This window comes from Scyliorhinus canicula, chromosome 6, assembly GCF_902713615.1.
Source record: "Scyliorhinus canicula chromosome 6, sScyCan1.1, whole genome shotgun sequence".
NCBI classification, from domain to species: domain Eukaryota; kingdom Metazoa; phylum Chordata; class Chondrichthyes; order Carcharhiniformes; family Scyliorhinidae; genus Scyliorhinus; species Scyliorhinus canicula.
In genome coordinates, this window is record NC_052151.1 from 207,991,498 (window position 1) to 208,063,586 (window position 72,089).

At 50.0% G+C, this 72,089-nt stretch overlaps 1 protein-coding gene across 5 annotated transcripts; it reads right to left on the reverse strand.

The window, feature by feature from the left end:
- Window positions 1-11,604: 11,604 nt before the first annotated feature.
- Window positions 11,605-45,206, reverse strand: LOC119967839 (NACHT, LRR and PYD domains-containing protein 3-like). Of its 5 annotated transcripts, none has more exons than XM_038800878.1 (7): window positions 44,958-45,203; window positions 37,980-38,378; window positions 37,263-37,793; window positions 15,585-17,322; window positions 13,473-13,562; window positions 12,233-12,400; window positions 11,605-12,067 (listed from the first exon to the last, which is right to left on the reverse strand). In XM_038800878.1, exons 1-7 carry the CDS (start codon window positions 45,130-45,132, stop codon window positions 11,974-11,976), a joined length of 3,195 nt encoding a protein of 1,064 aa, XP_038656806.1. In that variant the 5' UTR covers window positions 45,133-45,203; the 3' UTR covers window positions 11,605-11,973. The 5 variants fall into 5 exon arrangements, 4 of the variants coding, with proteins under 4 accessions (XP_038656806.1, XP_038656804.1, XP_038656802.1 ...); XM_038800876.1 differs by having other exon boundaries at window positions 37,854-38,378; XM_038800874.1 differs by having other exon boundaries at window positions 37,263-38,378.
- Between the last annotated feature and the right edge of the window lie 26,883 nt (window positions 45,207-72,089).

Here is a 72,089-nt window from a genome sequence, read left to right on the forward strand (position 1 = left end):
TGGATTCAAAATTGGCTTAGCTGTCAGAAGGTGATGACAGGCTGTCAGAGGGCTGCTTTAGTGACTGGAAGCCATTGTCCACTAGCGTACCACAGGGATCTGTGCTGGGTCCTCTATTGTTTGCCATTTATATAAACAACAAAGATGACTGTGAGGGGTAGGATCAGTAAGTTAACAGATGACACAAAGATTGGCGCGGTGATTAACAATGAGGTTGTGTGTCTTGGGTTACAGGAAGATATAGACAGGATGGTCAAATGGGCAGAAAAGTGGCAGATGGAATTTAACCCTGAAAAGTGTGAGGTGATACACTTTGGAAGGAGTAATGTGACAAGGAAGTATTCAACAAATGGCCTGACACTGGGAAGTTCCAAGGAACAAGGGGAGCTTGGACTGTTTGTCCACAGATCTTTGAAGGCAGAGGGCAGGTTAATAGGGTAGTAAAAAGATTTATGGGACACTTGCCTTTACCAATGGCACACTTGCCTTTATTAATAGAGGCATGGATTACAAAAGCAGGGAGGTCATGTGGAGTTGTATAGAAATTTGGTGAGGCCACAGCTAGAGTACTGCGCGAATTGTGGTCACTGCTTTATAGGAACAATGTGATTGCACTGGAGGGAGTGCAGAGGCGATTCACCAGAATGTGGCCTGGGATGGAACATTTAAGTAATAGAGAGAGGTTAATAGGCTTGGGTTGTTTTCGCTGGAGAAGAGAAGACTGAGGGGTGACCTGATTGAGGTGTACAAGATTATGAGGGACAGGGACAGAGTGGATAGGGAGCAGCTGTTTCCCTTAGTTGAAGGGTTAGTTACGAGGAGACACCTTGTGGGTTGGGAGGTTTAGGGGGGATTTGAGGAAAACCATTTTTACCCAGAGAGTGACGGTCTGGAATGTACTGCCTGGGAGGGTGGCAGAGGCGGGATGCCTCACATCCTTTAAAGAAGTAACTGGATGAGTACTAGGCATGTCGTAACCTTCAAGCCTATGGGCCAAGTGCTGGCAAGTGGGATTAAGTGGGCAGATCAGGGCCTTTCATGTGTTGGTGCAGACTCAATGGGCTGAAGGACCTTTTTTGTACTCTAGTATTCTGTGATTCTGATTTCACCGCCTGGATTTGTCTTTTATAAGGCATTACATATCCTGACTGTGACATCTTTTCTTACTGTGGCAACCATGCTGAAACCCATTCCATGGCCTCGTCTATAGGAGTTATAAAACCTACTGCTGTTAACCGATGCAGCACATTAATAATTTTCTGCTTCATGGCTATTGGTACTCTTCTCGGAGCACAGACCGTAGGTAGTACTGAGTCATCTAGTCTCATGGTATACAACTGGTAGGTTAGCAATGATATAACAGTTGAAGAGGTCTCTATATGCTGTTGTCTCTGAGGCTCGGAGTTGTAGAGCATGTACTTCTGCACCAAGCTGAATGAAACTCGATGCAATGCTGTTCCCAAGCCCTAGTAGGGGCTTTATATTCTGATTAACTCTATGGAACTTGAAATTTTCCTGTGTGCAGTGGAGGATTGCTGCATCTTTGGTGGGGATTGTCTTTCTGCCAGAAGCCATGAGGTGCTTCTGGGTGCTGGAATCTGGTGCTGCATACGGATCTATTTCCCATAGCGTTTGTCTGGATAGTACATTATCCTTCACTCCAGTGTCAATCTTGTCTTTATGCCTGGCGCTGCTGCTAATTATGTTGAGGATGGTGAAGATCTCATCCTTTTCTGTGCTTTTGACAACAGCCCAGGAGGATGGTGGACAGGCAGCAGCAAGGGTGTGGCATGCCTGGAGGACTAGGGAGGTGACCCGATTCTCATAGGACAGGTCTTCGTCCATCAGCTCACCCCCCCCCCCCCCAATCGCCCCTCCCCATTTTCCTCCTTGCGCCAATCCCTCTCTTCCCCTCCCCATTTCCTTCCTTCTGCCCCAAAGCCCCCATTCCCAACTCTGCTGATCCACCGTCCAAGGGTCTGTGTAACATCACCCCAGGGTGATGAGCTTGTGTCGGCAGTCAGTGGGTCAATATACTAGGCAGGTGAGTGATAACTTGCTGTGGGGTTAGCTCTAGTGCTCCTCAGTTTATGCCAAAGTCTGAGTCCTGTTTTTCTGCTGACTGCGCGCTCACACCTATCCTCTGAATGGGATCTGCATTGCGGGGGGCATTTGATCTTGATCCATTGTGCCCGGAGGGGATGGGAGGAACTGATGGCAACAGGTGTTTGATGCAGGCAGGCCCGCTGTGAAGATTAAGGTGACAAAGGCTTCACTTGCATCAGGTGTAATATGTTTTATTTGTGAACGTTTGACATTTCCATGTGCTCGCTATACAGACAGTGCTCCCCCCAGTTGATGCTCGCCTTGATCTTTCGTGGTCCATTGCTACATCTAAGTCTGTCTCCAGGACGCACATCAGAGGTGGAGGCAGCCTGTTGCTTTCCATGCCCTGTGGTAGCACGGTAGCATGGTGGTTAGCATAAATGCTTCACAGCTCCAGGGTCCCAGGATCGATTCCCGGCTGGGTCACTGTCTGTGCGGAGTCTGCACGTCCTCCCCGTGTGTGCGTGGGTTTCCTCCGGGTGCTCCGGTTTCCTCCCACAGTCCAAAGATGTGCGGGTTAGGTGGATTGGCCATGCTAATTGCCCGTAGTGTCCTAAAAAGTAAGGTTATGGGGGGGGGGGGGGGGGGGGGGGGGGGGTTGTTGGGGGTATAGGGTGGATACGTGGGTTTGAGTATGGTGATCATGGCTCGGCACAACATCGAGGGCCGAAGGGCCTGTTCTGTGCTGTACTGTTCTATGTTCTATGGTCTTTGATGCCCTTGGCAGACATCCGCTGGATAGCCTGGAGCTGGCGCTGGCTGACCTCTGGTGTCTCATGCGTCGCTGTTCTGCTTCATGCTCTTGAGATGAACTGGTGTCCTCTCCTGGATGATGCAGAAGAACTGGAGACTACTGCCGTCTCTATGGTGGCAAGTCCCAAGTTGGCCTCCAGTGCTTCCTCCTCACTGACGGTGTCTGGAGGGCCATGGGGCATTATACGGGATTAGGGGGCAGCTGGAGTATGAGGGGCACAGTTCAGTCAAGAACAGGACTGGAGTATTATAAATAAAACCAAATACAGAGCAACCACTGAAGGAAATCACAAAACAGGCAGGAAGACAATGAAGACACCAGCTGTACGTAGAAACATAGAAACAGAAGTAAGCAATTCAATTCTTCAAGCTGTTCTGACATTCAATCAGATCATTCCTGGTCCCAAATCCACCTCCCTCCTGTTGCCCATATCCTTTTCACCCATTTTTTAAAATCCAAAATATATCTATCTCCTTCTTGTGACCATTATATTTTTTTTAAATTTAAGTACCCAATTCTTTTTCTCCAATTAAGGGGCAATTTAGCGTGGCCAATCCACCTACCCTGCCCATTTTTGGCTTGTGGGGGTGAAACCCACGCAAACGCGGGAAGAATAATATAGAATGCAATCTGAGGGAAGTGATAATGAATCTTTAAAGAACACTGATTCAGATTCACCAGGAGTGTTTTGTTGAATTCTGGACACAAAGCTTAAAAAAGAGGGTTGTTAAATTGTCAGAGATGGTCAGGAAAAAAATTAGCAGAATGGTACAGGGGATGAAGGATTTCAGTTATGTGGAGTAATTCTTCTCATGGAAGAGACATTGAGAGAAGATTTGAAGAGCTTCACAATATTGAACAGCCCAGACTGAGTAAATATGGAGAAGCTTGCAATTGCTAAAAGGATTGAGAATTCTTGCATCCAATTTCACCAAGATTTCAAAAGGAACCAGTCTTACTTCGGTGCTCGGTATGTTAATGGAAAAGGACCTGAAGGATAGGATTATGACCATTTAGAAAGATGCAGCTTAATCCGGGATAGTCACCACAGATTCGTGAAGGGGAAGTCTTGCCTCACAAATTTGATTGAATTCTTTGAGGAGGTAACTAAGTGTGTAGATGAAGGCAGAGCAGTTGATGTTGTATACATGGATTTTAGTAAGGCGTTTGATAAGGTTCCCCATGGTCGGCTTATGAAGAAAGTAAGGAGGTGTGGGATAGAGGGAAATTTGGCCAATTGGATAAGTAACTGGCTATCACACAGAAGACAGAGGGTGGTGGTGGATGGAAAATTTTCAGACTGAAGACCAGTTACCAGCGGTGTACCACGGGGATCAGTGCTGGGTCCTCTGCTATTTGTGATTTTTATCAATAACTTGGAGGAGGATGCTGAGTCAGTAAATTTAATGATGACACCAAGATTGGTGGAGTAGTGGATGAGGTAGAGGACTGTTGTAGGCTGCAAAGAGACATTGATAGGATGCAGAGCTGGGCCGAAAAATGGCAGATGGAGTTTAACCCTGATAAGTGCGAGGTGATTCATTTTGGTAGAAAAAATTTGAATGCGGATTACAGGGTCAACGGCAGGGTTCTGAGGAACGTGGAGGAACAGAGAGATCTTGGAATTCGTGTCCACAGATCTCTGAAGGCTGCCACTCAAATGGATAGAGCCGTGAAGAAGGCCTATAATGCAGTGTTCTTCAAACTATTTTTCCGGGGACCCATTTTTACCAACGGGCCAACCTTCGGAGCCCAACACAGCCGACGCTCACGACCCACGCCGGCCGACCTGCGCGACCCACTCTTGCCTTGTTTGCTGCTGCCAAAAATGGAGGAAATGGTTTTGGGTCCCTTTGGCCCTGATACACGATCCTCCAATGGAACCCGTTGGATGAAGGTGAAGCCTTCTGGTGTCAGAAAGTATGGAGTCTCCATCTGTCAAAAGTTCTGAATTTTTTTCCAGTAAAGTTTTATCAAATAAACCCCCGCCCCGAACTTGTTAAAAAAAAATAATAAAATGAGTAAAATAAATGATAAAAATGAATAAACCCCCCCCCCCCGAACTTGTAAAAAAATAAAATGAATAAAATAAATGAAAAAAAATAAAATGAATAAAATAAATGAAAAAAATAAAATGAATAAAATAAATGAATAAATTAATATAAACCACGACAGAACTTGTGAAACAAAAAGCTGCAACCGTTTAAAAATAAATAGCGGCCACATTGCGCATGCGTGCTCGATTATCCATGCACAATGCGGCCAATTTTTTTTTTTAACATGGTCGCGGCAGCCTGCAGCCGGCGTTATGAAAAGCCGGCTGCTGCACGGGGATTTGTGTGATCGGGAGCGCCGAGGACAATGGCTCCGCGACCCTCCCTACACCCACCCGCGGGTACGCCCCTGACTTTGAAGAACACTGCTAGAGTGTGTTGGTGTTTATTAACAGGGGGCTTGAGTTTAAGAGCCGCGGGATTATGCTGCAACTGTACATGACCCTGGTGAGACCACATTTGGAGTATTGTGTGCAGTTCTGGTCACCTTACTATTGAAAGGATGTGGAAGCTTTGGAAAGGGTGCAAAGGAGATTTACCAGGATGCTGCCTGGTTTGCAGGATAGGTCTTATGAGGAAAGGTTGAGGGAGCTAGGGCTTTTCTCTTTGGAGCGGAGGAGGATGAGAGGCGACTTAATAGAGGTTTATAAGATGATGAGGGGGATAGATCGAGTGGTCGTTCAGAGACTATTTCCTCGGGTGGATGTAGCTGTTACAAGAGGGCATAACTATAAGGTTCAGGGTGGGAAATATAGGAGGGATGTCCGAGGTAGGTTCTTTTCTCAGAGAGTGGTTAGGGTGTGGAATGGACTGCCTCCTGTGATAGTGGAGTGGGACACTTTAGGAACTTTCAAGCGGTTATTGGATAGGCACATGGAGCACACCAGAATGACAGGGAGTGGGATAGCTTGATCTTGGTTTCGGACAATGCTCGGCACAACATCGAGGGCCATAGGGCCTGTTCTGTGCTGTACTGTTCTATGTTCTATGTGCAAACCCCACACGGACAGTGGCCCGGGATTGGGATTGAACCCGCACCATCAGCGGTGTGAGGCACCAGTGCTAACCGCTGTGCCACCTTGCTGCTCCTTGAAACAATTTAATGACTCCCTGAACAATTCCCTGCACTATGGGGCACTGAGTTCCACAGAGTATACCAAGGACAAAAACCAAAAAAGAGAACAAATGAACAACGCCACCAGCTGCCGAGACAACGTACACCGCCCCTCGACCCCAGCATCAGAACTACAACTGTGGGAGGGTGCTAAGAAGCCACTCAAAACCAAAGCGAGCAGCACAGACCATTGGAAAAGAGCACGCTGACACGGAGCATAGCGGAAGGAGAGAGAACATCCCACCTCTTTTCCGACGCTGGTAATTTGCCGAGTCAAAGCAGCGAGAGGGGTTGCAGCAGACAAACACAGCCGCTAGGCAAAAGATCAATACACTGGCAACGGTGCATAAATGACTCCCCCACCCCGCAGCATCTACAGTAGACCTGCATCAGTGGAAAGCCGCTTGGTAAACCAACCACCAGAAGGTGTCACCAACCTGGAGCATAGTGGTGGAGGGAGAGAGAACAAAAACAATCTCCACCTCTCTAGCATAGGCAGCATCTACCAGCGACTCCCAGGCTACAGAGCAGGAGGGGCTGCAACTGGCAAAACAATAATCCGCAGTTACATGGTATCCATCGTACAATTCGCTCAACTCACCCTGACAAACACAGTGCAAAAGGAAAACCAGTAACACCAGTGACCTGCATGGCTCCCATATTGGGAGCAGTAGATGGCCACTGAACATAAAAAGTCACCAGTAGTCCTGACGCAACCTCCGGGCTGCGGAGTCGAACCCGGCCACCGCCGTCCTCTACTGCAATATCAGCATCTGATCTTCCATCACCACCCTGTCCAAGGACCGGCCACAAGAACACAGGGGGCATTAACAGGTAACCCACAAGTCCAGAACAGAATACAGAGTAAACGCACAAAACAGATATTTTAAAATATCCACAGGCTGCTCGAGCAAATCCTCCTACATCTTCAGCCCAGTAGTAGGCCCGCCAAAATCCTCCCTTCGCCCAGCAGGTAAAAGATACTGAAAGGCAACCACCACCTCCCTTCCCTTCTTTCTTCCCTTCTCTCAGCTTCGGCAGCCTCCAGCTATTCTCAGTCACCAACAGGAGCAAGCAGCAAACACAATCTGCAGCTGGGAAGTGCTCTCACAACTAACAAGGCCAATTCCTCATGAGCAATAGCCTTCAGCTGTGAAGCTAGAAGCTCCTCACAGTCAAAGGGAGTTAAAGTGATCTTCAGGGCTCTGTCCTGGAAGCGTTTTGTAGGACAGGCAGGCAGCAGCTGTAAATGCCCTGATATGGCATGCACAATATTTAAAAATAGGGGTGAAAACCTCAGACGAAAAGTCCCACGCCACCCCCCCCCCCCCCCCCCCATTCCGTGACCCAGAGGCGACCCCCGACCTGGAGTGCTCAGCCACCCCCCCTCCCCAGCCAAGCCCAACCCCACTGAGGCGTCTCTCAACCCCCCCACCCTTGCTCTCGCCAAGGCACTGGGACAGCAATGTGGATTCTCCGGCCGATCGTCGAACACGATTTCAGCTATCAGAGAATCCCAATCACTGTACTTGGACTGTAGGTGTTCTCATACGTGAGTCACACAATGTTAGCGTGCAGGTGCAAGAGGGACGAATTGAACATAAAAGTAAGGATGCTTCAGTTGTACAGGACATTGGTGAGATCACATCTCAAATACTGGCTGGGATTCTCCGTTGCGATTCTTTCCCGCTCCCACGCCATTCACTGGTGGTGGGATTCTCCTGCTGCTTGTCAATGTGGATTTCCCAGTGAAGCCACCCCACATGGGATACCCGCAGGTGAGGGAGCGCTGGTAGGACCAGAGAATCCTGCCCACTATGTGCAGTGTTCATCTTAGAGGATTGTGCAATTTTGGAACTCTGCTTCCAAGGCGATGGAAGCAGGGTTACATGGGCGGCAGGGTAGCACAGTGGTTAGCACTGTTGCTTCACAGCGCCAGGGACCCAGGTTCGATTCCTGGCTTGAGTCTCTGTCTGTGCTGAGTCTGCATGTTCTCCCTGTGTCTGCATGGGTTTCCTCCAGGTGCTCCGGTTTCCACCCACATGTCCCGAAAGATGTGCTGTTAGTTAATTTGGACATTCTGAATTCTCCCTCTGTGTACCCGAACAGGCGCTGGAATGTGGTGACTACGAGCTTTTCACGGTAACTTCATTGCAGTGTTAATGTAAGCCTACTTGTGACAATAAAGATCTTATTAGGGGCCAATCGACATGCAAGAGATGTAATGAAATGTTTTGAATTGCATGCCAGCATGTTGCTGCAAACTCCCTGGGAATTCTTCATCTGTTACATGGTTGTATGACGGTGTGAACTGAGATTTTTCAGGACAGACCAATTGAGGCGAATGATCAGCCAGGAAGTTCTCAAACATTCAAGAAGTTGTGAAATACATGATCCACCTGCTCTTGTGTGCTTAAACACTTGACTGAGATGAAACACCAGATTAGGTCGTCATTGTGGTGAAGCAGTGCTGATCCACCAGTGGGATTCCAAAGTTCGCCAGGTTACTTTTTGGAGCTCATGTTCGATAATCTGGAATTGTATAATCATAAAATGGGTACAGCACGGAAGCGGGCGAAAGATTTGGATTCTGAAGCAAAAACAAAATACTGGACCAGGGTTTTTCAAAGTGTGGGTCGCGACCTGCAGACCGGGCGTGGGCGGGTGTCAGAAGGATTACCGGAGCCCACGGCCGGTAACAATTCTATATTTCATGGGGAGAAGCCGATCCCCTGTAAGAACAATAATTTAACAAGCCATAAACTCAATACAAATCTCAGAGATAATGTGCCACGCCTGCATTCAAAGTCCGTTCTCTTCCCAATAGCACCACCCCTGCCCCCCCCCCCCCCCCCCCCGCCAGTTAGCATTGCAAAAATCCGTAGGTGTTAGCATTTTTGCTGTAAGCACAAAGAAATCTTTGATTGAGAGCCTTTCATTTCCTTATCCTTGCAACTGCAACAGATTTTGGGACCGAATATCAAACTCAATGGATAGTCAGTGGATCCACTTGATCACCGGTCACGGGTTTGCCCGACAGTGAGCAACTTATTCTGACATTGGCAGTTTTTTTTTAAACATGCTTCACTTGCAACAGATTAGAATAAAATAACATTTTTACAGCATGTTTTCTTTTTGGTGCTTTGAATGAGCTTTGTTCCAATCTATATAATTGGAAAGTCCTCATACTCCTGTTCTCCAGCATCTCCCTTAGCCCCAGGGTCTGCCTCTTTGCATCCTCCACCTGAGGAAATTCCAGCTCATCCAGAAACCTCCCCATGTCCCCCTCCTCTCCCCTCGGTTCAGCCTCGTACAGTCCCTGGTAGTACTCCCTAAACGCCTCTTTTATCTTCCCCGGCTCTGACACCACATCCCCAGCTCCAATCTGTATCTTCAATATTTCCATGAACACGGCCTGCCTCCGCAGCTGGTGTGCCAGTATGCGGCTTGCCTTCTCCACATACTCATATAGCACCCCTCTTGCCCGACGCAGTTACCCTACCGCTCTCCCCGTTGCCAACCTGTCACACTGCCTCTGCAATGTTTTCTTCCTTGCCAATCCCTCCATGTTGGACACCCTTGAATATAACAGTCACTGTGCAAGGAGATGCTGGATATCAGGAGTATGAAGTTGGGGAAGGCCCCGGGGTGGATGGGTACCCGGTGGAATTTGTGGCATCCCTGTCACGGGTCAGAAAATTCTCAACACTCAGTGAATGATGCAAGGAAAGCAGTATTCAGCTCAATGCTACCAAATAGAATGCCATGCGAGTAAATTTTGGTTCACATGAACAAATGGCCTTTGACTTAAAGTTAGACAGTTACACCCTGAGGGAGGTGAAAGCGGCACAGTGCCATGCCAGGGACATGGGTTCAATTCCGACCTCGGGTTGCTTGTCTACTGATAGTAAGCAGTTCTGAAATTGGGTAGCTTGCAGAAGGGACTTTTCAACTTTAACCAATATAACTGGTTCGTACATTTTCAAGCTGTGAGACTTAAAGGACAGTGTTATCTGACTGAGGTCAAAAGATTAATTTCAATGCACACTTCTGAATCATTGGGCTGTGGGCAGTTTATACCCGTTTTGAGGCCTGGGTGCCACCCAGGCATGACGTATTTGACCATGAGACGGATGTAGCCTGTGTAGTTCAGCAACAGATCATGAGCAGGGAGTCCAAAACGTGTGGAGTTCACACGTTTTGCACGAGTCTGCGTGGTTTTCCTATGGGTGCTCCGGTTTCCTCCCACAGTCCAAAAGATATGGGGTTATCAAAAGATTAGGTGAATTGACTATTCTAATATTGCCCAAAAAAGGTTAGTTGGGGTTACGGGGATGGAAGCGGGGGGATTGGGCCTATGTAGGATCCTCTATCGGAGCAAGGGCAGGGGCAGACTCAATGGGCCAAATGGCCTCCTTCTGCACTGTAGGGATTCTATATATATATATATATTATATTGGGTATATACATTCAGGCTAACTTGAATTGGGACGACAAAGTGGGCAGTGTGTTTTTTTAAAAAAAAGGGCAATATTTATTTTGAGAGCCCCAAACGTTGGGGGCCCAAAGCAACTTAAAATGTTCATCCCTGTAAGATGTAGGGCAGAAAGATACCGATCTGGCCCTAATTTGTTACATAATTTGGGTCCTCAATGAGGTATTGAAATGACATCTATACACACTTCAGTGCCAATTATACAGTAATTGTACTGATTTGTAATTTTAATCTGATTTGAATTTAATATTTCTTTTCACTATCCTGCTTAATTTGCTTGTCTTTTTGTTTAGAGTGGATTTGGATTTATTGGCACGTGTACCAAGCTACAGTAAAAAAGTATTGTTCTGTGTAGTCCAGATAGATTGTTTCATACATGAGAAACACAGGACATATGATAAATACACAATGTAAATACAGAGACATCGGGTGAAGCATATGGAGTGTAGTGCTACTCAGTACAGAAGATGCGTGGAGAGATAAGTCTATAAGGGTCATTTAGGAGTCTGGTAACAGCGGGGAAGCAGCTGTTTTTGAATCTGTTAGTGCGTGTTCTCAGACTTTCGTACCTCCTGCTCAATGGAAGAGAGAATAACTGGGGAGGGGTCTTTTGATTATGTTGCCCACTTTACCAAGCCAGCGGGAGGTGTAGACAGTCAATGGATGGAAGGCGGGTTCGCATAATAGACTGGGCTGTGTTCATGACTCTCTGTAGTTTCTTACAGTCTTGGGCCTAGCAGTTACCGTACCAAGCTGCGATGCAGCCAGATAGGATGCTTTCTATGGTACGTCTTTAAAAATTGGTGGAGTCAATGTGGACATGCTAAATTTTCTTAGTTTCCTGAGGAAGTACAAGTGCTGTTGTGCTTTCTTGGTCGTAGCGTTGACGAGGGTGGACCAGGACAGTTTGTTGGTGATGTGCACACCTTGGAATTTGAAGCTGTCAACCATCTCCACCTCAACACCATTGATACAGACAGAGGTGTGTACGATACTTCGCTTCCTGAAGTCAATGACCAGCTCCTTAGTTTTGCTGTTGTTAAGTGAGAGATTGATGCCATGTTCTTACATGATTGTCACATTTCCATTATTTGATATCATTTATTTAGTCTTTACATTAATTCTTGATGCAAGTTACACATGCTTTGAGCAGCAATTATGTTTCTTGAATAAAATAACATTATTACTACCATTATGCATTTTCAAGTGCCCCATTGGGGAATACTCAGCCCCGGATCTCCTGTAGAAGCAGCGCTGTGGGGCCGGGAGGCGGAGTCTGGTGACCCTGTTGCTGGGCCTCTGATGTCACAATGGGAGATGACACTCACTCAGCTCGAGCTGGAAACTGGAAAACGGCCAATAGGATTTCAACCTGGAGCCCGGCCGGTTAAAGGGGAGGAACAGGGAATCAGGCAAATGTTCACAGAATGAGAGCAGGGTGCTAATAAATCTAAATGTTCAGTTTCACACTCAGTCCACGTCTTGTGCCTTGTAATGATATCAGCTGATTTCTTCTATTTAAAGTGAACTGATTCTCCACCAGCCTGAAATACGTTAAAGATTAAACAGAAAATAAACAGATTGAAAAACATATAATACAGAAGACTGGGGTTAACACATCAAGAATAATTAGAGAATAATTACCCTCACCAGTAGTGTGCACTTTATATACTATCTTTACTTTAAACAGTAAGTAGACTGACACTAACCAGATTACATCCAGATTTCTGCAATTCAGGATGAGGCGGCGAATATCAGGGATAGATTGATCTGTGAATGCATTTGATCCTAGGTTTAGAGATGTTAGTGACGAGTTTGTTTTGAGTGCAGAAGCAAGATCCTCAGCACAAGCGTCTGTGAGATCAACAGCCCATAGACTGGTGATCAGAAAGAGAAATAACAGGATTGAGTTCATTGTCAATATTAATTAAATAGAGGGCAGATTTTCCCACATTTTTCCAAAGTGTCAGGCTCTGACTGAAAACTGACGTGTAGCTCCCCAGCTGCACAGCCGAGTTTTTGTCCAGATTTCGAAGGCACTTACGAGGGGAAAAAAAAGTGGGAGGGATTTTTACTGTCAGCCAGTCTCGGTAGGGCCTGCCAGCTCCACAGAGATCGGATGCCATCTTTAAAAGGCTCCCCAATCTGCATTGAAGTTTAACACTCCCTCCTCACCATGGAGGTATTGGGCGGGGGCTCTCCCCCTTCTCCTGCACAATCATCGGGCTCTCTTCCCTATTCCCCCCCACCCCAAAATGATCAAGCTCCCCTCTCCTTCCCATCCCCCCAACCGCACAAGTATCGACAGCATTCCCCCAACCCCTCACTGCCCAATCCCTCCCCGTACCTGCAAGTTCCCCCCTCAATGCTCTCCCACTCCCATGACACAATGGGAACCCCTCACAATGGGGTGATTTTTCCCAAATTGTGTTACTCTGTACTTTTCACTGATATAAATGCCACCTCCAAGGAATTTATGTGACAAAGAGAGATTATCCTCCCCATGTGCCTCCTTAGAGGGCCTGCCCCAGCATTGCCCATTGGCACAGTGCCAACCTGGCTATGCCAATCTGTACCAAGGGGCAGTGCCACAGGTGCAGGCTGCCCCCCCCCCCCCCTCTCCCTGGGGCTATATTTATCTTTGCGCCCCTGGGGAGATACTCTCGACTGATTCCTGCTTCAAATCAGTTTGAATATTCAGTGACGGGTGGGGGGCTGGGTAACTGGAATGAAATTTATTTATTTTTTTAAAAATTAGGTATTGTTCAGGCCCCCTTTGTGGGCCTGAACTGCGTGACATAATCGGCGGCCGCATGTGGAAGATCGGGAAATGCGATCTCAACATATGTTCAGCGTGCTCTCTGACTGCGAACATGGGTTGTAAATCACCTCCCAGAATTGCTGACATGTATTCAGCATCCAGCTTTATAAGGACAATCCCAGACTTACTCCAGTTTCTGTATTTTACAGTCCGGTTTCCTCAGGGCTGCAAACAGTAGTTCCTTCATTCCTGAATCTCCCAGTTTATTGTTCTTCAGTCTAAAGACAAACACATGCACATTGAGAAACAAACTGAATCAAACCCCGGATTGAATCAATTTTTCTCTGGAATTAAAACACTGTGGGAGAAAAAAATCAGGAAATTAATATTGAGATTTTCAGGGCAGCATGGTGACACAGTGGTTAGCACTGCTGCCTCACGGCGCAAAGGACACGGGTCATTGTCTGTGAGTTTGCACACTCTCCCCGTGTCTGCGTGTGTCTCACCCCACTGAAGGGTAGGTGAATTGGCCACGAAAAATTGCCCCTTAATTGGAAAACAAATTGGGTACTCTTTTAAAAGAAAATCAAGATTTTCTCTAACTGATAGTGAATATCACAGTCTGTTCTGCTCCACATCAGTAAATGTGCTTCTAAATAGTGTCTCTGTAAAGATTTTAAACACCCCTCCGTCCGGTCACATTTCTGTGCCCAACTAGTTTAGTCGATAGAGTGTCAGACTTTCTTAAACTCGGGGGCATGGCTTTGAGCTCCACGTTGGACACTTTTGGGTTTTTTTTGGGTGGCATGGTCGCACTGGTTAGCACTGATGTCTAACAGCGCCAGGGACCCGGGTTCAATTCCAGCCTTTGGTGACTGCGGAGTTTGCACATTCTCCCCGTGTCTGCATGGGTTTCCTCCGGGAGCTCTGGTTTCCTCCCACAGTCCAAAGATTGCCCCTTAGTGTCCAAAAATGTGAAATGTCCAACAAGGACACGGCAGGGGTGTGGGCTTGGGTAGAGTGCCCTTTCAGAGGGTCGGGGCAGGCTCGATGGCCGAATGGCCTCTTTCTGCACTGTAGAAATTCTATGATTATCCTTCCCGAGGCCCCTGATCAGCCTCATTCTATTTGGGAAAATGTGCATCATACTGCTAATTCCCAAGTCACGGATTTTAAAGCAAAGGGGTGATTTTTCCCAAATTGTGTTACTCTGTACTTTTCACTGATATAAATGCCATCTCCAAGGAATTTATGTGACAAAGAGAGATGATCCTATCCATTAGAAGTTTTACACGTTGCATTTCTTATTGATGGGGAATCTTTCACTATATCCCCCATTCAATTGGTTCTACATTTAAATAAAGGCACAAGTTTTTGGGGAATATTTGGAAGGTCCTTCCTGAGATGTGGTTGTAATTCTCCAGCCGTTTGGATTCTCTTTACCTGCCTGCAGTGCAACTGTATTTGCCGGTGGCGTGGGGTGGCTTCAATGGGAAATCCCATTGACAAGCAGCAGGAATAAAGAATGCTGCCGCCAGCGGACGGCGCGTTGCAGAGAAACATACAGCTAGGGGACCGGAGAATTCCACCCAAGATGTGGATTATTGGAAATTCCTAATTTTACTGTCCTGATTTATCACGAATCGCCCAGTATGTGCAAAGCCCCCCCCTGCTGACCTGTTTGTCTGTACTCTGAGGATAGTGCACAATCCATCAAATTGGAAGCTGATTTTAGCTTCCACGTTCATTGAAGCTTTGACTTAGATACTCTTGAGGAGCCTGCCTGACTCTGCTGCCTGCTGACAGAGCAGGGAGAGTTCGGAGTGAATTAGTTAGTCTTGACATTGTGTCCTGTAATTTCTATGTAATTGGGTGACCCAACAATTGGGTGAAATCTCAGCTCTCAGTTCACTGCCCCGAAACTGTTCTTTGCTGCCTGTAACTCAATATTTGATGTCCCTGCTTCCCTTACAAATACGTGTGTACAACCTGGTAACTGCAGCTTACTGCAACACCTCAAAGAGAGGGTGCAACGGCCTGACAATTATTATTACAATTAAGTTACCAGACCCTTTCTCTGACCTGTATTGAATGATCCAAAACTGTTTGTAAAATCCAACTTGTTCACAGGATCCATTTAAAATTTTCCATTTCTGAGGGAATTACTAACTGATCCTCTTAACATTTGTGTCTTGAATCAGTTTCTCTGGTTTAACTGCACTGTTTATTTCTTTCATTGCAGAGCAACAATACAATGAAAGACTCTTCCACAATTTGCCCAATGGTTAAAGAGAAATTACCTCAACACCTGGCATTTATGAATTGTAGATCTCAGCTGCTGGAACCCATCACAATGAATGTTGCAGGACTCCAGGTTAAGTTCTTTTATTATATCACACAGTCCAATCACATGAGACAGAACCGTGCAGTCAACTGGCTTCAGGGTCAATCCACAAAGTAAAAGTATATCTGCAGACCCAACTGTAGCCTGAGCCACTTTTTTATTCTGAGACTCAAACAAGTAGTGAAACGTGTTCAGTAGTTTCCTTTTAGCAGTTTCACTCTCTGTCTTTCCAATCTGACTTTCAACCCTCCCTTTCACCCAGCCAATCACTCCATCGGTTATCTGATCAGAAAATTTACCCAAAAACTCCTCCAGGGGCCGAGCTGCCTGTGGGGAGGAGAGACCAGCAACAAAACGTAGAAATATCTCAAATCTCCCATCTTCCTCGATGTGGGCTTCACTGAGGAGTTTCCCAATGTCCCTGGGATCTGAAGTCAGGAATAGTGCGAGCGCAGCTACAAACTCCTGGATGGTGAGGTGTGGGAATGTGTAAACCGCACTCTGGGCAGAATCATCTCTCTCCAAAAGTTCCATCAGAAACCCAGATAGGAACTGGGAAGGTTGCAGATTGGACTTGATCAAATCTCCATTTCTGAACACAATCTTCTTCTCGGAGACTCCTGTGAGGGCCATCTCACCAAGCTTCAGTAACACATCACGGGGGCTTTCAATCTCTCGGCCATGGTTTTTCAGAATGTTGTAAATATAGTAGGAATATAGTTGGGTGATGGTCTTGGGAACTTGCTGCTGTTTCCTGTCACTTTGTGTAAAGAAGGGACCCAGTGACAGACCGAGGATCCAGCAGTAGGAAGGGTTGTAGCACATGGTGTACAGGATCTCGTTCTCCTCCACATGTTTGAAAACAGCTTCTGCCACCGTCTGATCGTCAAAAAACTTGTTGAAATATTCCTTCCGTTCATCACCAACAAATCCCAGGATTTCAGCCCAGACACTGATCTCAGCCTTTTCCAATAAATGTAATGCAGTGGGGCGGGTGGTCACTAGCACTGAACATCCTGGGAGCAGCTTGTGCTGTATTAAACTGTACACAATGTCAGACACTTCACATTGGCATTCGGGATCTGTGCACATGGACTGAGGTTCTGTATTTCTCCGATTGTCAGCAAAATCAATCCTGTCCTTGAATTCATCCAAACCATCGAATATAAACAGCAATCCCTCTGGGTTCTTCCAGAGCTCTACCAGAACATTCCCAAAGTAAGGATAGAAATTGAGGATCAGTTTCCTCAGGTTTATTCTACAGTTAATAGTGTTCAAATCCCGGAATTTGAAACTGAAAACAAATTGAAAGTGTGGGTATATTTTCCCAGTGGCCCAGTCATAAACAATCTTTTGTACCATTGTTGTTTTTCCAATTCCCGAGACTCCACTCACTGCTGCTGAACTCCCAGATTTGGATTTTCTCTGGGAAAAGCTGCTCTGGAACAATTGATCAGGTTGGATATTTTCCAGTTCTCTCCGGAGATGTTTCTTTCTCCACTCATCATGGTCTCGGCCTCTTGCCAGCAGTTCATGTTCTACAAGTGTCCGATCTCGAACAGTAGAAATGACCGTCAGCTCAGCGTATCGATCAACCAGCTGGAAAATCTTAACCTTCTCCTTTATTAGGATAGTGTTCACTCTCAGTGTTTCAGTTTGTGCCAGGAGTGTCTTCTTGTGTTTCCGCTCAATATCTTCAATAAGAAAAGATAGAAAGTGGTTCGTATTGTTAGTTTTAGTGACGTAAATACAACTCCTTAATGCTATTTTGCTGATCGATAGATTTAATTTTCAGTTTCAATACATGTGTGTAGAGACTAAAAACTTGCTTCAAAGTGAACAATGACCAAGAGAAGTTTCAATTCTCACTTGATTCTAATATGGGGTGACGATGACAGTGGTATTGTCACTGGACCCGTAATCGAGACACCCAGAGTAATGCTCTGGGCTCCCAGGATTGAATCCCACCATGGCAGATGGTGAAATTTAAATTCTGTGAAAATCTGGATTTAAAAGTCTAATTTATTGTATAAACTCATCTGGTTCACTAATGGGAACCCCAATCGGGGTGGTCACCCACATTCCAAGGCTGAATAAAAAACGACTGAAATTGAGATTTGTACTGAGATATAATCCCTGTAAAGGTTACTACCCAAGTGTAAAGTGCTATAAATGTACAAATCCTCACATGATGCAGGTTATTCAGTCACTGTTCTATTTGATCAATCTGTGAAACTGTCAGCAATGCTTATCTTCTGCAGAATTGGGAAGTAGGACATTGGATATCAATGATCCAGAGACAGACTGTGAATGTCAGGAATCCCACTGTTATTTCAGTAAGCCTTAGGCAGGTTACCTGGGTTATTGTGTAGCATTGGGTGAGGAACAGATTACATATTAGAAGTTCCACTCAGCATCGTATCTGACCTATAACCGAGCTTCTCCCTCTGTAACCTCACCATCACAAGGACTGCCTGGACCCACCTCCATAATATCATCTGTCTCTGTCTCTGTCTCGCCTGATCTCATTTGTTGCTGAAACTTTCATCAGTGGTTTTCTAAACTCTCTAAACTCAAGAATTTGATAAATTTATGAAGAGATTTTTGAGGATGTAACTAGCCAGGTATATAAAGAGGAACTAATAGATGTAATATACTTGGATTTCTAAAAAACATTCAATAAGGTGCCACACAAAGTTCATAAGCAATCCAAAGGCATTATATTGGTGTAATAATTAGCAGAGACAGAGAACTGGTTGGCAGACAGAAAACAATGAGTAGGGATAAATGGGTATTTTCAAGTTGACAGCTGTGACTAGTGGAGTGCTACAAGGATCAATGCTGGGTCCGCAGCTATTTACAATCCAGAATAATGACTTCAACAAAGAGATAGAGAGTAATGGGTCCAAGATTACTGATGATATAAACTAGGTGGGAATGCAAGCTGTGGGAGGACATGAAAAGGCTGCAAAAAGATATAGACTGGTGAATTCGGAGTGCAATCAGTTAACAGAGGCGTAAAATGGGAATTATGAGTTTATTCACTTTTGCAAGAATCGAGAAGCGAAATACTTGGAACTTGGAAATGTTGATAGTCAGATGGACTTGGGTCTACTCTTGGCACAGAAAGTTAGTGTGCAAGTATGGCAAGTCATAAGGAAGGAACAAACATTGCTGTTGGCCTTTCATGCAAGGAGATTGGAGAACAAGAATACTGAAATCTTGCTACAATTGTTTAGTGTGACCACACCCAGAATGCGTGCGCAGTTGTGGTCTTCATATTTCAAGGAAGGATATTCTTGGGTGGCATGGTAGCACAGTGGTTAGCACTGTTGCTTCACAGCACCAGGGTCCCAGTTTCGAATCCTAGCTTGGGTCACTGTCTGTGCAGAAGCTGCACAATCTCCCCGTGTCTGCATGGGATTCCTCCGGGTGCTCCGGTTTCCTCCCACAATCCTGAAAGACATGCTTGTTAGTTGAATTGGACATTCTGAATTCTCCTTCAGCGTACCCGAACAGGTGCCGAAGTGTGGAAACTGGGGGATTTTCACAGTAACTTCATTGCAGTGTTAATGTAAGCCTACGTGTGACACTAATAAAGTTTATTATTACGAACATGGGAGACAAAACAAGCCACAGTTCATTAGGAAGAGAGGTTTGTCCCATGATGAAAGGCTCAATAAAATGGGGCTATAATCTTTGGAGTTTGGAAGAATGAGAGATGATCTGATTGAAAACAAAAATCAAAATTCTGAAGGGGCCTGACAGGGTAGACACAGAGATTATTTTCCTGACTGGGGAATCTAGAACGAGAGGAGAGTCAAAGGTTTTTTTTAAAATAATTTTTATTCAAGTGTTTTAATAACAATAACAAATTTTCTCCCCGCAATTTAAAACAAACAAGCATGTTTCCACGCCAAAACAAAACAAGAAAAGAACTCTTCCCCCCCCCCCAAATAAATAATAACAAATAGAAGACGACAAAATAAATAATAGCAATACAAGAAAGAAGAAAATAACATAACAAACCCACCGCCACAAAAACCCACCCCCCTGCCTCTCCCCCCCCCCCCCCCCCCCCCCGGTTGCTGCAGAGACTGATCTCTCTCTACCCCTTTGCCAGGAAATCAGGAAAGGGCTGCTACTGCCGGAAGAACCCCTGTACCGACCCCCTCAGGGCAAATTTCATCCTCTCCAACTTGAGGAACCCGGCCATGTCGTTGACCCAGGTCTCCGAACTTGGGGGCCGCGTATCCCTCCACTGTAACAGAATCCTGCGCCGGGTTACTAGAAACGCAAAGGCCAGAATGCTGGCGCCTCTCGCCTCCTGCACTCCCGGCTCCGAAGCTACCCCAAAGATCGCGAGCCCCCAGCCCGGCCTGACCCTACACCCAACCACTTCCGACAAAATCCCCGCCACCCCCCTTCCAAAACCCCTCCAGAGCCGGACATGCCCAAAACATGTGGGTGTGGTTTGCCGGGCCACCCGAACACCTCCCACACCTGTCTTCCCCTCCGAAAAACCGGCTCATCCTTGCTCCCGTCATGTGAGCCCTGTGCAGCACCTTCAGCTGAATTAGGCTGAGCCGTGCGCAAGAGGAAGAATACACCCTCTCCAGGGAGTCCAACCACGTCCCATCCTCAATCTCTTCCCCGAGCTCTTCCTCCCATTTTGCTTTGAGCTCATCTACTGAGGCCTAATCCTCCTCCTCCTGCATCAGCTGGTAAATAGCCGAGATCTTTCCTTCACAGACCCACGTCCCCAAAAGCACCCTGTCCTGCACCCCCCTTGGCGGCAGCCGCAGAAACTCCGCCACCTGCCTCTTAACAAAGTCCCTGACCTGCATCTACCTAAAAGCGTTCCCGGGGGGAGGTTCCACTTCCCCACCAGCTCCTCCAGAGTCGCGAACTTCCCATCCAAGAAGAGGTCCCCAAACTGTCTGATGCCTGCCCTGTGCCAACTCCCAAATCCCCCACCCGTTCTCCCTGGCGCAAAACGGTGATTGCCCCGTATCGGGGCCCAAACTGAGGCCTTCACTTCCCCCCTATGCCGCCTCCACTGTCCCCAGATTTTGAGGGACGCAACCACCACCGGACTCGTGGAGTACTTTGCCGGGGGAGTGGAAGTGGGGCCGTCACCAAGGCCTCCAGACTCGTACCCGCACAGGACGCCACCTCCAGTCTCTTCCATGCGTCACCTTCCCCTTCCGTCACCCACCTGCGAATCATCGCCACGTTCGCCGCCCAATAATACCCACACAGGTTGGGCAGCGCCAGGCCCCCTACCTCCCTTCTTCGCTCCAAAAATACCCTCCCTACTCTCGGGGCCTTCCACACCCACACAAACCCCAGAATCGACTTATTCACCCTTCTAAAAAAAGCCTTCAGGATCAACATGGGGAGGCACTGGAAAAGAAACAAAAACCTCGGGAGCACCGTCATTTTAACCGACTGGACCCTGCCCACCAACGAGAGCGGCAGCGCATCCCACCTCCTGAACTCCTCCATCTGCCCCAACAGCCTCGAAAAGTTAAGCCTATGCATAGCCCCCCAGGTCCTAGCCCCAAGATACCTAAAGCTCCCCTCAGCCCTCCTCAACAGGAGTTCCCCTATCTCCCTCTCCTGACCCCCCGGGTGCAGGACAAACAGCTCGCTTTTCCCCACATTTAGCTTACATAGAACAGTACAGCACAGAACAGGCCCTTCGGCCCTCAATGTTGTGCCGAGCCATGATCACCCTACTCAAACCCATGTATCCACCCTATACCCGTAACCCAACAACCCCCCCTTAACCTTACTTTTATTAGGACACTACGGGCAATTTAGCATGGCCATTCCACCTAACCTGCACATCTTTGGACTGTGGGAGGAAACCGGAGCACCCGGAGGAAACCCACGCAAACAGGGGGAGGACGTGCAGACTCCACACAGACAGTGACCCAGCCGGGAATCGAACCTGGGACTCTGGAGCTGTGAAGCATTTATGCTAACCACCATGCTACCCTGCTTGTATCCCGAAAAGTCCCCAAACTCCTCAAGTATCCTCAGCACCTCTGGCATCCCCTCAGCCGGGTCCGTGACATACAGCAGCAGATCATATGCATACAGCGACAACCAGTGCTCCTCTCTCCCCATCCCCCACCCCCCCTCCCCGCACAATCCCCCTCCAACCCTTCAAGTCCCTCAGCGCCATGGCCAGGGGCTCAATTGCTAACGCAAAGAGCAGGGGAGCCAATGGGCACCCCTGCCTTGTCCCTCTGGAAAGCCGAAAGTCCTCTGACCTCCTCCCATTTGTCACCACACTCGCCACCGGGGAGCTGTACAGCAACCTCACCCAGCTGATGAACCCCTCACCAAACCTAAACCTCCGCAACACCTCCCATAGGTAACTCCACTCCACCCTATCAAAAGCTTTCTCCGCATCCGTGGACGCCACTATTTCTGACTCCAGCCACCGGCGCCATCATCATAACATTCAGGAGCCTCCGCACGTTGGCATTCAATTGTCTCCCCTTTACAAACCCCGTTTGGTCCTCATGAATCACTGTCGGGACCACATCTTCCACCCTCCTGGACAGCAGCTTTGCCAACAACTTGACATCTACGTTAAGGAGCGAGATCGGCCTATGATACCCACACTGAAGGGGTCCTTGTCCCGCTTCAGGAGCAAAGAGATAATTGCCCTGGACATCGTCGGGGCAAAGCCCCCCCCCCCCCCCCCCCCCCTCCCTGGCCTCATTCAGGGTCCTCGCCAGCAGCGGGCCCAGCAAATCGGAAAATTTCTTATAAAATTCCACCGGGAACTCGTCAGGCCCCGGCGCTTTCCCTGTCTGCATGCTTCCCAGCGCCTCCACCAACTCCTCCAACTCAATTGGGGCCCCCAAACCCTCCACCGGCTCGTCTCCTACTCTTGGGAACTCCAGCTTATCCAAAAAACGGTCTATCCCGCCTGCTTCCCGGGGGGTACCACCCGATATAGCCCCTCATAAAAGGATCAGAACACCCCATTGATGTCCTTTCCACCCCGCACTAAGTCCCCACCCGCATCCGTGGCTCCCCCAATTTCTCTAGCTGCCTCCCGCTTCCGGAGCTGGTGGGCCAACATCCAGCTTGCCTTCTCCCCGTACTCATACACCACCCCCTGTGCCCTCCTCCACTTTGCCTCCGCCTTACGGGTGGTTAAAATGTCAAACTCCGCTTGGAGACTGCGCCGCTCCCTCAGAAGCCCCTCCTCCGGGGTGTCTGCATATCTCCTATCCACCCTGACCATCTCCTCCACCAGCCTCTCCCTCTCGACCCTTTCCCCCCTCGCCCTGTGCGCCCGAATAGAGATCAGCTCCCCTCTAACTACTGCCTTTAGCGCTTCCCAAACCATCCCAACCTGCACCTCCCCGTTGTCATTGGTTTCCAGATACCCCTACGGATCCTACCGCACACTTCCTCCTCTGCCAAAAGCCCCACATCCAACCTCCACAGCGGGCGCTGATCCTTCCCCTCCCCAGCACCAGGTCCACCAAATGTGGAGCATGATCAGAAATGGCTATCGCCGAATACTCCGCCCCCACCACTCTCGGGATCAGCGCCCTGCTAAGCACGAAAAAGTCAATCCGAGAGTATGCCTTAGGAACATGGGATAAAAAATCCCTACCCCCCGGCTTCAAAAACCTCCAAGGGTCCACCCCTCCCATCTGATCCATGAACCCCCTCAGCACCGAGGCCACTGCCGTCCTAGACTTCGAGCGGTCCAGAGCCGGATCCAGCACCGTATTAAAGTCTCCACCCAGAATCAATCTCCCTGTCTCCAGGTCCAGGATCGGGCCCAGCATACACCGCATGAAGCCCGCATCGTCCCAGTTGGGGGCACAAACATTAACAAAGACCACCCGCTCCCCCTGAAGTCCCCCACTCACCATCGCATATCGACCTGCACTATCCGCCACCACTTTGGATGCAACGAACGATAGGCTCTTACCCACCAGAATTGCCACCCCTCGGTTCTTTGCATCAAGCCCCGAGTGAAACACCTGTCCCACCCAACTCTTTCTTAGCCTCACCTGATCCGTAACCCTGAGGTGCGTCTCCTGGAGCATAGCAACATCCGCTCCCAGCACCCTCAAGTGAGCCAAGACCCGGGATCGCTTCACAGGACCATTCAGCCCCCTCACGTTCCATGTGACCAACCGAACCCGAGGGGCCGTCCCCTTCCCTCTACGCCGATCAGCCATAGCCCTTCCTCAACCCACCACGGCCCAGGGAAACCCCCAGGCCCGCTTTCCACGGTGGCAAACCCCCCTCCCAACCCCCCCTTCACCATCCATTCCCTCACAGTCCCTGCAGCAACAGCCCGGCACCCCCCTGAGCACCTAGCACACCTGTCCTCACCCCCGAAAAACCTACTCATCCTCGTCCCAGTCATGTGGGCCCTATGCAGCACCTTGAACTGTATGAGGCTAAGCCTCGCACAGGAAGAGGAGGAATTCACTCTTTCCAGGGCATCCGCCCACGTCCCCTCCTCAATCTCCTCACCTCTTCCCATTTACCCTTCAGTTCCTCCACCGAGGCCTCGTCTACCTCCTGCATTACCCGGTATATGTCCGAAATCCTCCCTCCTCCAACCCACACCCCCGAGAGCAACCGATCCCGCACCCCTCGTGGGGGCATCAAGGGGAACCCCTCCACCTTCTGCCTGGCAAACGCCCTCACCTGCATGTACCTAAACATGTTCCCCGGGGGGAGCCCAAACTTCCCCTCTAACTCCCCCAAGCTCCCCTCCATAAACAGGTCCCTCAACCTCCTAACCCCTGCCCTGTGCCAGCCCAGAAATCCGCCATCAATGCTCCCTGGGATAAACCGATGGCGGGGCCTCCATCGAGCCCCCCACTTCTCCCCTATGTCGTCTCCATTGCCCCCAAATTTTGAGGGTAGCCGCCACCACCGGGCTCGTGGTATACCTCGTTGGTGGGAGCGGCAACGTCGCCGTTACCAGCGCCTCCAGGCTCGTGCCCACACATGACGCCGCCTCCATCCTCTTCCATGCTGCCCCTTCCTCATCCATTACCCACTTACGCACCATCGCTGCGTTGGCAGCCCAATAGTACCCACAGAGGTTGGGCAACGCCAGCCCCCCCTATCCCTGCCTCGTTCCAGGAACACTCTTCTCACCCTCGGAGTCCCATGCGCCCACACAAATCCCGTAATACTCCTGTTGACCCTCCTAAAAAAGGCCTTCGGGATAAGGATGGGGAGGCACTGGAACAGGAACAAAAACCTCGGGAGCACCGTCATCTTAACGGACTGCACCCTCCCCGCCAGTGACAGCGGTAATCCCACCTCTTAAACTCCTCCTCCATCTGCTCCACCAACCTTGTGAGGTTGAGCTTGTGCTGGCCCCCCCAGCTCCCAGCCACCTGGACCCCGAGGTACCTGAAGCTCTTCCCTGCCTGCTTCAATGGGAGCCTACCAATCCCCTCCTCTTGATCCCCCGGATGCACCACAAACAACTCACTCTTGCCCAGGTTCAACTTATACCCCGAGAAACCCCCGAATTCACGAAGAATCCTCATCACCTCCGGCATCCCCCCCACCGGGTCCGCCACATACAGCAACAGGTCGTCCGCATACAGCGACACTCGATGCTCCTCCCTACCCCGCACCAGGCCCCTCCAGATCCCTGACTCCCTCAATGCCATGGCCAGGGGCTCAATCGCCAACGCGAAGAGCAAGGGGGACAGGGGGCCCCGGTACAGCCGAAAGTACTCCGACCTCTCCTATTTGTGGCTACACTCGCCATCGGGGCCTCGTAGAGCAGCCTCACCCACCGGATTAACCCCTCCCCAAACCCAAACCTCTCCAACACCTCCCACAAATACTCCCACTCAACCCTATCAAAGGCCTTCTCCGCATCTAATGCCACCACTATCTCCACCTCCCATGGCAGGCATCATAATGACATTGAGGAGCCTTCGCACGTTCGTATTCAACTGCCTTCCCTTCACAAACCCCGTCTCATCCTCATGAATGACCCCGGGCACGCAATCCTCTATTCTAGTGGCCAGGATCTTTGCCAGCAGCTTAGCGTCGGCGTTCAGCAGCGAAATCGGCCTATATGACCCGCACTGCAGAGGGTCCTTGTCCCGCTTCAGGATCAAGGAAATCAGCGCCCGTGACATAGTTGGGGGCAAAGCCCCCCCCCTCCCTTGCCTCGTTAAAGGTCCGGAACAACAGGGGGCCCAACAGGTCCAAATACCTTTTATAAAATTCCGCCGGAAACCCGTCCGGCCCCGGCGCCTTCCCCGGCTGCATGCTCCCTATCCCTTTGACCATCTCCTCCAGCTCGATCGGCGCCCCCAGTCCCTCCACCTGCTCCTCCTCCACCCTCGGGAATCGCAGCTTGTCCAAGAAGCGCCCCATTCCACCCCCCTCCACCGGGGGCTCCGACCGGTATAGTTCCCCATAGAAGTCTGAAGACCCCATTAACATCTACTCCCCTCCGCACCACCTTCCCAGCCTTATCCGTCACTCCCCCAATCTCCCTGGCCGCGTCCCGCTTTCGGAGCTGGTGTGCCAGCATCCTGCTCGCCTTCTCCCCATACTCATACACCGCCCCCTGTGCTTTCCTCCACTGAGCTTCCGCCTTTCTGGTAGTCAATAGGTCGAATCTGGCCTGAAGGCTACGCCTCTCCCCCAGCAATCCCTCCTCTGGAGCCTCCGCATATCTCCTAACCACCCGCACCATCTCCCCTATCAGTCTCTCCCTCTCCCTCTGCTCTCCCCTCTCCCTATGGGTTCGGATGGAGATCAATTCCCCCCTCACCACCGCCTTCAATGCCTCCCAGACCGTCCCTACTCGGACCTCCCCGTTTTCATTGGCCTCAAGGTACCTCTCGATACACCCCCGAACCCTGTCGGCCACCTCCTCATCTGCCAGAAGCCCCACCTCCAAGCGCCAGAGCGGACGTTGGTCCCTCTCTTCCCCCAGCCCGAGCTCCACCCAGTGCGGGGCATGATCTGAAATGGAAATGGCGGAGTATTCCGCATCCTCCACCCTCGAAACCAACCCCCTACTCAGGACAAAAAAATCAATCCTCGAGTAGGCCTTATGTACGTGGGAGAAAAACGAGTATTCCCTGGCCCTTGGCCTCGCAAACCTCCAGGGATCCACCCCCCCCAACTGGTCCATAAATCCCCATAGCACCTTAGCCGCCGCCGGCCTCCTACCCGTCCGGGACTTGGATCGATCCAATAGGGGATCCAGTACCGTGTTGAAGTCCCCCCCCCATGATCAGGCCCCCCACCTCCAGGTCCGGAATGCGGCCCAACATACGCCGCATGAACCCCGTGTCGTCCCAATTTGGGGCGTAAACATTCACCAGCACCACCCGCTCCCCCTGCAGCTTGCCACTCACCATCACATATCTCCCGCCACTGTCAGCCACCACATTTAACGCCTCAAACGACACCTTCTTCCCCACCAGGATCGCCACCCCGCCTACTCTTCTCATCCAGCCCTGAGTGAAATACTTGGCCCACCCATCCCTTCCTCAGCCGAACCTGGTCCACCACTCTCAGGTGTGTCTCCTGGAACATGGCCACATCCGCCTTCAGCCCCTTCAGGTGCGCAAATACCTGGGCCCGTTTGACCGGCCCATTCAGCCCCCTCACATTCCATGTTATCAGCCGGATCAGAGGGCTCCCTGCCCCCCTCCCCTGCCGATTAGCCGTACCCCATCCCTTGCCCACCCCCGGCCAGCGTCCCCCACTCTGCCAGTTTCCCACGGCGGCAACTCCCCCCCCCCCCCCCCCCCCCCTCCAGCTCCTCCCTGACCGTTTCAGCAGCAACCCGGTACCCCCCCCCCCCCCCCCCCCAAAGCTAGGACCCCTCCTAGCCGCGCCCCTCCCTCCATAGCACTCCCGTGAGCCAGCTAACATCTGGTGACCCCGGCGACTCCCGCCCTACCTCCGACTCCTCCCCACGTGGGACTACCCCTCCTCCATCATGCCCGTCAACGGGTCCTCCTCCCCCCCCCCCCCCACTTGCGCGGGAAAAGAAAACAGCCAGCAACGACCCGCGCTTCTCAGCCCCGACCCCGCCCCCACCATCTCCCAGCACGGGAAACCCGCAGAAAGCCCGCGCTTTCGCCCTGCCCGGCCCCGCCTCCTCCAGGGCTACTCCCATTGTCAAGCCCCCCCACCAGCTCCCCGAACTCCCCGTTTACCCCTCTGCCCGAACCTGTCCACCCGACCCCTGCAGAAAAACCCACATAGAAAAGACAAATCGACATCACCCCACCCACCCTAAGGCCAACCCACATCTTACATTAAACCAAGCAAATACAAATACAGTATTATACAGCATCCCCCATCTTAGACCCTCAGTTTGAGTCCAATTTCTCGGCCTGCACAAAGGCCCATGCCTCCTCCGGGGACTCAAAATAATGGTGCCGATCCTTATAGGTGACCCACAGACGCGCCGGCTGCAACATGCCGAACTTCACACTCCGTCTATGGAGCATCGCCTTCGTCCGGTTAAACCCGGCCCTCCGCCTCGCCACCTCCGCACTCCAGTCCTGGAAGATCCGCACCTCCGTGTTCTCCCACTTGCTGCTCCGCTCCTTCTTGGCCCACCGGAGCACACACTCACGATCCACGAACCGATGAAACCGCACCAACACCGCCCGCGGCGGTTCGTTCGGCTTGGGCCTCCGAGCCATCATTCTGTGGACCCCCTCTAACTCCAGGGGCCCCTGGAAGTACCCAGCCCCCATCAGCAAGTTTAACATAGTCACCACATAGGTCGCTAGGTCCGACCCCTCCAGCCCCTCTGTGAGGCCCAGGATCCGAAAATTCTTCCTCCTCGACCGGTTGTCCAGCTCCTCGAACCGCTCCTGCCATCTTTTACGGAGCACCTCGTGCATCTCCACCTTCCCCGCCACGGCCACAACCTCATCCTCCCTTTCGGAGGCCTGCTGCTGCAGCTCCCAGATCGCAGCCCCCTGGGCTGTCTGGGTCTCCATCAGCTCCCTGTTGGTTACCATCAGCGACTCCAGCAGCTCCAACTTAAGCTCCTGGAAGCAGCGCAGCAGAGTCGCCTGCTGCTTCTGAGCCCACTGCCTCAGCTCCTCAAGGCCGCCGCCGGCCGCCATTTTGTCTTCCTTCCCCCGCTTTTTCAGGGGTGCTTTCTCCGGTTTTCTCCTTACCCCACTCCTGGTCCGGACCATAGGACCATTGGGGTCGACTCCTGACCTCTTCCCACGTCGGGATTTGCCGCCACAGCTCCGTTGGGGGCCCTGAAAAGAGCCCCAAAGTCCGTTCTCAGCGGGAGCTGCCGAATGTGCGGCTTAGCTCCGCATTGCCGCCACCGGAAGTCACCCACCACAATAAATAACCAACAGCCCCAAAGAAACCCCGAAAGAACCCAAATAATCATAACTCAAATAGCAAAAACGGCACAAACAAACAGGAAACAACCATCAGCAAACACAGCCACAATGGGCGAAAGGATACCCAAGAGGACACAGCCTCCAAGCAAAGTATATTTCCCCTCAGTCCGAATCCAAGTTCTCAGCCTGGACAAAAGCCCAGGCCTCCTCCGGACAGTCAAAGTAGAGCTGGCGGTCCTTGTACGTGACCCAGAGGCGAGCCGGCTGTAGAAGGCTAAACTTCACCCCCTTCCTGTGGAGCACTCCCTTCGCTCGATTGAAGCCAGCCCTTCTCCTCACCACCTCCGCGCTCCAGTCCTGAAAAATCCGAACGTCCGTATTCTCCCACCTGCTGCTCCTCTCTTTCTTCGCCCACCTCAACACGCACTCCCGATCAACCAAGCAGTGAAAACGGACCAGCACCACCCTGGGCGGTTCGTTCGACCTGGGCTTCCTCTGCAGCACTCGATGGGCGCCTTCCAGCTCCAGGGGACCACGAAACGACCCCGCACCCATCAGCGAGTTTAACATTAGGACCACATAGGCCGCCAAATCCGAACCGTTCAGCCCCTCTGACAGGCCCAAAATCCGTACATTCTTCCGGCGGGAGCGGTTCTCCATCTCCTCCATTCTCGCCTGCCATTTCTTGTGCAGTGCCTCGTGCGACTCCACTTTCACTGCCAGGCCCAAAAGCTCATCCTCATTCTCCGAGGCCTTGTGCCGCAGCTCCCGAATCTCCGCGGCCTGAGCCATCTGCGTCGCCACCAGTTTGTCCAGTGAGGCCTTAAACGGCTCCAGAATCTCTGCTTTGAGCTCCTTGAAGGAGCGCTGAAGCAGCTCCTGCTGCTCCCGCGCCCACAGCTGCCACGCTGCTTCCCCGCCCGCCGCCATCTTGCCTTTTCTGCCTCTCGCCGCTCTCCGAGGGTCGAGTCCATCCACCGGCTGCTGGGCACACTGGCTGTGTTTCCCCCCGCCCCGGGGGAAAAGTCGAAACAGCGCCATTGCGGGCTCTTAAAAGAGCCCGAAAATCCCAAAAAAGCGGGAGCTGCCGAACGTGCGGCTTAGCTCCGCATTGCCGCCACCAGAAGTCCATCGGTAGAGTCAAAGGTTAAGGACTGAGACGAAAAATGTCTTCATTTTTAAAAATATAAATTTAAAGTGCCAATTTGTTTTTTCCAATTAAGGATCAATTTAGTCTGCCCAATCCAGCTACCCTGCACATTGTAGGGCTGAGACCCACACAGACATGGGGCAGAATGCGCAAACTCCACATGGATAGTGACCCGAAGCCGTGATTGAACATGGGTCCTCGGCACCGTGATGCAGCAGTGCTAACTATTGGGGCACCGTGCCGCCCCAAAATGTCTTCATTTAAAGAATTTCGAAGTCTTTAGAATTCTCCGCCTCAAATGGTTGTGGGCTCTCCGTCATTAAGTACATGTCAGGCTGAAGCATTGGGTCTCTCGGAATCAAGAGATATGGGGAGCGTGTGGCAATGTGGAGTTGAAGTTCAATCCTACTTAATCATCCGGCAGGCTCGACATATTGTATGGTCCTCGATGCTTGTGCCTATTTTTTGTTCTTATGCAGATTCAAATAGCCCAACTATTGGCCTCCCACCTTGAACCTACTGTGAAGCTGCGTTTCTCCAACATTCTGCAAGCATATTGTAAATAGTACCAAGTCCCATTTACCCTTTTGCTTGATGACTAACAATGACTCCGTTCCAGTAACATATCCATTTTAAAGTCTAGCTATTGTTTGACAATCATTTTGTGGATTCATCTCACTTTCTTTCATTTACTGCTGATTTAAAAACCTCCAAGATTTCAGTGTTCCGTCAGTTCTGACTCACTGTGATCTCAGTTTTCAACATTCCCATCACTGGCGACCATACCTTCAACTTTCTGGGGCCTATGCCCTGCAACTTCCTCCAATCTCATACAGAAGTTCTACTGTCATTGGACCAGGTCTTAGGCAAGTTATCTGGTCTATAATGTGCACTGGGGGGGAGCAAGAGGGAGCGAGAGAGACTCTAGACAGGCAGGAGTTAAGTTGCTTTTGTTTTATGACTTGGGCATGACCTGCACTTCTACAACCACCTAATTACTAACATTTTGAGGGGAATCAGGAAGCTAATATCAGGTACCAAATATTGTGGACGCTGGAAATCTGAAGTAAAAGCAGAAAATGTATGAAATGCTAAGCATACCAGGCAAAGTCTGCAAAGTAAGAAAGATTGAACATTTCAGGACAATGGCCTTCCTTCAGAATCGGAGATGTAATTAGTATTTAGCAAGTACAGAGGCAGTGACCGGGGAAGGGGCTAAGAACTAAAGTGAAGATGTATGATAGAGTGGGAGGGAGTAAAAGAAAAAAGGGTAATGGTGTAGATTACAATTCGGAGATAATGGGACAGTGGAGGAACAAAATAAAAGTCTAGTGTGTTAATGAGAATAACAACATCATCACACCAACAGTCCAAAAAATGGGGACAGAGATTATGATCTGAAAATTGTTGGACTCCATGCTGAGGCTGTAACATGCCAAATCAAAAGATTAAATATTGTCCTTTGAGTTTAAATTGAGCTTCATTAGAATAGAAGACTCAAGGCAGAAAGATCAGAGTTGAAATGCAGTGGAGAATTAAAATGACTTGACAAAGTTCAGGCTTAAACCTGCACACTGAACTGAAATGTCCAAATCATCCAAATTGTATGAGGTGTCAATGAAAGATGAATGCAGTGTGAAGCAGCAAATCCAATATCCCAATGTTATTATTCTGTCAGGGGACATGGCTAGGTCAGCATTTATTGCCCATCGCTAATTATTCTTGAGAAGCTGGTGGTGAGCTACCTTCTTGAATTTGAAGGACATATAAATTGGCGTTTCATCTGAAAAGAGTGTTTGGGACATCTCTTATTCTCCATTCCTGATGACTGGGAAAGAGTTAAAGCTACGAGAAATTCACAACAGTTTTGAAAAAAAGCAAAATTTGGTTGTTTCTGCGGACGGTAGATGAGGGAAACCAGTGAACATTTGTCCACCTCTTGTTTCAGAAAACTTTTGAAAAGGTTCCTCAAACTTAAGTTACATTATTCACTGGAATCTTGATGCATCAGAGGAAATCTGAAACTTGGGATTCTGAACAGTCTTCAATCCCACAGCCAAAATTCATAATTAATGAATGTGGTTCAACTTGATGATTTCTTACAATGACGTAGCACGTGGTTCGCTATTGCTGATGGTCTGAAATAATGAGCTGACAGTAGTTTTGGAAGTATGGCAAGCAAATTTGCAGATAACACCAACATCTGCACAAATTTGGGTATTAAAATGGTAGAAGAGGGCAATCAAACTGAAGTCATACGGCTGTGCTCAGGAAGTGTAAATGTAGTGGTATTCATGGTGGTCAGAGCAACACAGAATACAAATATAATGTGCAAGGAAACAATACTGAGATAAGAAAATGGAGGTCTATTAAATAATGGAATAGTGGGAAGAGTCCCCACTGATCCAGGTTATAGGTTTGATGAGGACCACTGAACACTTGCTTAAACTCAGTAGTCCCTTTTCCCCAGGGAATTGTGCACCGGGGGAATTCACTTTCGGCTGCTGACTGTGCAACTGTAAGAGGGAGCTGGACGAAGACAGAGGTCACACCATGGAGTTTTACAGTACAAAAAGAAGCCCTTCGGCCCATCAGGTCTGTGCCGGCCATCGAGCACCTATCTATTTTAATCCCATTTTTCAGCACTTCATCCAGAGCCTTGTATGCTCTGGTGTTTCAATAGCTCATCTATATGCTTCTTAAATGCGGTAAGGGTTTCTGCCTCTACCACCCTCTTAGGCAGTGAATTTCAGATTCCCATCATCCTCTGGGTGAAAGAACTTTTCTTCAAATCCCCTCTATGCATACCCAGCATAACTCCCCTGCTCTTCTTTGACGGCACCTCTGACAGTGCAGCACTACCTCAGCCAGCCTTGATTATTGTGTTCAAGTCCAGTAGTAGACGTGAGGCTGAAATCTTGTGACTCAGAGGCAAGGCTAAGTAGAGGGTATGGTATGAATGAGTTTTAGGCTTATCTTCGGTATTGTGCAAGAATAATGACTTCTTCTTTCTTGCAGCCATATTCTGAAACTATATTTCCACCACCTCTGCCCACTCACTGCTGGCCTGCATATCACCCAGCTGCCTAATGGATAGAAGATGACCTTATTTCTGAGGTAATCCTCTTACAAGACCTCTAATAAGAACATAAGAACTAAGAGCAGGAGTAGGCCATCTGGCCCCTCGAGCCTGCTCCGCCATTCAATGAGATCATGGCTGATCTTTTGTGGACTCAGCTCCACTTTCCGGCCCGAACACCATAACCCTTAATCCCTTTATTCTTCAAAAAACTATCTATCTTTACCTTAAAAACATGTAATGAAGGAGCCTCAACTGCTTCACTGGGCAAGGAATTCCATAGATTCACAACCCTTTGGGTGAAGAAGTTCCTCCTAAACTCAGTCCTAAATCTACTTCCCCTTATTTTGAGGCTATGTCCCCTAGTTCTGCTTTCACCCGCCAGTGGAAACAACCTGCCCGCATCTATCCTATCTATTCCCTTCATAATTTTTAATGTTTCTATAAGATCCCCCCTCATCCTTCTAAATTCCAACGAGTACAGTCCCAGTCTACTCAACCTCTCCTCATAATCCAACCCCTTCAGCTCTGGGATTAACCTAGTGAATCTCCTCTGCACACCCTCCAGTGCCAGTACGTCCTTTCTCAAGTAAGGAGACCAAAACTGAACACAATACTCCAGGTGTGGCCTCACTAACACCTTATACAATTACAACATAACCTCCCTAGTCTTAAACTCCATCCCTCTAGCAATGAAGGACAAAATTCAATTTGCCTTCTTAATCACCTGTTGCACCTGTAAACCAACCTCCTGTGACTCATGCACTAGCACACCCAAGTCTCTCTGCACAGCGGCATGCTTTAATATTTTATCGTTTAAATAATAATCCCGTTTGCTGTTATTCCTACCAAAATGGATAACCTCACATTTGTCAACATTGTATTCCATCTGCCAGACCCTAGCCCATTCACTTAACCTATCCAAATCCCTCTGCAGACTTCCAGTATCCTCTGCACTTTTTGCTTTACCACTCATCTTAGTGTCATCTGCAAACTTGGACACATTGCCCTTGGTCCCCAACTCCAAATCATCTATGTAAATTGTGAACAATTGTGGGCCCAACACGGATCCCTGAGGGACACCACTAGGTACTGATTGCCAACCAGAGAAACACCCATTAATCCCCACTCTTTGCTTTCTATTAATTGACCAATCCTCTATCCATGCTACTACTTTACCCTTAATGCCATGCATCTTTATCTTATGCAGCAACTTTTGTGTGGCACCTTGTCAAAGGCTTTCTGGAAATCCAGATATACCACATCCATTGGCTCCCCGTTATCTACTGCACTGGTAATGTCCTCAAAAAATTCCACTAAATTAGTTAGGCATGACCTGCCCTTTGTGAACCCATGCTGCGTCTGCCCAATGGGACAATTTCTATCCAGATGCCTCGCTATTTCTTCCTTGATGATAGATTCCAGCATCTTCCCTACTACCGAAGTTAAGCTCACTGGCCTATAATTTCCTGCTTTCTGCCTACCTCCTTTTTTAAACAGTGGTGTCACGTTTGCTAATTTCCAATCCACCGGGACCACCCCAGAGTCTAGTGAATTTCGGTAAATTATCACTAGTGCATCTGCAATTTCCCTAGCCATCTCTTTTAGCACTCTGGGATGCATTCCATCAGGGCCAGGAGACTTGTCTACCTTTAGCCCCATTAGCTTGCCCATCACTCCCTCCTTAGTGATAACAATCCTCTCAAGGTCCTCACCTGTCATAGCCTCATTTCTATCAGTCGCTGGCATGTTATTTGTGTCTTCCACTGTGAAGACCGACCCAAAAAACCTGTTCAGTTCCTCAGCCATTTCCTCATTTCCCATTATTAAAACTCCCTTCTCATCCTCTAAAGGACCAATATTTACCTTAGCCACTCTTTTTTATTTTATATATTTGTAAAAACTTTTACTGTCTGTTTTTATATTCTGAGCAAGTTTACTCTCATACTCTATCTTACTCTTCTTTATAGCTTTTTTAGTAGCTTTCTGTTGCCCCCTAAAGATTTCCCAGTCCTCTAATCTCCCAGAAATCTTTGCCACTTTATATGCTTTTTCCTTCAATTTGATACTCTCCCTTATTTCCTTAGATATCCACGGTCGATTTTCCCTCTTTCTACCGTCCTTCCTTTTTGTTGGTATAAACCTTTGCTGAGCACTGTGAAAAATCGCTTGGAAGGTTCTCCACTGTTCCTCAACTGTTCCACCATAAAGTCTTTGCTCCCAGTCTACCTTAGCTAGTTCTTCTCTCATCCCCTTGTAATCTCCTTTGTTTAAACACAAAACACTAGTATTTGATTTTACTTTCTCACCCTCCATCTGTATTTTAAATTCCACCATATTGTGATCGCTCCTTCCGAGAGGATCCCTAACTATGAGATCATGAATCAATCCTGTCTCATTACACAGGACAAGATCTAGGACCGCTTGTTCCCTCGTAGGTTCCATTACATACTGTTCTAGGAAACTATCGCGGATACATTCTATAAACCCGTCCTCAAGGTTGCCTTGACCGACCTGGTTAAACCAATCGACATGTAGATTAAAATCCCCCATGATAACTGCTGTACCATTTCTACATGCATCAGTTATTTCTTTGTTTATTGCCTGCCCCACCATATCGTTACTATTTGGTGGCCGATAGACTACTCCGATCAGTGACTTGTTCGCCTTACTATTCCTGATTTCCACCCGGATTCAACCTTATCCTCCATAGCACCGATGTCATCCCTTACTATTGCCCGGATGTCATCCTTAAATAACAGAGCAACACCACCTCCCTTACCATCCACTCTGTCCTTCCGAATAGAACATAGAACAGTACAGCACAGAACAGGCCCTTCGGCCCTCAATGTTGTGCCGAGCCATGATCACCCTACTCAAACCCACGTATCCACCCTATACCCGTAACCCAACAACCCCCCCTTAACCTTACTTTTATTAGGACACTACGGGCAATTTAGCATGGCCAATCCACCTAACCCGCACATCTTTGGACTGTGGGAGGAAACCGGAGCACCCGGAATAGTTTGATACCCTCGGATATTTAACTCCCAGTCGTGACCATCCTTTAACCATGTTTCAGTAATGCAACTAAATCATAGTCATTTACGATGATTTGTGCCATCAACTCATTTACTTTATTCTGAATACTACGAGCATTCAGGTAAAGTACACTTATGTTGGTTTTTTTTACCTCTGTTTTGAATCTTAACATATCCAGTTTTATTCCTTTTGTTATTACTGGGCCTATTCACTGAGCTCCCCGCAGTCACTGTACCTTGTACTGTCGCCCTTTTAGATTTTTGACTATGTCTTCTCTGCCTTGCATTTTTCCCCTTATTTCCTTTTGCTTCTGTCCCTGTTTTACTACCTTCCAACTTCCTGCATCGGTTCCCATCCCCCTGCCACATTAGTTTAAACCCTCCCCAACAGCTCTAGAAACCCCCCCCCCCCCCCCCCCCATGGACATCGGTTCCAGTCCTGCCCAGGTGCAGACCGTCCGGTTTGTACTGGTCCCACCTCCCCCAGAACCCCTAATGTTATGTCCACAAACTATGAGGCCCTTGAGTGTGATCACCCAGAACTGTCTGCAGCCAAAATGTTCCTGGACATTTAGGTGTCACATTGCCATTGTATCACGTCAGCAACAGTGAAATGATGGCCACCATCTGTGTGCTGCCAATGAGCAGTGAAGGTGACAATGATGTCCTGCTTCTGTCACTGAAAGGAAGGCAACATTTGCAGTTCTTTGCAGTCATGTGTTTGGGTGCAGGTTCAATGGTGTGTCCATTCTGCAGACTAAATTTGCATCCCATTCATTTTTTCTAATAACACGAAAATGTTAAAATCTACGTCTGCAGAGGAGAAACTGGAAAATGCATCAAGTACAGCCGTTAGGAGCAATTCCCTATCACCAACTGTACTACTAATTTATGCTGATTGTTTAGTGAATCAGCAGAGATTTGCTGCACCGGTTGAATCAATCATTCTTTTCTGAAATATTGAAATTAACTTAATTCTACCAACCTGTTTTTCCATCATAGCTTGCGGCATTCACTAGTAACATATCTCCAGAAAGATTTTCTTTCCCTGAGCTGGTTCCTGTGGTCTGATCACCTTCCCCAGGAACAGGAGCTTGAATCTGACTGTGTTCACTGGGACCAGTTCCTGTGGTCTGATCCCCTTCCCCAGGAGCAGGAGCTTGAATCTGACTGTGTTCACTGATACCAGTTCCTGTGGTCTGATCATCTTCCCCAGGAGCAGGAGCTTGAATCTGACTGTGTTCACTGGGACCAGTTCCTGTGGTCTGATCACCTTCCCCAGGAGCAGGAGCTTGAATCTGACTGTGTTCACTGGGACCAGTTCCTGTGGTCTGATCCCCTTCCCCAGGAGCAGGAGCTTGAATCTGACTGTGTTCACTGGGACCAGTTCCTGTGGTCTGATCCCCTTCCCCAGGAACAGGAGCTTGAATCTGACTGTGTTCACTGGTACCAGTTCCTGTGGTCTGATCCCCTTCCCCAGGAGCAGGAGCTTGAATCTGACTGTGTTCACTGGTACCAGTTCCTGTGGTCTGATCACCTTCCCCAGGAGTTTGAATGTGACTGTGTTCACTGGTACCAGTTCCTGTGGTCTGATCATCTTCCTCAGGAGCAGGAGCTTGAATCTGACTATGTTTACTGGGACCAGTTCCTGTGGTCTGATCCCCTTCCCCAGGAGCTTGAATCTGACTGTGTTCACTGGTACCAGTTCCTGTGGTCTGATCATCTTCCCCAGGAGCAGGAGCTTGAATCTGACTGTGTTTACTGGGACCAGTTCCTGTGGTCTGATCCCCTTCCCCAGGAGCTTGAATCTGACTGTGTTCATTGGTACCAGTTCCTGTGGTCTGATCCCCTTCCCCAGGAGCAGGAGCTTGAATCTGACTGTGTTCATTGGTACCAGTTCCTGTGGGCTGATCATCTTCCCCGGGAACAGAATGAGCATTGTTGATGGTTCCGGTTTTCTGAGATGCTTCCCCAGTATCTGTCCAGTCCACTCCATCAACATGGATTCCTGGAACCAGACTATAATGCTCCTGTTCATTTGAGCTTCTACAATTGCAGCAGGCTTTGCACAATAATTGTCCCATCTCAGTTAACGTGTCAGCTGTAAATCAAAACATCTCGGGTTGGAATAGAGCAGAAAAATTGATTTAAATTGATTCAAATTCACCACTGCTCCAACATTGAGGCATCAGCCCCTTGATTTTTATATGCTCGAAAGGATGTAATATATTTCTACTCATTCATAACTGCAGTGTGGTGTGAGGCCTTATGTCTGGTGAACGCTACTTTGTTGTGTGCGAAACTGGGGCTACGTTGAAGGTGGTACGCCGGATACACTTAACTGGAGCTAGGATGAATCGGTTGAATCGGGTGGAGATAGTGTGAGCGTTGTGGGAGGGGCCCGGTAAATCATGTACGTATGTTCTGGGCATGTCCTGAGCTGGTGAGATTTTAGGTTTCCTTCTTCAGCACCATGACGGCAATTCTAAACCTAGAACTGGAGCCCAGTTCGCAGCTGGCCATATTTTGGGTGTCAAAGCTGCTGGAGCTGCAGAGAGGTGCGGGGGAGGATGTATTAGCCTTCGCCTCGCTGAATGCACTCGGGCGATGCTGTCTGAGAGGAGGTCAGCTCCTCCACCGAATGCGTTGGTATGGCTGGGGGATCCTATGGCGTTTTGCACCTTGTGAAAATTAAGTATTCATTAAGGGATGCAATTGAGGGGCTTTAGAAAATATAGTGCCCTTTCATTCTGTGTTTTAAAGAGCTAGTCATTGTCAGCTGTTGGGGGGTTGGAAATTGCGGTTTTGTTTTGTTTCATTCAGAAAATCTGCAATAAAATTGTTTTGAAAAACTGTCGTAACTGGAGTGAATGAGTGTGGAAAGGGACGAGTGCAGATGGACTCTAGGCGAGTACAGGACGGGATGGGGTGGATCTGGGCAAGTGCAGGATGCATGAATGGAACAGGGAGAGGGCGGGGCGTGCAGGTGGAGCGGGGAGGGCGAGGCGGGCAGGTGGAGCAGGGAGGGCGAGGCGTGCAGTTGGAACGGGGAGGGCGAGGCGGGCAGGTGGGGCGGGGAGGGTGAGGCGGGCAGGTGGAGCGGGGAGGGCGAGGCGGGCAGGTGGAGCGGGGAGGGCGAGGCGGGCAGGTGGGGCGGGGAGGGTGAGGCGGGCAGGTGGGGCGGCGAGGGCAAGGTGTGCAGGTGGAGCGGGGAGGGCGAGGCGTGCAGGTGGGGCGGAGAGTGCGAGGCGGGGAGGGCGAGGCCTGCAGGTGGGGCGGGGAGGGCGAGGCGGGCAGGTGGGGCGGGAAGGGAGAGGTGTATAGGTGGGGCGGGGAGGGCGAGGCGTGCAGGTGGAGCGGGGAGGGCGAGGCGTGCAGGTGGGGCGGAGAGTGCGAGGCGGGGAGGGCGAGGCGTGCAGGTGGGGCGGGGAGGACGAGGCGGGCAGGTGGGGCGGGAAGGGAGAGGCGTACAGGTGGGGCGGGGAGGGCGAGGCGTGCAGGTGGGGCGGGGAGGGCGAGGCGTGCAGGTGGAGCGCGAGGCGTGCAAGTGGAGCGAGGAGGGCGAGGCGGGCAGGTGGAGTCGGGAGGGCGAGGTGAGAGGATAGAGCGGGGAGGGTGGAGCGGGGAGGGCGAGGCGTGAAGGTGGAGTGCGGAGGGCGAGGCGTGAGGGTGGAGCAGGGAGAGCAAGGCGTGAGGGTGGAGCGGAGAGGGCGAGGCGTGAGGGTGGAGCGGGGAGGGCGAGGCATGAGGGTGGAGCGGGGAGGTCGGGGCGGGCAGGTGGAGTGAGGAGGGCGAGGCGTTAGGAAGGAGCAGGGAGGTCGGGGCGGGCAGGTGGAGTCGGGAGGGCGAAGTGTGAGGATAGAGCGGGGAGGGTGGAGTGGGGAGGGCGAGGCGTGACGGTGGAGTGGGGAGGGCGAGGCGTGACGGTGGGGAGGGCGAGGCATGAGGATGGAGTGGGGAGGGTGGAGCAGGGAGGTCGGAGAGGGTGGAGCGGGGAGGTCGGGGCGGGCAGGTGGAGTCGGGAGGGCGAGGTGTGAGGATGGAGCGGGGAGGGTGGAATGGGGAGGGCGAGTGAGGGCCACGGGAGTGCGGATCGGGGCGCATGAGGGCTACCGGAGTGCGGATCGGGGCGCGTGAGGGCTACGGGAGTGCGGATCGGGGCTACGGGAGTGCGGATCTGGGCGCGTGGAGGCTACGGGAGTGCGGATCGGGGCGAGTGAGGGCTACGGGAGTGTGGATCAGGGCTACGGGAGTGTGGATCGGGGCGATTGCGGGCTACGGGAGTGTGGATCGGGGCACGTGGAGCCTACGGGAGTGTCGATCGGGGCAGGTGGGGGCTACGGGAGTGCGGATCGGGGCGAGTGAGGGCTATGGGAATGTGGATCGGGGCATGTGGAGTCTACGGGAGTGCGGATCGGGGCGAGTGAGGGCAACGGGAGTGTGGAGCGAGGCACGTGGAGGCTACGGGAGTGCGGATAGGGGCGGGTGAGGGCTACGGGAGTGCGGATAGGGGCGGGTGAGGGCTACGGGAGTGCGGATAGGGTCGGGTGAGGGCTACGGGAGTGTGGATCAGGGCTATGGGAGTGCGGATCGGGGCGGGTGAGGGCTACGGGAGTGCAGATCGGGGTGCGTGAGGGCTACGGGAGTGCGGATCGGGGCAAGAGGGTGCTACGGGAGTGCGGATCGGGGCGAGTGAGGGCTGCGGGAGTGCAGATCGGGGCGAGTGAGGGCTGCGGGAGTGCGGATCGGGGCGAGAGGGTGCTACGGGAGTGCGGATCGGGGCGAGTGAGGGCTGCGGGAGTGTGGATCAGGGAAAGTTGGGGCTACGGGAGTGTGGATCAGGGAAAGTTGGGGCTACGGGAGTGCGGATCAGGGAAAGTTGGGGCTACGGGAGTACGGATCGGTGCGAGTGAGGGCTATGGGAGTGTGGATCGGGATGAGTGGAGGCAACAGATTGTGGAGCGGGTCGAGTGGGGGCTACGGGAGTGTGGATAGGGGCAAGTGAGGGCTACGGGAGTGTGGATCAGGGCTACGGGAGTGTGGATCGGGGCGATTGCGGGCTACGGGAGTGTGGATCGGGGCAAGTGAGGGCTACGGGAGTGTGGATCGGGGCTACGGGAGTGTGGATCGGGGCGATTGCGGGCTACAGGAGTGTGGATCGGGGCACGTGGAGCCTACGGGAGTGTGGATCGGGGCAGGTGGGGGCTACGGGAGTGCGGATCGGGGCGAGTGAGGGCAACGGGAGTGTGGATCGAGGCACGTGGAGGCTACGGGAGTGCGGATAGGGGCGGGTGAGGGCTACGGGAGTGCGGATAGGGGCGGGTGAGGGCTACGGGAGTGTGGATCAGGGCTATGGGAGTGCGGATCGGGGCGGGTGAGGGCTACGGGAGTGCGGATCACGCGAGTGAGGGCTACGGGAGTGCAGATCGGGGCGCGTGAGGGCTACGGGAGTGCAGATCAGGGCGCGTGAGGGCTACGGGAGTGCGGATCGGGGCGAGTGAGGGCTACGGGAGTGTGGATCGGGTCTACGGGAGTGCGGATCAGGCGAGTGAGGGCTAGGGGAGTGTGGATCGGGGCACGTGGAGGCTACGGGAGTGCAGATCGGGGCGCGTGGGAGCTATGGGAGTGCGGATCAGGCGAGTGAGGGCTACGGGAGTGCAGATCGGGGCGCGTGAGGGCTACGGGAATGCAGATCGGGGAGCGTGAGGGCTACGGGAGTGCGGATCGGGGCGAGAGGGTGCTACGGGAGTGCGGATCGGGGCGAGTGAGGGCTGCGGGAGTGTGGATCAGGGAAAGTTGGGGCTACGGGAGTGTGGATCAGGGAAAGTTGGGGCTACGGGAGTGCGGATCGGTGCGAGTGAGGGCTATGGGAGTGTGGATCGGGATGAGTGGAGGCAACAGATTGTGGAGCGGGTCGAGTGGGGGCTACGGGAGTGTGGATCGGGGCAAGTGGGGGCTACGGGAGTGTGGATCGGGGGGAGTGGGGACTACGGGAGTGTGCATTGGGGCGCGTGTGGGCTACAGGAGTGTGGAGCCAGGCGAGTGCGGGCGTAGGGAGGATGGGATGAGAGCAGGGCACGCAGGTAGATTGGGAGGGGGGGGGCGTGGGGTGCGGCTGTAATCGGGGCGAATGAGGGCCAGTGAGGGAAGAATGTGCAGACTCTGCACAGACAGTGACCCTAACTACAAATTGAACCTGGGACCCTGGAGTTGTGAAGCAACTGTGCTAGCCGCTGTGCTGCGAAGCGGGAGACGGGAGTGCGGATCAGGGTGAGTGCGGGCTACAGGAGTGTGGATCGGGGAGCGTGCAGGAGTGTGGATCGGGATGCATGAGGGATCTGGGACTGTCAATCGGGGCGCCTGAGGGCTACGGGAGTGTGGATCGGGGTACGTGAGGGCTACGGGAGTGTCAATCGGGGCGCCTGAGGGCTACGGGAGTGTGAATCGGGGCGCGCGGGGGCTACGGGAGCGTGGATCGGGGGAGTGCGGGCTACGGGAGTATGGATCGGGGTGCGTAGGGGCTACGGGAGCGTGGATCGGGGGAGTACGGGCTACGGGAGTGTGGATCGGGGTGCGTAGGGGCTACGGGAGTGTGGATCGGGGTACGTGAGGGCTACGGGAGGATGAATCGGGGTACGTGAGGGCCACGGGAGTGTGGATCGGGGCACGTGGGGGCGACGGGAGTGTGGATGGGGGCGCGTGGGAGCTACGGGAGTGTGGATCGGGGCAAATGTGGGCGTCGGGTGGATTGCATGAGAACGGGGCACACTGGCAGATCGGGGAGAATTACACACTGTCTGATCTCACTGGCTCCGTCCTCCACGAGTTACACACTGTCTGATCTCACTGGCTCCGTCCTCCCCGGGTTACACACTGTCTGATCTCACTGGCTCCATCCTCCCCGGGTTACTCACTGTCTGATCTCACTGGCTCCATCCTCCCCGGGTTACACACTGTCTGATCTCACTGGACCAGGTTAAAGTCCAACAGGTTTGTTTCAAACACGAGCTTTCGGAGCACGGCTCCTTCTTCAGGTGAATGGAAAGGCTTGTTCCAGAAATGTTTATATAGACACAGTCAGAGATGCCCCGGAATGCGAGCACCTGCAGGCAATCAAATCATCAAAGATGCAGAGAGAGAGGTAACTCCAGGTTAAAGAGGTGTGAATTGTCCCAAGCCAGTTCAGTCGGTAGGCCTCTGCAAGTCCAGGCTTGTTGGTGGGGGCCGAATGTAATGCGACATGAATCCCAGATCCCGGTTGAGTCCGCATTCATGCGTGCGGAACTTAGCTATAAGTTTTTGCTCAGCAATTTTGCGTTGTCGCGTCTCCTGAAGGCCTCCTTGTAGAATGCTGACCCGGAGATCAGAGGCTGAATGTCCTTGACTGCTGAAGTGTTCCCCAACTGGAAGGGAACAGTCCTGCCTGTTGATAGTCGCACGATGCCCGTTTATTCGTTGTCGCAGTGTCTGCATGGTCTCGCCAATGTACCACGCTTCGGGACATCCTTTCCTGCAGCGTATGAGGTAGACTACATTGGTCGAGTCGCACGAGTATGCGCCGCGTACCTGGTGGGTGGTGTTTCCACGTGTAATGGTGGTGTCCATGTCGATGATCTGGCATGTCTTGCAGAGATTACCCTGGCAGGGTTTTGTGGTGTTGTGGTTGCTGTTCTGAAGGCTGGGTAATTTGCTGCAAACAATGGTTTGTTTGAGGTTGCGCGGTTGTTTGAAGGCCAGTAGTGGGGGTGTGGGGATGACCTTGGCAAGATGTCCATCCTCGCTGATGATGTGTTGGAGGCTGCGAAGAAGATGTCGTACCAACAAGCCTGGACTTGCAGAGGCCTACCGACTGAACTGGCTTGGGACAATTCACACCTCTTTAACCTGGAGTTACCTCTCTCTCTGCATCTTTGATGATTTGATTGCCTGCAGGTGCTCGCATTCCGGGGCATCTCTGACTGTGTCTATATAAACATTTCTGGAACAAGCCTTTCCATTCACCTGAAGAAGGAGCCGTGCTCCGAAAGCTCGTGTTTGAAACAAACCTGTTGGACTTTAACCTGGTGTTGTAAGACTTCTTACTGTGCTCACCCCAGTCCAACGCCGGCATCTCCACATCATGATCTCACTGGCTCCATCCTCCTCCGGGTTACACACTGTCTGATCTCACTGGCTCCATCCTCCCCGGGTTACACACTGTCTGATCTCAATGGCTCCATCCTCCCCGGGTTACATACTGTCTGATCTCACTGGCTCCATCCTCCCCGGGTTACACACTGTCTGATCTCACTGGCTCCATCCTCCCCGGGTTACACACTGTCTGATCTCACTGGCTCCATCCTCCCCGGGTTACACACTGTCTGATCTCACTGACTCCATCCTCCCCGGGTTACACACTGTCTGATCTCACTGGCTCCATCCTCCCCGGGTTACACACTGTCTGATCTCACTGACTCCATCCTCCCCGGGTTACACACTGTCTGATCTCACTGACTCCACCCTCCCCGGGTTTTATTTCGGGTGAAAAGCGGAAATGCTCCATTTTGTCGCCGAACTTCAGTCAGCAAATCGTCCTTTTCTTAATGTTATAACAATAGTATCACAGATCTTCACTAATTAATTTCTGCAAACGGTCTTTCTGTTCAGACTGAAACATTAACATTGATGATTTTGTTCTCACCTTCCCTCACAAACCGACCCGCAAACACCGAAGGTTCTGGCAGGAAGCAGCTCTGCGCCTCCGCGTTAATGATAGCGATCTGAAACAGGGCGCGCTGGTGAACCGAGTCCAGCTCCATTTCGGTGACGTATCTGCCACCCTGGGCATGCGCATCCGGTAGACTGTGACGTTTCATGGGAGCCGACGGTCCCGCGCCCAGGCAGTTTAACGGCCGATCGGCGTGAAGGCTGAGCGCGCTGCCGCTGAGTGAGGGGAGGGGGCTGGGTTCTGAGCGCGCTGCCGCCCAGTGAGGGGAGGGGGCTGGGTTCTGAGCGCGCTGCCGCTCAGTGAGGGGAGGGGGCTGGGTTCTGAGCGCGCTGCCGCTCAGTGAGGGGAGGGGGCTGGGTTCTGAGCGCGCTGCCGCTGAGTGAGGGGAGGGGGCTGGGTTCTGAGCGCGCTGCCGCCCAGTGAGGGGAGGGGGCTGGGTTCTGAGCGCGCTGCCGCTCAGTGAGGGGAGGGGGCTGGGTTCTGAGCGCGCTGCCGCTGAGTGAGGGGAGGGGGCTGGGTTCTGAGCGCGCTGCCGCCCAGTGAGGGGAGGGGGCTGGGTTCTGAGCGCGCTGCCGCTCAGTTAGGGGAGGGGGCTGGGTTTTCGGACATTTCCAGAAACTTGGCATCTTTTCTGCTGCCAATAAACAAATCCAGTCCAATAGAAAGTGGGCATTGATCGAAAGTCTTTACACGAGTGGCTGATATCGTGAGTGTGGATGAAGCAGTGTTTGGATAAAAAAAGAAGCAGATAATGTGATCAGGTAAAAAAACACTGATTGAGAATGGCTTTCAAAGGAACATCAAAGCCGGGGAAACTCTCCTACATCTCACTGCACCCTGCAATACATCCTGGCACATTAAATCTATTTGTCATAGTAAATCTGGTTCCTGATATCAGCCTCCCCGGACAGGCGCTGGAATGTGGCGACTAGGAGCTTTTCACAGTAACTTCATTGAAGCTTACTCGTGACAATAGCGATTTTCATTTCATTTTCATTCAACTGCTGTTCTGGGACAGATGGTTCAAGGTGCGTACTGGTGACAAGACCAGCGCCTGGATGCATCATTTAACTGGACTGCAACATGTCTTCACCCCAACCATGTTCAACTTGTACATCATAGGCCTAACCTTCAGCCAGGTCTTGGTAGTTTATCTACACATATCTCATCTGCTGTGACATACAGGTCCAGATACTGCAAAGCTAGCTGATAACAGCAAGACATGGTGCCCATAACTGATCAGCAGTGAAAGAGACCAGCACATTCCACCTTAACAATGTCAGCACCAAGACAGAACTGAACATCACCCTGGATGGTCAGAGACTGAAGGACAATCCCACCTTATTAATCTAGGTGTCATCCTTGACAGAACCCTCATGTAGAAGCACCTCATCAAGACGACAGTGAAAAATAAAACCGGCAACAATCTATTCCATTAACTCACTAGTTCCTCATGGGTATCAGAGGCCAACATCCTATGGACCTTGGCTCTTGGCATCATATGTTGTGGTTGTTGGAGATCAAACACCTCAGTTCCAAGACATCACTGCAGGAGTTCCTCCAGGTAGGCTAGGCCGAAACATCTTAAGCTTCTTCATCAATGACCTTCCTTCAGAATTGGGGATGTTTACTGATGACTGCACAACTTCTGGCAACATTCGTGACTCCTCAGATACTGGAGCAGTCCATGTGCAAATGCAGCAAGACCTGGACAATATCCACGTTTGGCCTGACACGTGGCAAGTAACATTTGTGCCATGCAATCACCATCTCCAACAAATGCGATTCTGACCATTTTCCCGCAACATTCAATGGCATTACCATCGCTGAATCACCCAACATCAACATCTTGGGACTTGCCATTGACCAGAGACTGAACTGGACTAATCATACAAATACTGTTTCTATAACAGTTCAGAGACGAAGAATCCTGTGGTGAATAATTGGCCAGCTGGCTCTCCAAAGCCTTTCCACCACCTACAAGGCAGACATCTGTACTTACCTGGATGAATGCAGTCCAATAACACTCGAAACTTGACACCATAAGGGACAAAGCAGTCCATTTGATTGGCATCCTCAAACATTAACTTCCTCTCCATAAACATTAACTCCTTCACCACCAATGCACAATGGCAGTAGTGTGTACCATCTACAAGATGCACTGCAGGAACTCACCAAGCTTTTAGCCAGCAACTATACACTACCATCTGGAAGGATGAGGGCAGCAGACAACCACCTGGAGCTTTCCCTACAAGCCACTCACCATCCTGACTTGGAAATATGTCACCGTCATTGGATCAAAATTCTGGAACTCACTCACAAACAGCATTGTCAGTGTACCTACAATACATGGACCACAGCAGTTCACGAACACAGCTCACCACCACTTAATCAATGGTAAAATGGGAGGGACAATAAATGCTGGCTTAGCACATGAATTAAATTTTAAAAAATGGTTTTAACCAAACATATCGATACTCAACTCAACAATGCATACCGCCACAGGACTCTTCATCCAACTCGCTTCACTTTGCTCCCAGTCCTGAGCAACATTACCAACCCCACCTCTACCCCTGACATCAGGAGGGTGATTGCAACAAGCAAGTGAAAGTCTACCGAACCTAGCCTACCTTAATTCAAGTTCCTCAACTCACCAGCAGTGTCCATTGCATTGAATGAAATTGAACAGGTATTTGCATTAGTCTTTAGTATTGAGGATATAAGTAACATCTCAGAAGCAACTATAAACCAGGAAATGAAGGGAGAAAGGAACTCAGGAAAATTACAGTCATCACAGAAGTGGTACTGAGTAAATTGTTGAAGTGTGGACTGACAGGTGCCCTGTCCTGATGGACTTTCCCTAAGGGTTTAAAATAATTGAATGGTGAGATAGTTGATGCATTGGTTTTAATTTCCCAAAACTCCCTAGATTTGTGGAAGGCCCCATTAGATTGGAAGATAACAAATGTAACTTGTTTATTTAAGAACAGAGGGAGACAGAAAATGGGAAACGGCAGGCCAGTTAGCTTATCTGTCACGGGGAAAATGGTAAATGCCAGTTGCTAAAGAAGCAATAGCAGGATACTTGGATACGTTCAAGGTAACCTGGCTGAGTCAACAAGGTTTTGAGAGAAAAATCGTGTTTAACCAACTTATTGGAGTTCTTTGAGGAATAACATAAGCTGTGCATAAAGTGGAACTGGTGGATGTACTGTGCTTCAGAGGGCAGTTGATAAGTGCCGCAAGGTGATTGTAGAAAATAAAAGCTTGTGGTGTTGGGGTTAACATATTAGCATGGATAGCAGATTGGTTGGCCATCAGAAAGCAGAGAGTAGATAAAAATTAGTCTTTTTCAGGTTGGCAAAATGTACCGTTGTACTGCCGGGATCGATGCTTCAACATTTTACGATTTATATAATACTTGGATCAAGGGACCATAGGTATGGTTGCTAAATTCACTGATGGCACAAAAATAGGAAATTAAAATGTGAAGAAGACATAAACGTGAAGGCTATAAAAATATAGATAGGTTAATTGAGACGCCAAAGATCTGGCAAATGCAGTACGATATGTGAAATTGTCCATTTTAGCAAGAAAAATAAAAAGTACATTATCCAAATGCTGATAGGCTGCAGAGCTCTGAGATGCGAGGGATCTGGATGACCTGGTACACAAATCACAAAGGGCTAGTGTGCCGGTAATAATCATCTTTATTAGCGTCACAAGTAGGCTTACATTAACACTGCAATGAAGTTACTGTGTAAATCATCTAGTCACCACACTTCTGTGCCTGTTCAGGTAAACGGAGGGAGAATTCAGAATGTCTAATTCACCTAACAAGCACGTCTTTCGGGACTTGTGGGAGGAAACTGGAACACCCGGAGGAAATCCACGCAGACACGGGGAGAACGTGCAGACACTGCACAGACAGTGACCCAAGCCGGGAATTGAACCCGGGTCCCTAGCACTGTGAAGCAACAGTACTAACCACCCTGCTAACGTGCCGCCCATAGAGCATGTAATTGCAAAAGCTGATAGAATGTTCTCACTTTTTGTGAAGGGAATTGAATACAAAGGTAGGGAGGTTTTGTTTCAGTTGTACAGGGGCACATTTGGACTACTGTGTATAATATTAGTCACGCTATTTAGGAAAGGATGTAAACGCATTGGAAGCTGTTCACAGAAGGTTTACCAAACTAATACCTGGACGGGTCGATTGTTTTATGAGGAAAGATTGGACAGGCTTGTCTTGTATCTGTGTCGGTTCTTGCTATTATTTGAACTTCAATTCTAATCGTATTCATTTGAGACTTTAACCATTTAGAGATATGTTTATTGAAGTAACTCGGGAACTAATCTACAAGTTGTTGAATAATATTGGGAAATTGACTAGCGTACAACGAGTCTTGCTTTCTGGTTCTGCCTTGGGCACATGTTGATACTTGGGCTGCAATTTAATGGAAAAGGTTCTGAGTGTCAGATTGGATGAGACTACCTGAGTGTTTCCCGATAGCCGAGCCAGCGAGACCACGGCCCGTATTTCACGGCGCTTAATGCCGAAATGATCCCCATGAGCTTCACATCAGTACTAGCTATCCCAAGAGCTGATTCACCAGACTGGTGCTCGGCAGCCGCCCACTAATGAGCAGAAGCTGCTTTTAAATGCAACTCCCAGTCAGAACACAAGCATGACACCAAGCAAACCTGCTCCACATTTGGGGATGCCAAACTGGCCATGTTTCTGGACACTGTTGGAGACAGCACACCCTGTTCCCTTGAGGAGAGTGGCGGACCAGCAGCAGGGCCACCATTGCCACCTGAGAGGCAGTGCCAGCAGCTATCCGTTTGGGCAGTGTGACCAGGAGAACACCGTACAGTGCAGGAAGAAGACCAGTGACCTCCACCAGGCTGCAAGGGTAAGTTAACACAGGCCCCCTGGTATCAGTTCCCCCTGCCACCCCCCCCCCCCCTCCCCCCCCAAACAGGTCAGCTGCTGGCACCGCACACCATCCCACGCTTGTGCTACAACACATCTTAGCAGCCACCAGTTCAACCCCTCCATGTCCAGGTGTGGTGCCCACAGATGCCATTAGCCATTGACCCCCCCACCCCCCCCAATATACCAGGTGCACCGCGGAGTAAAAGTTCGCCCATAATAGGCATGAAAGGGCCCAGGCAGGTGGCGGAGTTTGAGATATTCCAGGCGCTGGGGACCGTGGGGTTGACCGAAGAGAGAGCAGTCACCGACAGCAAGGTTAGCCTGCACTGCAGAGGGGATGATCCACTGCCCCTTCACCCAGATGAATTGTTCATGTTAGAGAAAATGATCCTTCATTCTCACTGACCACATGTCCGTTCTCTCGCAAGATCTTCATTTGATGGGGCCCATCCGGGGTGGGTTGGCTTTCTCCCACCCTCCCATGCCACATCAGAGAACACCTCGGAGGAGAGCTCCAAGGAAACCGCCATCGAGGCATCACAGCAGTCATGGTGCAGGAAATGGGAATGCGCTGGGACTGGCAGAGCCAGCTTATGCAGACACCTCTGGAGCTCCCTGCAGCTGCCCTTCTTTCCCATGGAGACCCCCCCCCCCCCGTGCCCTTAGGGCACCATCCAGGAAGAGGGAGCACTGAAGGCTGACCGAGAGGGGTCTCCACCTCACTCAAATCCCACTCCTTCTGACTCCGGCGCAGCTCAAGATCCAGGGCAGAACAGCATGGAATGGCGATGCCAGTGACACCGGTAATTCATCCAGGGTCCTCCAGAGCATGTCAGCCAAGGGCATTGAAGGCCACAGAGCACAAGAAGCAGCTGGCTGCCCCCACCTCTTGATGCCGCCTGTCCCCGGACTTGTCCTCCGGCCCATCCTCAGACAAGGTCACATGTCCCTCCTCCTCCTCCAGAAATGTCGCCCCTGCTGTTGTGCCAGGTTCTGGAGGGCACAGCAAACCACCACAAATCAGTGCACCACCAGAGTGGTTCAGGCATCGAAACCACATTATCAGCAGTCCGATGTATTGCTCAATGACATCACAGGTGGCAGCATGGGCCTCGTTATACCTGGTCTCCACCTCGGTCTCCGGTCTCCGCACTGGCGTCATCAGGCACAATGTTATCCCCCAAGAGCCAACCTGTCATCCTGGGGTGGCAGATAACTAACGGCGAGCATCAGGCGCCTTCTAAATGTGATCAAGGACCCACCTGGGGAGGAGACACCAGAAGTGACCATCTCCGTGAATGCAAAGACGGCCTTCGACTGAGTTGAATGGAGGTGCTGGAATGGTTTGGGCCAGGATTCGCCCCGTGGGTGAAACTCATGTACAGCGGCCCCATTATGAGCGTACGGACAAACACCACCAACTCGTCACACTTCCAGCTGCACAGAGGAACGAGGCAAGGATGCCCTTTGTCCCCGCTGCTATATGCCCTGGCAATTGAGCCACTAGCTATCTCTCTCCAAAAAGTGAAGGTGTGGAGAGGCATCCAGAGGAGAGACAGAGCACAGAGTCTCACTCTATGCTGATGACATGCTGCTCTACGTCTCAAACCCCCTAGCCAGCATGGATGGAATAATGGGGGGGAGAGGGGGCAGCGGGGGGGGGGGGGGGGGGGGGGGCATAGTAACTTAATTGAAGACTACTTGTGACAATAAGCAATTGTTATTATTAATAGAGATCGGAGCCTTCTCATGTTACAAACTTAACCTGAACAAGAGCAAAGCCTTCACCGTGAACCCACGGGGGTAAGGGGGTGGAAAGGACCAGTAATTGAGAAGTTGCTGTTGTATGTAGGAAGAACCCATGGATCATAGCATTTGCGAGTGGGAAGAACCCATGAATCAGAAAGAATGTACTACAAAGAAAGAGGAACGTGACCCTCCTGAACCTCCTATTCTACCACTAGGCAGCTACTGCAGAAAGAGTACGTGGATGGGTCAAGGAGCTGGGAATGGAATGGGTTAAAATGGAGGAGAAATCCCTCTCAGCACTGATTGCAGCCCCACTCTCATTCCCCCCCCCCCCCCCCCCCCCCTCCCCCAAGGTTTCCAAATGGTAGTAGGCATTTAAATTCCTAGGCATGCACATCAACAAAAATCTGCCCTGGTCCACCCACATCGAAGCTACAACCAAGAAAGACTGGCTTGGGACAATTCACACCTCTTTAACCTGGAGTTACCTCTCTCTCTGCATCTTTGATGATTTGATTGCCTGCAGGTGCTCGCATTCCGGGGCATCTCTGACTGTGTCTATATAAACATTTCTGGAACAAGCCTTTCCATTCACCTGAAGAAGGAGCCGTGCTCCGAAAGCTCGTGTTTGAAACAAACCTGTTGGACTTTAACCTGGTGTTGTAAGACTTCTTACTGTGCACAACCAAGAAAGCACAACAACGCCTATACATCCTCAGGAAACTAAGGAAATCTGACATGTCCACGTTGACCCTTACCAACTTTTACAGGTGCACCATAGAAAGCATCCTATCTGGCTGCATCACAGCCTGGTATGGCAACTGCTCTGCCCAAGACCGCAAGAAATGTCAGAGAGCCATGAACACCGCCCAGACTATCACACAAACCCGCCTCCCATCCATTGACTCCATCTACACCTCCCGCTGCCTTGGGAAAGCGGGCAGCATAATCAAAGATCCCTCCCACCCGACTCACTCTTTCAACTTCTCTCATCGGGCAGGAGATACAAAAGTCTGAGAACACGCACGAACAGATTCAAAAACAGCTTCTTCCCGCTGTTACCAGACTCCTAAATGACCCTCTTATGGACCGACCTGATTAATACTACACTCCTGTCTGCTTCACCCAATACCTTTACATTGAGCACCCTTTGTTGCTCTATTACGTTGGGGGGGGTTCATGTACTAAATGACCTCTTTGAACTGCACGCAGAAAAATATTTTTCACTGTACCTCGATACATGTGACAATAAACAAATCCAATCCAATCCATTGGCCATGAGAATGTTGACAATTTCACTTTTAGTTTTGGTTGGAAAGTCTTGTCCGCAGACATTGATGAGGTAGCTCGAGGGGACAGAGCTCCGCAGCAGCTGTTCCATACAGCTCAGGTCAGCCTGAAACCGGGACCATGGGGCACATATCACCCACTCTGATTTTGTTTTCAAAAATATACTTTATTCATAAAACCTATGAAGAAAAAACATGACATACATTTAAATTGTCATAACAGTAAAGTACGATAATATTAGCATTTTCTCCGGACGTCCAATTTAGGACCATGAGGCACATATCATCCACCCATGCTGATTTCCCTAAAGTGAAGACATTACTGAAACAGGAAGCTACAGCCCACACCCAGAGTGAAATGGTTTTGGAGCCTTCCTGTCCACGTGAATAGAGTACACATTCTGTGGAGCAGAAATGCTTCTTAGGAGCCTCTCAAACATCTCAATGTTGACATTAATCAGAATATGGAATTCAGACATAGAATAGGCCAGAGGGAAGTGTCGTTCCTTAGCACTTAAGGGGAAAGGGATGGATTTGAGATTTCTCCTAAATATTCGCAGTCTCGGGTCATGGTAAAATAATCAATTTCAGTGAAGACTTTATGTATGCTTGTTTCATTGGCATTTCTGTTTGCCGACTGCTCTTCTTCAATATGCCCCTCCGAGAGTGCAGCAATCCCGAAATACTGTCTGTTTAACAGTGCTGCATTTCCACTAATTACTTTCTGAAAATGAGCGGTGTAGTGGTTAGTACTACTGCCTCATGGCACCGAGGACCCTGGTTCGATCCGAGCCTGAAGTCACTGTCTATGTGGAGTTTGCACATTCAGTGCCGACGTGAGTTTCACCCCCACAACTCCCAAAAAAAGAAGTGCAGGGTAGGTTAATTGGCCATGCTAAATTGCCCCTTTATTGGAAAAAAAAAGAATTGGGTACTCTAAATTTATTTTGAACAAATTACTTTCTGAAAATACTACACCATCACAATCCTGAACTTGTGACAATGCAACAGTCCATCAGTTATATTGCTCGGATGTTGCAGGCCTCACTTGGTGCTGATACTACACTTCTGCCTGTTTGGCCCATAACTCTACTCTTCCAAAACCATTCTTCTGACACTGCAGGGCTCCCTCATGACTGTGCCTCCAGCAGTGCAACGATCCTTCGAGCAGTGCAGCATTCCCTCGGCCCTGCACTTAATTAATCTCAGAGTTGCATCACCTACACTAACACAACATCAATACTCGCACTCCGCAGGGCAGCACGTTTGCACAGTGGTTAGCATTGCTGCCTACTGCACTGAGGACCTGGGTTCGAATCCCGGCCCTGAGTCACTGTCCGTGAGGAGTTTGCACATTCTCCCCGTGTCTGCGTGGGTTTCATCCCCACAACCCAAAGATGTACAGGCTAGGTGGATTGGCCACGCTAAATTGCCCCTTAATTGGAAAAAATAATTGGGTACTCTAAATTTATAGGAAAAAAAATAAATGCTGATCATGAATATACACTTATATTAAGAACACACCTTGTACAACCTTAAAGTATAATTCAGATTATAATCTTACACCAGGCATTCAAAATATTATGTGAATTAGAGATGGTGACCATATTATCCTTCATATAAAAAGTATAATGGTTTGGGGCAGCTTCTAGGTTCATAGTAAGAAGCTAGAGGGGCCTCATGGTCAGATAGGTGATAAGAGAGTTATTTTTTAAAAAATACTCGCACTCCGCATTGAATAATCGCTGACGGCCAGCTCCTCTGTGGATTTGCGGCAAAAGTTAAAATAGGGTACAGCACCTGAGGAGAACCTCTTTTGGAGGTTCGGCGCAGACTCGATGGGCTGAATGGCCTCCTTCTGCACTACAGGGATTTGATGATTCTATGAGGCACTTTGCAGCTTTCTGCACTTAACAATGAGTTCACCAAATTCAGACCAACGACCCTGTCTTTTTACCATCCCGTCCCTCCACAGGGTCAGTCTGGAACTTGCTCTTATGTTTTGCTTTCAGAGAGTACTGGCCCTTGTTCTGTTGTTAACACGTTCTGCTATGAAATGAAATGAATGAAAATCGCTTATTGTCACGAGTAGGCTTCAATGAAGTGACTGTGAAAAGCCCCTAGTCGCCACATTCCGGCGCCTGTCCGGGGAGGCTGGTACGGGACCTTTCTGGAAACTTTTAGCATCTATATCCCACCAAATGAAATCAAGTTATTAAGAAAATCACACGTTTTATGGGAAACAAATCCTTGAATGGCATTCTCAGAATTATTATGGGTGGATGGGAATGTGGGATTAGAAAACAGACATGTCAGCCATGCTCTGATTGAACGGTGGAGGGGCCGAATGACCTATTTCGTATTTGGTATGTTCATATGTTTGAACCACTTACGGTCCTCACCACCTTTTTTAAGCACCTCCCGATATCCCTGCATCCTGGGGGCAGGTTCGCGCGTTGTGAATATTTGGAACCACTCCGACATATTCCCTTTCTCTGAATTACATTCAGCAGCCAATTACTGGAAGAATCTAGTTTCACTCCGTCAGTGATACTCCTCGGAATACAATGAATAAAGTGAGGCTATTCACACTGCCATCAATATGAATAACCAGTATCAGAATCGGATTTATTATTCCTGTAATTTCCTATGTCTAATTGGCAGGTCTTATTTCTTCATTTTAAATCCGCACATACACTAACCAGAGCGAATACGACAGACATACACAGTTCTGTACAAATGCAATTTAAACGTTAACTTGTTGCTCTCCACAGATGCTGCCAGGCCAGCTGATTTTATCCAGCATTTTCTGTTTTTGTTTCAGATTCCCATCATCTGTAGTATTGTATGTTTATTTAGCAGACACGAGGCCAATATCAGAGAGATCTGGCAAGGCTCCTGCTACAATTTTAAAACAAGTCAGCCATATTGGTGTATTGAGTGTTGAGACAAAACAAAATCAAAGCTCATGTTTACACAATTCATGGCTTTTTCAGATTCTAAACTATTTATGTCTCCTGCTTTGTTTTTTTTTTAGGAAAAATGACCAGAAATGTGTCAGTTCAGGCAAAATGTTTAATCTGGCTTGGTTGCTGCATGCTTAAATGATAATATTTTCAGAACCTAATCAGAATATTTATAGCTCTTATATTTGGAATGCCCGTTTTCTATCAAAGCAACCCCCTCCCCGCCCAGTTCATTCTCCTCCAACCCACCCCGTTCTGTCACTGCTTTAAAGCAAAGATGATTCCTCAGGATGAAATTCCTCGGCAGAAAATGTGTAAATTTTGTAAAGTTGTGTAATACCGATTAAGTGTTTAAATAATAAATGTAATTTTTAATTGTTTTTTCTGACATCCCAATGACAATGTGAAATTTACAGCTGCAGTCAGTGTCTCAGTTTTTTTCACTAGTTTTTTTACAATTGAGGACACATCATCATGCTGATCACAAGGGGCTCGGGAATGAACAGATTGAGGGAGGATGGCTATATTTCCATTCCATAATTCTGGCTCAAGAGGCGGCAACCGCTGTCAACTATCTGGGACCTCAAAAGCTGCCAGGTGACAACCGGTGTCAAATGTTTCCCACTGGAAAGGGCCAACCAGCGGCGGCCAGGGTCCAGCTGTTCCCAACAGGATCATCCCTGAGATTAACAGTTCCCAACAGGTTCCAGCGGCAGTTGTTTCCTACAAAGATCAGAGAATTCCGGTGTGCAGTACAGTAGTCACGTTCAAAAGAGGGAAAGACGTCCAAAGCGAGAACTCCCTGGATCACTAAATAGGCAGATACACCAATCGGACAGACAGGGGGAGATTTATCACAAATGAAAGGTTGATGCCAAAACAGAGAGAACACAGACAGGGGTCTAAAAAAACTAAGATGAACAAAGACACGAGAATAGTAAAAAGGTAATCAAAGGTTGGGTGCAGCAATTGGGGACACAATGTAAGTCGTATTTGTTGAGGCAGAGGTACTAAATGAGACTATCCGTCTGTCTGTATTAGAGAAGGTAATGTTGCCGACATTAGAGGAACTCATGGTGACGCTGGATCTATATTTAAAATTTACAGTGTCCAATTACAGGTATTCTTTTTTTTTTCGAATAAAAGTTTAATTTAGCGTGGCCAATCCACTTACCCTGCACATCTTTGGGTTGTGGGGGTGAGACCCAGCAGACACGGGGGAGAATGTGCAAACTCTACCCGGAGAGTGACCCGGGTTCAATCCGGGTCCTTGACGCCGTGAAGCAGCAGTGTTAACCACTGTGCCGCCCTGGCGATGCTGGGTCTGAATAAAATTAGAGAACATAGGACATAGAACGATACAGCGCAGTACAGGCCCTTCGGCCCTCAATGTTGCACCGACATGGAAAAAACTAAAGGCCATCTAACCTACACTATGCCCTTAACATCCATATGCTTATCCAATAAACTTTTAAATGCCCTCAATGTTGGCGAGTTCACTACTGTTGCAGGTAAGGCATTCCACAGCCTCACCATTCTTTGCGTAAAAAACCCACCTCTGACCTCTGTCCTATATCTATTACCCCTCAATTTAAGGCTATGTCCCCTCGTGCTAGCCACCTCCATCCGCGGGAGAAGGCTCTCGCTGTCCACCCTATCTAACCCTCTGATCATTTTGTATGCCTCTATTAGGTCACCTCTTAACCTTCTTCCCTCTAACGAAAACAACCTCAAGTCCATCAGCCTTTCCTCATAAGATTTTCCCTCCATACCAGGCAACATCCTGGTAAATCTCCTCTGCACCCGTTCCAAAGCTTCCACGTCCTTCCTATAATGAGGCGACCAGAACTGTACGCAATACTCCAAATGCGGCCGTACTAGAGTTTTGTACAACTGCAACATGACCTCATGGCTCCGGAACTCAATCCCTCTACCAATAAAGGCCATCACACCATAGGCCTTCTTCACAACCCTATCAACCTGGGTGGCAACTTTCAGGGATCTATGTACATGGACACCGAGATCCCTCTGCTCATCCACACTACCAAGAATTTTACCATTAGCCAAATATTCCGCATTCCTGTTATTCTTTCCAAAGTGAATTACCTCACACTTCTCCACGTTAAACTCCATTTGCCACCTCTCAGCCCAGCTCTGCAGCTTATCTATGTCCCTCTGTAACCTGCAACATCCTTCCGCACTGTCTACAACTCCACCGACTTTAGTGTCGTCTGCAAATTTACTTACCCATCGTTCTGCGCCCTCCTCTAGGTCATTTATAAAAATGACAAACAGCAACGGCCCCAGAACAGATCCTTGTGGTACGCCACTCGTAACTGAACTCCATTCTGAACATTTCCCATCAACCACCACTCTCTGTCTTCTTTCAACTAGCCAATTTCTGATCCACATCTCTAAATCACCCTCAATCCCCAGCCTCCGTATTTTCTGTAATAGCCGACCGTGGGGAACCTTATCAAACGCTTTACTGAAATCCATATACACCACATCAACTGCTTTACCCTCGTCCACCTGTTCAGTCACCTTCTCAAAGAACTCGATAAGGTTTGTGAGGCATGACCTACCCTTCACAAAACCATGCTGACTATCCCTAATCATATTATTCCTATCTAGATGATTATAAATCGTACCTTTTATAATCCTCTCCAAGACTTTACCCACCACAGATGTTAGGCTCACCGGCCTATAGTTACCGGGGTTATCTCTACTCCCCTTCTTGAACAAAGGGACCACATTTGCTATCCTCCAGTCCTCTGGCACTATTCCTGTAGCCAATGATGACCTAAAAATCAAAGCCAAAGGCTCAGCAATCTCTTCCCTGGCTTCCCAGAGAATCCTAGGATAAATCCCATCAGGCCCCGGGGACTTATCTATTTTCACCTCGTCCAGAATTGCCAACACTTCTTCCCTACGCACCTCAATGCCATCTATTCTAATAGCCTGGGTCTCAGCATTCTCCTCCACAATATTATCTTTTTCCTGAGTGAATACTGACAAAAAGTATTCATTTAGTATCTCGCTTATCTCCTCAGCCTCCACACACAACTTCCCACCACTGTCCTTGACTGGCCCTACTCTTACCCTAGTCATTCTTTTATTCCTGACATACCTATAGAAAGCTTTTGGGTTTTCCTTGATCCTACCTGCCAAAGACTTCTCATGTCCCCTCCTTGCTCGTCTTAGCTCTCTCTTTAGATCCTTCCTCGCTTCCCTGTAACTATCAAGCGCCCCAACTGAAACTTCACGCCTCCTCTTCACATAGGCCTCCTTTTTCCTCTTAACAAGAGATTCCACTTCTTTGGTAAACCACGGTTCCCTCGCCCTACCCTTTCCTCTCTGTCTGACTGGTATGTACTGATCAAGAACACGCAATAGCTGTTCCTTGAACAAGCTCCACATATCCAGTGTGCCCAACCCTTGCAGCCTACTTCTCCAAGTACATCCTAAGTCATGTCTAATGGCATCATAATTGCCCTTCCCCCAGCTATAACTTATCCCTTTCCATCACTAATGTAAAGGTCACCGAATTGTGGTCACTGTCTCCAAAGTGCTCACCTACCTCCAGGTCTAACACCTGGCCTGGTTCATTACCCAAAACCAAATCCAAAGTGGCCTCACCTCTTGTTGGCCTGTCAACATATTGTGTCAGAAAACCCTCCTGCACACATTGTACAAAGAACGACCCATCCAATGTACTCGAACTATATCCTGTTACTTTCGCTCTTTTCCAGAATTATCTTCGCCATTCTTTCCTCTACATCTCTAGAACTATTAGGTGGCCTATAGAAAACTCCCAGCAGCGTGACCTCTCCTTTCCTGTTTCTAACCTCAGCCCATACTACCTCGGAAGAAGAGTCCCCATCTTGCATCCTTTCTGCCACCGTAATACTGTCCTTGACTAGCAGCGCCACACCTCCCCCTCTTTTGCCCCCTTCTCTGACCTTACTAAAGCACCTAAACCCCGGAACCTGCAACAACCATTCCTGTCCCTGCTCTATCCATGTCTCTGAAATGGCCACAACATCGAAGTCCCAGGTACCAACCCATGCTGCCAGTTCCCCTACCTTATTTCGTATGCTCCTGGCATTGAAATAGACACACTTCAAACCACCGACCTGAACACTGCCGCCCTCCTGCGAAGTCAAATCTGTGCTCCTGACCTCTCTACTCTCAATCTCTCGCACCCCAAAACTACAATCCAGGTTCCCATGCCCCTGCTGAATTAGTTTAAACCCCCCCAAAGAGTACTAACAAATCTCCCCCCCCAGGATATTGGTGCCCCTTAGGTTCAGATGTAGACCATCCTGTCTATAGAGGTCCCACCTTCCCCAGAAAGAGCCCCAGTTATCCAGAAATCTGAATCTAAAGTTCAGAATGTTAGAATTGTTCAAAGTAGAACATTCACCTGGTCCCAAAGGGATGCAGGGTAGGTTGCTAAAAGGAGGAAGGGTCTAAAAGTGAATTAGTTACGGCCACAATTTTTCAACACTCACTGGATGTGGCCCAAACACACACACCGACAAATTGATTCACCTCAACAACAACCCACTGACCCAACTCCACAAACAACACCCACTGACCCAGCCCCACACCAACAACTCACTGACCCAGCCCTACACCAATAACCCACTGACCCAGCCCCACACCAATAACCCACTAACCCAGCCCCACACCAATAACCCACTAACCCAGCCCCACACCAATAACCCACTGACCCAGCTCCACACCAACAACCCACTGACCTAGCTCCACAACAACAACCCACTGACCCAGCTCCACACCAACACCCAATGACCCAGCCCCACATCAATAACCCACTGACCCAGCTCCACACCAATAACCCACTGACCCAGCCCCACACCAATAACCCACTGACCCAGCTCCACACCAACAACCCACTGACCTAGCTCCACACCAACACCCACTGACCCAGCCCCACACCAATAACCCACTGACCCAGCCCCACACCAATAACCCACTGACCCAGCTCCACACCAATAACCCACTGACCCAGCCCCACACCAACATCCCACTGACCCAGCCCCACACCAATAACCCACTGACCCAGCCCCACACCAACATCCCACTGACCCAGCTCCACACCAACACCCCACTGACCCAGCCCCACGCTAATAACCCACTGACCCAGCTCCACGCCAACAACCCACTGACCCAGCCCCACACCAACATCCCACTGACCCAGCTCCACGCCAATAACCCACTGACCCAGCCCCACACCAATAACCCACTGACCCAGCTCCATACCAACATCCCACTGACCCAGCCCCACACCAATAACCCACTGACCCAGCTCCACACCAACAACCCACTGACCCAGCCCCACACCAATAACCCACTGACCCAGCTCCACACCAATAACCCACTGACCCAGCCCCACACCAACACCCCACTGACCCAGCCCCACACCAATAACCCACTGACCCAGCTCCACACCAACACCCAATGACCCAGCCCCACACCAATAACCCACTGACCCAGCCCCACACCAATAACCCACTGACTCAGCTCCACACCAACATCCCACTGACCCAGCCCCACACCAACATCCCACTGACCCAGCTCCACACCAATAACCCACTGACCCAGCCCCACACCAATAACCCACTGACCCAGCCCCACACCAACACCCACTGACCCAGCTCCACACCAATAACCCACTGACCCAGCCCCACACCAACACCCCACTGACTCAGCCCCACACCAATAACCCACTGACCCAGCTCCACACCAACACCCACTGACCCAGCCCCCACACCAATAACCCACTGACCCAGCCCCACACCAATAACCCACTGACCCAGCTCCACACCAACATCCCACTGACCCAGCCCCACATCAACATCCCACTGACCCTGCTCCACACCAATAACCCACTGACCCAGCCCCACACCAACACCCACTGACCCAGCTCCACACCAATAACCCACTGACCCAGCTCCACACCAACATCCCACTGACCCAGCCCCACACCAATAACCCACTGACCCAGCTCCACACCAACACCCACTGACGCAGCTCCACACCAATAACCCACTGACCCAGCTCCACACCAACATCCCACTGACCCAGCCCCACACCAACAACCCACTGTCCCAGCCCCACACCAATAACCCACTGACCCAGCTCCACACCAATAACTCACTGACCCAGCCCCACACCAACATCCCACTGACCCAGCCCCACACCAATAACTCACTGACCCAGCCCCACACCAATAACCCACTGACCCAGCCCCACACCAATAACCCACTGACCCAGCCCCACACCAATAACCCACTGACCCAGTCCCACACCAATAACCCACTGACCCAGCCCTAGGCTAACAACTGAATGACCCAACCCCACACCCACTGAGCCGGTTCCACACTCAACTGATCCAGCCACACAACGAAAAGATCAATCCCTGGCCCCCGACCGTGCTGTCCAATCACATACCCACAACCCATTTACCCAGCCAAGTATTGTTGCTGCACTGACCCATGCCATCACTGATACATTGTGGTTCTCGTTTTTTAACCTACATTTCACTGTCCAATCGATATACCAAAGACCCAAAATATGGAGGTTGGGTTAGACTTGATAAGAAAATGAACAACAAATGAAAAGAATAAGCAGGGGGATTCGAAACTCACTCACCTGAATACTTTCCTGACCACCAGATCTCCCCAGGTTTAAAACATCTCAATTCTTTTCCTGTCTTTACGAAGAAGAGAAATGTAGAATATGGAATCTCTGAAACTCACTGGTATTACCACTCTAATGAACATGAAATCTAGATAATTTTGTGGTACTAGCAGGCTGAGTTGGGTAAAATGTATCAATGGAGCCAGGAGATGAATCAGTGCAATGCCGCTGCACAAATTCTTGGCAGCACCACATGATTTGTTTCTGAAATATCTATCAAACACTTGACCGCCTGCACATTTATCAGGGAAATTAGTGACTGTTGCGGGCCTGGGGCGTATGTATTGGTATCAGATAGACAACTGTGTTCAGTTGTCACAGTTTTTAGAACGGAGAAGGATGAGGGGCGACTTGATAGATGTTTTAAGATGATCAGGGGAATAGATAGAGTAGACAGTCAGAGACTTTTTCCCCGGGTGGAACAAACCATTACAAGGGGACATAAATTTAAGATGAATGGTGGAAGATATAGGGGGGATGTCAGAGGTAGGTTCTTTACCCAGAGAGTAGTGGGGGCATGGAATGCACTGCCTGTGGAAGTAGTTGAGTCGGAAACATTAGGGACCTTCATACGGATATTTGATAGGTACACGGATTATGGTAGAATGATGGTGTGTAGATTAATTTGTTCTTAATCTAGGACAAAAGTTCGGCCCAACATCGTGAGCCGAAGGGCCTGTGCTGTGCTGTATTTTTCTATGTTCTATGTTCTTTGCAGACTTCATAGTAACAATGAGACAATGATTACTGGAATGGGACTGAGTCCATAATCCTGACAACCTCAAATTCTGTGGGCGGGATTCTCTGTCCAGCGATGCCGGAATCGTAAAACGTGATTGGGCGGAGAATCGCACCTGAGGCGAAAATCGTGACTGGCATCTGACAGAATGCCATGCTCCAGTGTGTCAACAGTAGTGTCAATGTGTTCTACTCCGCCCATACAGCAAACACCGTTGGCAAATCATTAACGGGCCTGACTCAATTTTGTCCAGCGTCTCACCTCTGCCAGCATGAATTACCGATGGCGAGCTTCACTTGTGGTTTTAAAAAACGGGAAACGGGCGCCATGGGGCTGCTAAGGGAGAAAGAGTACGTCGGACTTATTCCCAGAGGCGTGACTTTGGGTTGCCAGTCCTGCCACTGGCAGGGCTGGCTTGCATGGTTGGGAGGGGCACCCGCCAGGGCAACGGATTGGGGGGAATAACCATGGGATCAGTCGGTGTGACCCCAGAGACTGTCCAGGCATTGCCCATCATTGCTGTGGCCTACAGGGCACCCACTAACCCCCCACCGTATCCCGTGGTTGCGCAGTGACACTGGCCAAATGGGTGCACCCACCCCAAACCCTCCCTCCCTCCATCCCACCTCCAACCCCCCACCCTGCAACCTCTCCCACACATCCCCAAAACACCTCCCTCTACCCCACTCCCCAATCATGCACAACTGGACCGCCGGCGGGCAGGACACCATGCGGCCCACCCAAGGGCAACACCCATGGTAAGCCCTGCAAGAAGGTCCTGGATGGTGGCCACAGAGCATTCCGCTGGCATGGGTAGTGCCAGCCACCGGTATCCCTGCTGGCAGGGACAGGTGCCAGAGCTAAAGGCCCCCACAGTGCTAGGCACCGATGGGTCCAGTGGCGCGGTGTGGAGACAGAGTGACAGGGAGAATGGCGGTGGTGTATGTGTGTGTGTGTGGGGGGGGGGGGGGTGGAGAAGAGGGGCATGGGGGGCAGGAGCTGTCATGCATGCTAGGGCCACCATGTAGCCGGTGGACCTGGTTGGGCACAGGGGCACACACCATGCCTTCACCCCCTATAGACAATAGACTTTGGAATCAAACCAGGAATGGTGCCTTAATCCAGCCCCTGCAGCCCTGCTGGATGCACTAAGGCTGTACAAGCAGGAGCTCCTCTAGGGAATCTGCATCAGCGGAGTCTGCCCCAGAGGAACAGGAGCTGGCCACCCAACAGGCCGAGGAGAAGGTGGGAAGGAGGTGCCGAATCAGGCCTCGTGTGTACCAGCACTGTCCGTCATTCGAGGACCTGCCGGACTGGGCATGCCGGGGAACACTCCGGCTGAGCAGGGATCCATGTGCATATCTGCGGAATCATGGCACACCTGTAACTGCGGGGATATGGGGATGGTCATCCACTCCCAATGGCCGTCAAGGTGATGTTCGCCCTGAACCTTTATGCTACAAGGTCCTTCCAGGCACTGTAACGGAGGCGTTGTATGCACGTTCGGCTCAAATGCAATGTTGACCGAGCCCACCAGGCTGTGCGGGCAGTGGGATTTGCCACCATCGCCAGGATTCCTCAGATCCAAGTGATGATTGACGTGATGCATGTCCCCCTTTGAGCATGATGGGCCGGTCTTCACAAATCAAAATGGATTCCACTCGATGAATGTGCAGCTGGGGGTGTGACCATGAGCTGCACGTCTGCACCCGATACCCTGGCAGTGTGCACGATGACTTCATCCTGGCTCACTCGACGGTCCCCAATAGCTTCGAAGAGCACCCTGGGATGAGAGGTTGGCTCCAGGGTGACGGGTTATCTGCTGCGGTCGTGACCAATGACGCCTATCCTGAGGCTTCAGACCAATGCGGAGTCCCGCTTCAATGACGTCCATGCAGTGACCAGGGTAGTGATCGAGCGATGCTTCGGCATCCTGAAGAAGCGGTTCAGGTGCCTGGACTGCTCTGGAGGGGTCCTCAGTGTAGCGCTAGGAGGGTCTCGCACATTCTGATGGCCTGGTGTGTCCTCCACATTACACAGTGACATGCTGGAGGAGGATGAGGTCTTGTCCGATGAGGGGCCTATGGAGGAAGGCCAGGATGGGCAGGGCATGAGTACAGAAATCGGCACAATGTGCCCACCACGGGCGGTGCGCACAGGACGTTCCAATCACCTCCAGGTTCATAGACTAGAGGTCGTGCTTGATGGCACGGACATCCCATTCGAGCCACCCCTCCTATGACCATTCATCCTACAACCCGTCCCTATTCCCGGCAACCCCCTCCGTGATTCCTACCTGTGGACGCAGGCCATCGATTGGCAGTAACGGCAGGCCTGGTCCATGAGATGGAGGATGTTGATGACCCACTCTTCAATGAGCTCTGGTGCTCTGCATCATTTGACAACATCTGACTCCTGCCCTCAGCGGCTGGTTTAGCACACTGGGCTAAATCGCTGGCTTTGAAAGCAGGCCAGCAGCACGGTTCAATTCCCGTACCAGCCTCCCCGAAAAGGCGCCAGAATGTGGCGACTAGGGGCTTTTCACAGTAACTTCATTGAAGCCTACTCGTGACAATAAGCGATTTTCATTTCATTTTCATTTCAGTAGCACTTTCCACCATCCACCTGGGTGACCTCTGCATGCGAGCTGCCCATTCCATCACACGGTCCCTCCGAACCCTTGGAATGGCAGAGGTGGGGACGGCGTGTGGGGGGTTGGCCGAGAGGGAGGAGGAGGAGTGGGGTACTGGGGCGATGTGCAGGGTCCAACCTGAGGATCTCAGCCCACGCCCACCTTCACGGTCCGCAAATCTGCCCCCTCTGCAGCTGTGATGGGAAGTCAGTGTCATCCCCCGGATTGGAGCTCCAGGCTGTCGCGGGCTGGTGGTTGGGGGCTCTCTTCACTACACATTCCCTCCTCATCACTGGAATCCACTTGGGGTTGGGCTCGGGAGCGGGAAACACCAGAAAGACCCGCCTCGTCGCGATCCTGCAAGAAATAAGACGTGACGCATGATTGGATCGCAGGTTGGAGTGGTGGGTGGAGATGTGGTTGTGAGGGTGTGGTGTGGGTGGTGGGAGGGTATTGCGTTGAGGGGGTAGTGTAGGGCTGGTGAAGGGGTGATGAGGGGGTGGAGTGGGGTGGGGTTCGTGCCTTGCATGCCATTGAAAACCACAAAACAGCGGGATGTCACTCGGTTGCTCGACGCCGACCTCAGCCTCGGCAACTGCCCTCTCTCCGGGCCCACCGACCAGGTCCAGTGCCCACCGCTCTACTGCAGTGAGAGGCTGCAGGCCCCCCTCTAGTTTTCTCTCTTTCCCAGCGACTATGAGCCATCTTCTCCTGGGACAGAAAAAGCAGTGTTAGTCAGTCGGATGTGGACAGCACAGGGGGTGGGCAGCTGGTGGCCTTCGTGGCCAGGGCACCCTGCCATGGCACCCGGTATGGGTGCTGTCATGTGGCACAGGGTGCAGAACATTAAAACTGCCTGTGGGTGGGTTCGGTCACCCTCCGGGTGGAGTGAGGGAGGGGGGTTATGGGTGTTTGGAATGGGGGTTGGTACCGGGGCACAGTGCTGCCTACTTTGGGCTCGTTCGGATTCCACGTGGTGCTGGTGCTAGCCCATTGACGGATCATGAATTGCTCTGGGGCCGGCGCCAATTTAGTTGTAATAGTCCACCGATTCAGTCCTAGCGTCAACACTTAGTTTCTGAAACTGAGAATCCCACCCAACACCTTAATTTGAAGTAAAACCTGTTTGATATCCTTCGAAAATAAAAACAGGGCTAAGTTTCACTCTAATTCCCATGATCAAAGGATGAGAATCCTGATCTGTTACAGCTTAAAGTGCATGTCAGAAATTAATTTCCACCAGTCTCCTCTCGATGATATGAATGTGTACAATTCGAATTCTGAAGAATATAGGTAATTTGGAATTTAGTCAAGAACAGGACACCGAACAACAAAACAAAACGATTCAACAGTCACCAAATGTTCGACTGCTGAAACCATTTTGAGACAAGGTAATATGAAGGTTCATTGTTGTGGAACTAATTTCACTATAAGGCGTGGTGCAGTGTAACTGGAGAGGGAGTGCACAGTGTTCAGCTGCTCTATAGAGGCCCTCTGTGCCTGCTGGGCACCGCAGGGAATGGGGTGTATTATCCACCCTCTTAACCATGTCTGCTGTATCTGTGGTTGTCCAGGGAGGCCATCGCTGATAGTGCAGGATGATGTGAGACCGTTAGCGAAGGTTGTCATTCAGTGCCGGTGATGCGGAGATCACCTTGTGAGATACCCTCAATCACGACACAGGAGAGAAGATAGATGATTCAAAGGCTTTAATAATCTGAGAACTGTACAGCAATCGAGAAGTGTGCTCATCACATGTTGCCTGAGTGAGCCTTATCTTACATACCGTTTCTTGGGGGCGGAGCCAGAGGCGGAGTCCCCCAGGGTTCCAAGCCCGGTCTTAAAGGGCCAATGCATTAAAGGTAAGGTACCATTATATCAGCTACTGATAACATTCATCACACCTTGGCTCTGAGATTCTCTGCCTCTGGAACTTTCCAGGGATCCACTGGAGATGTGTGTGGGATCTGACAGTCTGCGACCCACTGTTGCATCAAGGAAGTGGCCACTGATATCTTCAAGAATGTTAATGACTATGTGTGCGTTTGCACTGAAGCAAATAATAAAGAAGCGAGGTTCATTGGGTTCAGGGCTATTACCTGATGTCTCCAACTGCACACATGTAACCATCACAAACCAGCCAGTTCATCAACAGCAAGATTATTCATTCATTCAATATTCATCTGGTCTGTGACCACTGGAAGCAGCTGCTTCAGATGTGTGCACAGTTCGTAGAAGCATTCATGGAATAGACATAAACTGTTTGTATAACTCGGTGGTACAGAGGAATCTGGATGACCTGGCACATGAATCATAAAAGGTTAGTATGCACATGCAGGAAGAGATTAGGGAGGGAAATGGAATGTTGTTGATTATTGCAACCCAAACGCTGGTTCACAATTCACAAAAAGGTTCGGGTGCAAGGCGATTTGGCCCTTTGAACCTGATCCACCATTCAATAAGATAATTGCTGATCTGATAGTAACGTCAAATCTATATGCAATCGACCCCAAAAGCCTAAGCACCTGGCTTACCAAAAATCGATCCACCTTGTTGTAGACAGAGGCAAAGACTCCATGAGAGGCCAGCCTGACAGGGTACAACTCACTTTATTACACACCAGTCACAATAATCTCATCCCTTTCCTCTCCTCTCTCATACACTGAGGTGTAGGACGGGAATTGGATGCGATACAAGCTTTGTCCTTGTCGGGGGTCGTAACACACCTCTATCTTAAAAATTCCCAAGGACTCTGATTCCAAAACCGTTTCAGTAAGAAGTCTGACAGTGTTGTAAGATATTTTACTGTGCCCATCCCAGTCCAACGCCGGCACCTCCACATCATGAACACTTTTTTCGAAGAGAGTTCCAAAGAGTCAAGATCCTCTGAGTGAAACAAAATGGCCGTATCTCTGTCTTAAATGAGCGACCTCAATTTTTAAAGTGTCTTTAATAGGTATTAATGTGTAACCTATTAAATATTTCCAGAATTACTTCATCAAACTATCTCTGAATGCCTAAATTGTTAACACGATTAGAATTTTAGTTCAAATAATACAATAAATTTACACACACGCACAAGACAACCCTGTCCTCATAAAACAATCCACCTATTCCAGGTATCAGTCTCTGAATAGCTTCCAGTGCATTTACATCCTTTCCTAAATAAGGTGACCATTACTGTATAAAGTACTCCAAACGTAGTCTCACTGGTGCCCTGTAGAACTGAAATATAATCTCCCTACTTTTGTATTCAATTCTCTTCACAAAAAGTGAAAACTTTCTCTTAGCTTTCCTGATTACTTGCTGTAGCTGCACGCTAGCCTTTTGCAATTTGTGCACTAAGACAGCCATATCCCTGTGCGCTCGGCAGACTATCACCACTTAGAAAATATACTTTTCTTTTATTCTTCTTGCTAAAATGGACTATTTCACATTTTTACACATTACACTCCATTTGCCAGATCTTTGCCCACTCACTTAACCTATCTGTATCTTTTTACAGCCTCCTTATGTCTTCTTCACATTTTACCTTCCTACCTATCTTTGTGTCCTCGGTGAATTTAGCAACCGTACCTTTGGTCCTTTCATTCAAGTACTGATATGAATTGTAAAACATTGAAGCATTGATCTCGGTGACACACCAATCAGGACACCTTGCCAATCTGCAAAAGGCCCATTTATGTCTACTTTCTGCTTCCTGTTAGCCAGTCAATATTCTATCCATGCTAATATATTATCTCCTATATCATGAGCTTCTATTTTCCGCAATAACCTTTAATGTAGCACTTTAACAACTGCCTTCTGAAAAGCGAAGCACAATACACCCACTTTATACAAAGCATATGTTACTTCCTCAAAGAATTCCAATAAGTTGGTTAAGCATGATTTCCCTTTCACAAGACCATGTTGACTCAGCCTGATTACCTTGAACTTGTGCAAGTTTCCTGCATTGCTTCTTTCATAATAGCTTCTAACATTTTCCCTGACAGATGTTAAGCAAACTGGCTTATTGTTTCCCATTTTCTGTCTCCGTCCCTTTCTCAATAATGGAGTTACATTTGCTATTTTCTAATCAAGTGGGGCCTGACCCACATCTAGGGAGTTTTTGAAAATTAAAGCCAATGCATCAACTATCTCACCAACCACTTCTTTTATACTCTCGGATGAAATCCATCAGGACCACGCACTTGTCAGTCTACAGCTCCAATAATTTACTCAATACCACTACTCTGAAGACTGTACTTTTCCTGAGTTCCACCCTCTCTTCCATTCATGGTTTATAGCTCTTTCTGGGGTGTTACTTGTTTGTGTGGGTTTCCTCCAGACGGCACCACAACCGCATTCAATAAATGTCTAATATTACTCGACAGCTGCCTCCCCTTCAAAAAATCCGTCTGAGCCTCTGACGCTACTTCCAGAACACACCCCTACAACCACCTTGCCAATACCTTAGCCAGAACCTTCACATATGTGTTTGACGGAGATGGGCCTATCCGACCCACATTCCACAGGGTCTTTATCCTTCATAGAATCCCTACAGTACAGAAAGAGACCATTTGGCCCATTGAATCTGCACCAATCCTTTAAAGACCACTGAACCTAGGCCCAATCCCCTGCCCTGTAAACTCACCCAAAGGGACAATTTAGCATGTCCAATCCACCTTACCTGCACATCTCTGGACTGTAGGAGGAAACCGGAGCACCCGGAGGAAACCCACACAGACATGGGGAGAACGTGCAAACTGCACACAGACAGTGACCCAAGATGGGAATCAAACCCGAGTCCCTGGTGCTGTGAGGCAGCAGTGTTAACCACTGCACCACCATGCCGCCTGAGGGAGGGGTTTAATGAAATTCAGCACCTGCGCGAACATGGCCAGCAGCTTCCCTCACTCCAAAAATTCGGAGAACATCTCCAGGAGATTTGGGGCCAATTTCACTGCAAACCATTTATAAAAGTCAACTGGGAAATCATCAGGTACCAGCACCTTCCCTGACTGATTAACCTAATCCCCTCCATCACCTCCAATCCCTGTCCCTTCTCCCTCTCAAGCTCCGGGAATACCAGCCCATCAGGAAACCGTCTCATCTCAGCCCCCATCCCGCCGAGGTTCAGGCTGATACAGCTCCCTCTAGAAGGACTCAAATGCTTTCTTAATGGACTCCGCCATCGTCACCAACGCACCCCCTCGTCTCTCACTTGAACTATCTCCCATGCCGCAGCTTGTCACCTCAGGTGATGCACTGGGAGGCATTCTGCCCATACTCATACAGTACTCCCTCGCTCTTGGAAGCTGGCCCACTGTCTTCCTGTCATCAATGAATCAAATTCCCCATAACCTCTACCACTCCACCAAGAGTTCCTGCTCGGGGCCCAAGAATACTACCAATCTACCTCCAAAATAACTCCCACCAATTGTTGCCTCTCCTCTACCTCTCCACCTTATCCCTATGGACCTTACATGCAATCATCTCCTCCCTACTCCGCACCGCCACCTTTAATGCCTCCCAGAATGTTGAGGGCAAGACCTCCCCATTCTGATTAAACTCCACATACTCCTTAATTACCAAAGCCATCTTCCAGCAAAACGTTTCATCCGCCAGTAGCCTGGAGTCTATTCTCCACGAGGGTCCCTGTGACTGGCCCACACCTAACCCCACATCCATAAAATGCGGCGTGTGGTCCGAAACCACAATCGCCCCTTATTCCACCCCCACTATCTCAGGGAGAATCGAATTGCCCACCGTGAAAAAGTCTATGTGGTTGTATACCCGATGCACATGGGAGAAGTATGAAAACCCTCTCCCTCCCAGGTGCTGAAACCTCCAAGGACCCACCGCCCCCATTTTTCTCCCTGTGTCTGCCTGGGTTTCCTCCGGACGCTCCTGTTTCCTCCCACAGTCCAAGAATGTGCAGGTTGGGTGGATTGGCCATTCTAAATTGCCCTTAGTGTCCAAAAAGGTTAGGTGGGGTTACTGGGCTTCGGGGATAGGCTGGAGGCGTGGACTTAAGTAGGGTGCTCTTTTCAAGGACCGTGCAGACTCGATGGGCCGAATGGCCT

What these genes read in the sequence shown, in the direction of transcription:
- LOC119967839 (XM_038800874.1), bottom strand. Translation starts at nt 45,132, where the DNA reads ATGAAACGTCACAGTCTACCGGATGCGCATGCCCAGGGTGGCAGATAC. An exon ending in GGGTCGGTTTGTGAGGGAAG is followed by an intron (nt 38,379 to 44,957) that starts GTGAGAACAAAA and finishes TTTGATTTACAG; the next exon opens with CTGACACGTTAACTGAGATG. An exon ending in TGTAAAATACAGAAACTGGA is followed by an intron (nt 12,401 to 13,472) that starts GTAAGTCTGGGA and finishes TCTGATCACCAG; the next exon opens with TCTATGGGCTGTTGATCTCA.